This window comes from Centropristis striata, chromosome 17 (assembly GCF_030273125.1).
Source record: "Centropristis striata isolate RG_2023a ecotype Rhode Island chromosome 17, C.striata_1.0, whole genome shotgun sequence".
In the NCBI taxonomy this organism is placed as follows: domain Eukaryota; kingdom Metazoa; phylum Chordata; class Actinopteri; order Perciformes; family Serranidae; genus Centropristis; species Centropristis striata.
Window position 1 is genome coordinate 10,229,716 of NC_081533.1, and position 60,948 is coordinate 10,290,663.

General features: G+C 38.6%; 1 protein-coding gene and 1 pseudogene across 2 annotated transcripts in view; both read right to left on the reverse strand.

Annotated features, from left to right (window-relative positions):
- The window catches only part of pnp5a (purine nucleoside phosphorylase 5a), a 5,390-nt gene extending 2,198 nt beyond the window's left edge, over nucleotides 1–3,192 (reverse strand). The window contains exons 1-4 of one of the 2 annotated variants that reach the window (XM_059354900.1): nucleotides 2,944–3,192; nucleotides 1,914–2,083; nucleotides 1,701–1,804; nucleotides 432–607 (exon numbers count right to left, since the gene is read on the reverse strand). In XM_059354900.1, the coding sequence (XP_059210883.1) occupies nucleotides 432–607; nucleotides 1,701–1,804; nucleotides 1,914–2,083; nucleotides 2,944–2,966 (473 nt within the window). In that variant the 5' untranslated portion in view covers nucleotides 2,967–3,192. Of the gene's footprint in view, nucleotides 1–431; nucleotides 608–1,700; nucleotides 1,805–1,913; nucleotides 2,273–2,943 lie in introns of those variants that run through there. The other variant, XM_059354899.1, reaches the window with a different exon arrangement.
- Nucleotides 3,193–20,269: 17,077 nt separating this feature from the next.
- LOC131990160 (Fc receptor-like protein 5) lies at nucleotides 20,270–60,632 on the reverse strand (annotated as a pseudogene).
- Between the last annotated feature and the right edge of the window lie 316 nt (nucleotides 60,633–60,948).

Genomic DNA, 60,948 nt, shown 5'->3' on the forward strand with positions numbered 1-60,948 from the left:
CATGGAAAATGTCTAGATATCAGCTCTTAGATTAAACTCTTATGAGCTATTTTCGTCGTTATCATTATATCTGTCCAAACAAATGTACCTTTAGTTGTACCAGGCATTAAAATGAACAAGAAATTGAAGAAAAAGGGTGGTCTAATATTTTTTTCCATGACTTTACATTCTATACACATTCTATACATACATTTCTGCTATTTGGCATAATTTTTAATATATATGTTTTTTGTTTGTTTGTTTTCCTGAGAGTACTTTGCATTTTACAGATATTGCACATTGGAAAAACTAGATTTTAGCTTGTTAAATAGGTGAAATAAGTTGTAGCATGTAGTGGTATGAACATCAGGTGAGGTCACGGGCCAGAGGAGACTCTGCCGGGTGTGTGCAGCGAGGTTTAACAGGAAAAAGAAAAAAGAAACCCGTCTCACCTCTCATCGTTGGGACCGGACAGCGGGTTGTTGCCAGCGAAGCCCGGCATGTTGAGGTGGTCCTTGATGATCATGATGTCTCCAACTTTGAAGTCCTGATTGAGGCCTCCGGCCGCGTTGGTCAGCATCACCGTCTCCACGCCGAGCAGCTTGAAGATGCGAATGGGCAGCGTGATCTGGAAACACACACACATAAAGTTTATTAATAAACTGTAGATGTTATGCAACTATTCAGAGGGTTTATAACAGATCTTTCAGCAGCATTCTTGAAATGACACACACGTCACGGCAATTTTCTCCTTCATGGTAAGTGTTTGAATATATGGAATGCCATTCTATTAAATAAATAAATGCATACGTAAATAAATAAAAATGCCAATTAAATGAGTCAATATGGCTATGAAATAAATCCTAAAATAAATAATAAAACATAATAAATAAATATAGTAATATACAAATTAGTTTTGTTCATAAATATATAAATAGTTTATTAAAAAAATGTTGGAAAAAAAACTATGGATAAATTAATGAATAAGGCATTATAGATAAAAGTTAAGTAAAGTATAATAATTTTATAAAATGTAATAAAGGTTTCCTGAAATAAATAGATAGATAAATGTTCTTAAATATAATAAAAATGTGCTGTAATAAATACATTTAAAATTCTGAAATAAGTCTAATAATAATAATAATAATAATAAAACAAATAAATAAAATATAAATAAAAAATAGAAAGAATAAATAAATGTAAATGCATAATTATGATTAAAGTAGTAAATAAAATAATAAAGAAGTCCTTTAAAAAAATAAAATAAATGTATATTAATTCAACTACATAGACTTATGTATGTATAAAATGTAATGAAAACAAATAGATATATAATTATATAAGGCAATAGATAAAGGAATAAATAAATAAATATAAAATATAATAAATACATATATAATAAAATATAATAAAAATGTCCTGAAATAAATACATTTAATTAAATAAGTCATCTGGGGGGAAAAAGATGTGGAATTATGAAATAAAAATTATTATTATTATTATTATTATTAATAATAATAATAATAATAAAAACAATAATAATAATAATGATTAAAATAGTAAATAAAATAAAAATAACTATTTATCTATTAATTTAACTACATTGACTCATGTATGTATATTTATTGTGGCTTTTATTTCATATACATATTTATTTATTTATTTATTTATTTATTTATATTTAATACTGAATTAAATGGCCTGTTGTAGCACACACACACCTTCTGGATGGCGTAGCCCTCATACAAGTGGAAGCGGCCCTGCATGCAAACACAAGGCCTCCCCTTTAAGGTGCCAAACACCAGCCGGCCTGCATGTCCGTGCACTGCAGAGTAAAAAAAAAAAAAAACACACAACACAAACCAGTCAGTAAATATAAACAGCAAATGGAAAAACCAGCCAGTAACTGAGAGGCCTGTTGCTGTTAAACTCACCGGTGCTCTGAGGAAAGTTGGGGATGTCCTTGTAGTTGAAGGCGACCTGTTCCTTCAACATGTCAGCCAGCCCGCCCAGCCCCGAGCCGCACACGATGCCCACCGTGGGCCGCACGTCCGTCTGGGTCAGCAGCCAGTCGGCCGTTTCCTTGCAGTCGTCGTAGTTGAAGCTGGAAGACATGAAAAGAGAGTCAGGCGTCAGAATGTCCTCATTAACCCTCTCTTTACCTCCTGATTCACTGGGTATCATGTGGTCGCTATAATCACATTACAGGATAAGCTGCTTTTTCTGGGCCGCATCTGAGGAGTGCTACTAATAAGGATATGACTTGAAGACACACACACACACACACACACATTCCTGCACTCACAGAAGTGTCAGTAAAACACACACACACGCACACACACATTTTTTTGAGTTGACTACACTCACTCACCCCACTTATAATAATAATGTTGGTCAAATAATTTGCACATTTGCACAATTTTTATTATAATAATTCTGATTATCCTCATTATGCATAAATTGTATATTCCTATAGAGTTTTCTCATTTGTCCTAGTTTTATTCTTTTTATATGTTAATTACATTTATCTATCTATCTATCTATCTATCTATCTATCTATCTATCTATCTATCTATCTATCTATCCCCTGTGACTTCTGTAATTCCTATAAGTGACAATTTGTGTAATTCCTTTCATGTGACAACCCACTCAAGCATATATAAGTGCACACTGTGCTATAAATAACTGCCCTGTAGTGCCACAGAACAGCCTTAATAAAGAATACTGGTGCTACTATTGGTCTAAATGTGCTATAAAGTCCATATAAAGTGCACAAATAGTTAATAATTTAATTGCATGTAGTAATAAATAAATTCAATTTAAACTATGCTGCGCAAAACGCATGTGCGCTTCTTCTTTTTTTTTGGCCCCCTGCCCGGTGTATTTTCTCCTGCCCATGTGTTCTGCAGCATGCGGATACTGGAGGAAAACTGAAAGGACAGTTTGTACAAAAAGTCAACTCACCTTTTGTTTCCCTCTGGATACATCGCGGAAGGTAAAATAAGTTACTGTCGAGGTGAGAAACGCGAAGAAATGTGCACTTTTAAAAATTATTATTCTTTAGCGCAGAAAATGAAGCTCCAGAGCGGCAAAAACGTCGAGTCAGAGCCCAGAACTTAAAATAATATCGGTTAAAAACAAAAGTTTATTTTAAAATTCTTTCTTCTTTTTTTTCTCTGGTTTGGAGTCCTGTTAGAGTCTTCAGTTCGTCTCTCTGGTCTTGTGGAGAAAAGTTGGAGCCGCCGGGTTTATTATAGGCGCATAGTCCCGCCCCCCTGGTGACGCATGTGGATGCTGCAGCCTGATTGGCTGATCGGACACACCTTCAAAATAACATAAAGAGGAAATATATGTTCTGATCGATCGACAGCCCCCCCAACTAATTCACCCCCTACCTGTTCCCAGCAGCAGAGGCCACTTCCTGCTGTTATTATCAACAGGAAGTTATTGCATCCGCTGTTTATAAATCAGCTTGTTATTGATCTACATGATGTGCATTTTCAGCATGACGCAGGTTTTGTTTTGGACCTCACGTGTCTGATGCGGTTGTTGCTCCTTTTCTCACCATCAGTTCATGTTTTCATGTCCTCACTGGGACGAGTCACCACATATGTCAACACATGCTGACTTTTAAATGCCATTTTTCCAATTTAATGTTTAAATTTCAGGTACTTACTGGAGCATTTCCATTTTATACAAATGCATACTTCTGCTCCTTTATTATTAAAATGTATAATTTTATAAAATGTTATTTTTTACTGCCAAATAACAGTAAATAACCTTAAGTTCTTTTTCAGGTAATTTCTTTAATATGTATAATATACAGTACATATCTGTACACACACACACACACACACACACACACACACACACACACACACACATATGTAGAATAACTTAAGTTTTTTTTAAACTTTAATATGACGGTAAGTGTTTGGCAACTTTTGCTGCCAGACTTAAATGTTTTGTTGTTTTTTTAAGAAAAGAGAAAGTTGCATTCATTCTACTTTCAGCTATATGATGTATTTTTTTCATATATATATATATATATATATATATATATATATATATATTACATAGAAATAACTGTAATTCAACATTAAAGACCATTAAGCAATTTAATAATATTGTGCGGAAAAAAATCTGTAACCCCCCATTATATTAATTTACAGATTTCAAGTTCCATTTTACAGTTAATATTTGGAATAATTTAAAAACAGGGTTTACAGGGTTTAAAAACCCTGTAAAATATCACATTAACTTTAAAAACAACATTTTTTTTATAATATGTGTCTGACAGTTAAAGTTACTTTACAGATTACACTCAAATCTGGAAAATATGACACATTGTTATATACAAAACAATGATTTTTTTTTACATTAAACTGCACAACATGCACCGATAATAATTATTATCAAATAATATAAAACTTAACTTAATAATTTTTACATTTACCGAAACGACAAATTGCACTGACAGTTTGAAACACAATGACAAGGATGTGACAAGCATTTTTCCCCACTGCTTTGTCAAAGATTGCTTCACGGTGTGTGTTATTGCTTTTGTTGCCAGTAAGACTTCATTGGCACACCTTGTTGGAGCACGTGTGTGTGTGTTGTAAATGAGACAGGTTACGATCCGGTAAGTCATAAATAGACATTGTGTTTTGTCTTACATTGATTAGTTTCCTTTCAATCGACTCATTTATGGCTCCACATTGTACTCATTAGATGTTGTTCCAAGCTTGCACACACACACACACACACACACACACACACACACACACAATCACGAGGCATGTCACCTGGACTAAATGTTCTGTAATTGATGTACCGTGATCAATTTGAAACAGAACGTTCAGCAGTGACGGACACACCTTAATGGGACGCGGGCCAAGTGTGAAACTGCAGAAAAGACACACATTAGTGGATTCTTTCAGTGGTGGAAGAACTATTCAGACCCTGCACTAAAAGTATCCGTGGTTCAGTGTGGACAAACTGTTTATTACAAGTGTTCACTGTTGCCAGCAAAATCCAGTGAAAGTATCAGAAGTACAAGAAGTAAATGTGCAGAACAGCCCATTTAGTTGTTTTTTGTGTTCTGTCTGTGTTCACATGCCAACAGATTTACAAGCTTAATCAATCAGTTAAAAGAACATATTGTGATATATTGGCTTATTTAACCATCTATGTGGCTTAAATAGTTCCTACAAACATGTTAGTTTTGTATGAACTACCTACAGAAGTGGCTTTACGGCACTGACACACCACCATACTACGCACACGGTCGCCCATAAAGTTGGACTAATTGTGTTTTCAGACAGATAAATACATAGTACACATAGTTAAGTTCTGAGAAGATGTACTGTACTGTTTTAGGCAGGTGTGAAAAATGCTGTAATATAGGAAATGCTTTCAAAAATAGAAATTATAGTTTATTTTTAATCAATTAACAAAATGCAAAATGAGTGAACAGAAGAAAAATCAAAATGAAATCAATATTTGGTGTGAGCTCCCTTTGCCTTCAAACCAGCATCAATTCTTCAAGGCATTTTTTCCACACCTGCCTAAGACTTCTGCACAGTACTGAAAACTTTATCCGTCAAGAGTAAATCGCATTGTCACAATCATTTCATGGAAAGAGGTAAAACTATATATATATATATATATATATATATATATATATATTTTTTTTTTTTTTTTTTTTACCTATATTCCAATTTTATGGGCAACTGTGTATACAGTCATGGAAAAAATGATTAGACCATCCTTGTTGTCTCCTTGCTTTCTTGTTCATTTTAATGCCTGGTACAACTAAAGGTACATTTGTTTGGACGAATATAATAACAACAAAAATAGCTGGTAAGAGTTTAATTTAAGAGCCGATATCTAGACATTTTCCATGTTTTTTTTCGATAATAACCAAAATCATTATCAAGAAAACCATGGAAAATGGTTTGTCCAAACAAATGTACCTTTAGTTGTACCAGGCATTAAAATGAACAAGAAATTAAAGAAAACAAGGGCCTAATAATTTTTCCATGACTGTATGTTGCTGATTTTGGTGGAACTGAATCATATTTACATACATGGAGAAAATATTTGTTTGTTTGTTTCCTCTGATGTCCTTCAGCTGTCCTGCCTCGACTCTCTGTGATTTATGTAGTGTCCCGATGGACAGAAAGTTTTATATTTGTTGCTAAAGTAAGGCTAACTGCTAACTAACATGAGCTGCTGCTGCCAGATGTTGAGACATGCGACTTTGATGCAGGGAAATAAGAAGAGAAGTCTTGGACCGTCTTCAAGAGAGTTTTGTGTAAAATAAAAAGCTCCACTGAGCTGGACATCTTGCTGTTAGATGAGAAATTAGGTTAATATTAAGATAAGATAAGATTCTCATTTATTAGTCCTACAACGATCAAGTATTACAGCAGGTAAGTGGATAGCAAGATAACAATAAATAGTAAACAAGCAGTATGAACTAGAAATATAGAGAGTATTAACAATTTACAATTCAAACAAGTAGACATATAGAAAAAGTATTAACAATATAGACATGTAGAGTATTAGTATTAACAATATTAGCTGGCTTGCTATGTCTTGTGTTGTTGCACTTGCTTGACGTTTGGCTCTGTTAGAAAAGCTGACGAGTTTTTGATCACACTCAAATGTTACATGTGGAAATATGTTCATTTTTGCGGTTCAACGTTTGTTACACTCCAAGATAATATTTGACTGTTAATAGGAATAACGGTTTTGAAGTTTTGTCGTTAAAAAGACGTATCGACGATGATGTATCAGCACTCGTGGAATGCCTCATGTCCAATCAAATGATTTTTTACTGCTGTATAAAGCACAATATTTCTCTCCGAAATGTATCGACGTACAAGTAGAGAGTGGCATAAAATGGAAAGTACTCAAGTTAAGTATGTAACTTGTGTACTGTATTAAGTAAACCTCAAAATTGTACTTGTGGGTTAGGGTTATCTCACCTTTAACATATAAAAACTTTCTGGCTTTACAAATTTTTTCCCCTAAAAGCGATGGATTCTAACAGAAAAAAGCCCATCAGCAGAGGGGTGGGCACTCCGTTAAACAAAGGTAAAGGCAGCTGTGTGAAAGGCTGAAGAACTGTTTGTGTGTCTGTTATGAACAAAAACTAGGCCAAGGACCAGCTGATCACTGACGCTTGTTTCTACCTTATTGATCTACTGTCCTTCTCTTAGAGTTTAGGCCCACAAGTCAGGTGTCCTCATGTCCATAAATGGTGAAGGTGGAGGCTGCAAATGCCTGATTTAGTTTCCACATTTTAAAATGGACGTTAGACTCTTATATTAATGCACGTTAGATAGGTTCACTGACTTCTTTTAAGCCTAAACTGGTGGTGGTTATGGTTAGCACTGTGTAGAGATTTATCCTAATATAGATATTTTGTATTGGTACAGTAAGAGGTTGTCTGATTGATGGCCAATATGGCGTTTAAGACACTAGACACTCCATTCGTAAAGTCAGAGTAATATGTACCTGAGATCATTTATATTTAAATGAAAGTTGACCGACCACCATTGGTTGGCTTTGAATGACAGTCTTTGCTGATTTCCCAGTTAAATGTTTTACAATGATAAAAAAAAGTCTTAATTTCCCCTGAATTCCTGACAAACGGTTCCAAATAAAGGCAGCCTCTTAAGGACAATCAAATGCTTTGTGCAATGAATAATTGAGATATCTGTCTGAAGTTTCATTTAATCAATCTTTATGAAACCAGCCTTTGACTCCATGTGTGTGCATTGATCACAGCTTTTAAGAAAATCCCAAATTAAAATGACATTAGATATCGGACACCAAAGCTTGCAAAACTGTGAGCAGAGTGTGAGAGAATTACATAAGAGGAGCACTTGTGTTAATGTTGCTGAAAATCCCACTGGTCACTGACAAATATTACGTAACACTCCACCCTCTTTTTTTTTTTTTTTTTTTAATTGTATTAGTTCCAGAACCGTGAATATCATGTATATTTTATAAAAATGGCATATTCTCAAACAACCGTTTCGAGTCAAGGTCGACCTGTAATCATTATGCAAGATGACATAAGTAAATTATTGACCTCTGCCTTGGTTTACTTCTGTAGGATTACACAGGTAAATACAGACATAAGAGGGTCGCACCAAAGTCTACCAGCAGCCAAAACACGGATCCATCACAACATACAGCCTGACGTCGTGGACCTTGAGTTGTTGTTTGGTAGTCGTCGTTCTTGGTGTGTATTATGACTTCGTTCTCTGTTTGGGTTCCGTTGTCTCCATATCTCTTTTTCCTTTTAAGGACAGTTGTTAACTTTGTCTGATAACACCTTGGCAGTCGTCCCATTGACCTCCTCACCCCTCCCTCCGGTTACAGCGAACACGCCTTTGGCTCAGCCAATGATTGGGGGCCAGCATGACGGCCCACAGTAACCTGTTAACCTGTTCCTCAGTTTTTACAGCCAAATTGTAAAAAATCTATAAAAATGTTCACAAGGATTCTCCGAATGTAGACGCTGATGGTGGCAGGAAAAGTTACACAAACAGAAATCTGTCATCCGTCAGCTTTTTTCCCCTTATGAGTGATTTTTCATGGCATTGTTCTTGCTGAAAACAGACATAAGTCCGACATGGGACACGATGTCAGCAGACCGGCAGAAACACAGCAGTTTGTCACGTCATGAATCCCGACATGCATGCCATGCCAAACAATCTGCCATGTTTGATGTCATTTGCAAAGCTGCCGGAGCGAATGCATGCGGAGATTTCTCATACGGCAAAGTCTTGACCTGAAACCATAGAGAAACAACCACTTCACCCCTCTGAAAGCTGCTGTGACAGATGTGAGGGCCATGTGTCTGCTGAAAGGTCCTGCCTGTGATCCTTCTGTCTTTAAAAAAAAAAATATATACAGGCCAAAAGTTTGGACACACACCTACTCATTCAATGCGATTTTTCTTTATTTTCATGACTATTTACATTGTAGATTCTCACTGAAGGCATCAAAACTATGAATAAACACATATGGAATTATGTACTTGACAAAAAAAGTGTGAAATAACTGAAAACATGTCTTGTATTTTAGATTCCTCAAAGTAACCACCCTTTGCTTACTAGAATATAAGACATGTTTTCAGTTATTTCACACTTTTTTGTTAAGTACATAATTCCACATGTGTTCATTAATAGTTTTGATGAATCACAATGTCAATAGTCATGAAAATAAAGGAAACACATTGAATGAGAAGGCGTGTCCAAACTTTTGGCCTGTACTGTATATATTTTTATTCCGCTTGTTACAATATAATTTGAACAAAAATGGTAACATAGGGTGTTAAGTTTTTAGAGGATATTTTCTGTTCTCTTTTTCACTCTGTAGCAGATTTTCTTATCTTTCACTTTGCTCACCATAATATTCTTCATGTTTGCTTTTTTTTTTGCTGAGGGAAAAACCCACATAAAGCACAGTGTACATTTGAGGTTGTGCAAATATTTCTTTAGATATTGATGCCACAGGAAAGACCTAAACTATCAGAGCTATACAGAAGTGGATGTTCTGCTCCTGGTGTCCTGTAAGCAAACACAAACTTATCTCATAAACTGATCTCACAAATTGTTTGCAAGAGGTGGACCAAGCAAGCAACACACACACACACACACACGTCATTTCTCCCTGCAGCAGACCTTTTTTTTTGCTGTTTATTGTTGAAATGACAAAAAGATTGGACAGTTTTTTTTCACTTAAGTGCTTCCTCCTGCACAGCTGAAGGTGCTGATTAGCCTGAGAAGTCCCTATTCACAGTTAGATATCACTCAGGGCAAAATGAAAACATTTAAACTGGAAAACTCGAAGCACATTCACACACAACATAACCTGACAAAGCCCTACAATGAAAATTTTGTCCTATAACCTGTTTGAACAAAAAACACATGGTGCACAAAACTGAAATTTGAGAATCTGCATTAGCAAACAACTCTAAAAACTAAAGATCAAGTCTGAAATCTTGGCATTCTAGTTGACTCAGATCTGTGGACTTAAGATTACAGGATTATTTATTTTGTGGGATACCTCCGAACTGCTCATGAGAACAGAGTGAATGATGATCAATATAATAATATAATGATCGACTTATGAAAATGTATTCATCATCATGGACTGAATGAACGAGAATGATTTTGACTTTAGAAATAGAGAAAATCTGCTAAAACTGGATTTCTAGAAGTCCCTTTACTGAGAGTTTTTGTAAAGCTGTTGACAAAGAATTATTTTTTAGTTTTTTACCTGCTTGACCTCATGCAGTAGAGCAGAGTGAAACGCTCTTAAAAACACGCTCTCCATTGACTTTGTATTGAATGAAGGTGTCTCCTTGTCAATTCTGTCTACAAACAAATAACAGAAAAATGTCTAAAAGCTGCTGTGTGGTGAAATACACTACCAACAGGGTAAAGAACCCATGTTTTTATATCTGACAAACTGAAAAAAATTACGTGAGACATCTGCAGTTGCAATGAGGAACAGTGCGATCCTGAAACATTTAGCGTTCACTCTCATATACGGTGCATTTTGTCACTAAGTCAAATATCCAAAGACATTTCTGTAAGTTTAGCTGAAGCATCTGACACAATGTAACTCGTATTGTAGCAGAATGTCTGCTAACATAAAGATAACATTAGCTTGCCAACAGCTAACTTGTCCTTTCTGGTAGACAGGGTGCTTAAATAATGATATACCGTCAGGGTGACGATGTATGGGACACAGTTGTGTTAAAGTTGTCCCAGAGGAATTACCACAAAAATCTCAAGCGATTGGATGGGAGAGGGGGAAAAGTCTGAATAAGGTAATATGAAAAAAAACAAAACAAGATCTTTTAAATAAAAAGGCTTGGATAAGGAGGAGGGAGAAACTAAACCACCACTGTTGAGCAGCTGACTGAAGAAAATAACTTAGGGAGCATAAGATAGTCCTAATAAACAACAAACAAAAATGCCTGTTAAGGAAGAAGCTGGGTTCAATAATGACCCAAGGCAAAGAACCAACTCATTAGGAAACACTAGGAATGATAGTAAATGCTTGAAATGGGAGAGGAGATGTTCTCACTGCCTCTGAAGGTGAGACACTGAGGCCGCGTTCAGACTGCAGGCAAATCTGATTCAAATCAGATTCCTACTCAAATCCGATTTTTAGGGCTGACTGTCCACACTATTTTTAGCAAGTGTCCAAATCGGATATGGCTCTGTTCAGACTGGGCCACATTATTGACTGATCTGACAGGTTGCCATAGTAACGGCGTCAGAGCGTCAGACGTCATATAATTGCGACAGCGACAAGAACAACAACAAACATGATGGAGGAAGGTCACCTCAGTATATTGGCCTTATCACTGTCCATTAGAGGTGCAGAACATCTCAGACGCACCAGGGGAGAAACCGAGCGGATGTATGCCCCCGTCGGGCCCGTATGAATCGGTGGACACCTCGTCTACGCGCTGCCGGCGCTATGCCGCGTAGAGTGACGTCACGGACAGTCAAAACTGATCTGAGTGTTTGGAGCGGTTCAGACTGAGACGCATCTGTCCAAATGGGATCTGAAACTACATACTGAAGGTGGTTTGGATCTGGTTTGCAAAAATCGGATTTCATGTGAGTTGTTACTGTTCAGACTTCAAAAGAGCCATCCAGTTCCAATCTGGATGGGCTAATCGGATTTTGGCTGGTAGTCTGAACGCGGCCTGAGTCAGCACAGAGCGCTGGAGCCCAACTGCATATAGACCTCCCACAACTGGTCTTAATAAGGGGCAATCAGAGACACACACACCTGACCTGAACTGAGCTGATCACTGATCCACAATGAGTGGCAAGTGTGATTACGCCTCACAGGTTTGCTTTAATCTGATAGTTTTAGCTAGAAACAGGCTTTTTGTTAGCGTTTCTACCCACGGTTGTGTGTCGTAGTAACCTCCCGGTGGGCGCGGTCTTCAGAGTATTCAGAGTATTCAGAGTATTCAGAGTATGCGCTCTGTCTCTGTACCCATTCTCTACTTCAGATACAGACACTTTGTCACAGCCATCAGTGTGATGCACTCAGAACCCCTTTGCTTTGGTCTTGGACGTGTTGCAGGCAGTGTGTCATTTTCTGCTAGTTACAGTACATTCATAGTTGCGTTTCAAAAGCAGTGAACTTTAAGCCATGAAACCCCTTGACTCGTGTAAATGAACAGGGTTGGGCTTAACCCTCTTAACTTTCTGTATACACTACTTGTCCTAAGGGTTAAAAATGACCCACCTTCACTAAAACCCCTTGAATAAAGCAGCTTGATTGATTTTCAAAACCCAAATCTATTGTGCATGAAGAAACAAACTGTCATTCATCACAAACCTGTGAATATCCAGATTGTCCCTCTTACAGTGCAGAAAAACTGGATTTAATGCGTGGAATCCACACCAGTCATAATTGGTTTACTGTTTTGCTTAAGTATGGGGTTTATTTTTATGATTTGTATTTCTAAAGGTAATTTATAGGTGTAAACATGATTTTTAGAAAGTGTGCATGTATGCCATGTATGGTTTTTATGTTTTTTTTGTGGTATGAAATTGATTTTATAACTGTCGGGTCAAAAAAGACAAGATTTGTACCATGTTGGTGTCCGGCTTGAATTTCAATGTGAAAAAACATCATTAAGGGGGTTTCCTATGCTGTTAAACATAGTGGTTGGTCATTTTTGACCCCTAAGACAAGACACGGGTTAAAAAACATCTACCGGACTACTTGACTACTGGATGGAGTTACATAGGTTGGATTCACAGGACAAAAACAAAAAAAAAACTCCTGGGTCAATGTCAGGAGTTTGTTTCACTCATCCAACCCCTGTCCCGCTTGGCCAAAGCGAACCTTCACACTATTTATTTATAACATCATTTTTATTTTTTATTATTATTTTTTTAGTTAACGGAAAAGCCGGTTCATCTTATACACACGCTAATGGGTGCTTAGTGCGTCAGTATCTGAAGTGTTGGGAAACAGACCCTGCTGGAATCACAGGCAGTACAATGGCACTGAAAACAGCTGTTTGACCTCATGTGCTCTTTGATTTTTAACGGTGTGACTTGCAGTCACATGTGCTGGAGATGCTTCTTCATGATCTGATCTGTGAGGTCAGACTATTGGAGCCTCAGCATTTGCACATTCTTGATAAAACAACCTTAAAATGTCTTTATTGATCTGTGGGGTCACTTGAGGACGTTGGTATTGAGAGATTTTCCGGATCAAAAACAGTTCAAAGCACTTTCAGAGAGACTGACCAGCCTTTTAAGACGATTGATTTATAACCCCGACCTTGAAGTATGATCAATAGGCATATGCTGCGCTAAGATCTCAAATAATCTGTTTTAACTAGGACAGTTTCTGTGTTATGTTGGGTCTAAAACCACATTGGAACTTTTCTAAAATGCTATTATCAATGAGAAAGGTATTAAGCTGATTAAAGCAGAGCTTTGCTGAGAAATGATAGGTTGGATGGAGGCTAGTTACTGAGGATATTTACATTTACAAGAGGTTTCTTCACTACCGCGGTCTTAAAAGCAGCACGAAAAGATGCCTTTAAAATGTTTCTAGGTACGTGTTACTTGTTTTTTAGGATAGAGAGGGTAAGCTGTCAAAAACATTCCTGATGAAGGTGGTGGGGATTGACTCAAGAGTGCAAGTGGAGGAGGACGTTTGAGCTGCAATCACACAAAGGTCATGATAGGTAAGATACAGGTTAAACTTTTTAAAGGTGGGTGGCTGCTATATGGTGAGTCGGTATTAGGGCTATTAACTGCTCTTCTAATGCCAGACCTAATCAAGGAAATTCATCTGCAGAATCCTGCTGGCAGTGAGGGACCTGGATCTAACAGCCTATCTGGTTGAAATAGGACTAGAGTATGGGCATTTTTTTATTGTGAATTACAATATTTTTCTTTCAGAATAGTCTGGTTTATTTTAAGCTTAAGACTAATACATTATCCACAAAAACAGAGAAATGTGTTCTTGCCTCCAATGAACAAGAACAAATTTAGTTCCTGCTAGGACATTTCATACTTCACATGACACTCAAGTGCAGAACTCCTGGGAAGTCCTTATAGGACCCTCCCACTGCAGGACATGTCAAATTTGAATTCAAATTTCTGACCAATCACACAATAGTTATTGGACACAACACAAGAAAAAATTCTCCCAAAAAGTTTTCTTTCCCAGGGCTGCAAGAACAGAATGATGTAATTTGGTTTTTGCAGCTCTGGGAGAGATGGCAGTTGCCAAAGAACTCTGTTGCAAAAACACTCCGGTCCTATCTATCTCAATACAAAATGAGACAACTTCTCACTTGATTTCTCATCTAAAATTCTCGTGGCAACATTATGGTCTCTATCGCTAGTTTGATAAAGCAGGGTAAGATTTGGGGCATGGCTACCTTTGATTGACAGGTTGATGAGCTGCCATCAGGATAGAAGCAAATAAAATGTGTATCCATGGCACTGTGTACATCTAAAAGGCTGTAAACTTCTTTGCAGTGTTTTCATCTCAGAACTTTGCCCCTTTCACCATGTGTTTTCAGTTCATGAGAGTTTATTTGTACATTTTGGTCATTAAAAAATGTCTTGTTCAGCGTTTGACCTCCCCAGTCCAAATATGGTCTCTCCCAGTTTCAAAAAACGGCAATGGATGTAAAACAAGATGGCGACAGCTGTTAACGCTGAACTCGATGTTTCAGATGGGCAGTCCACAAACCAACAGGTGCAGCAAAGATAAATCTCAATTGACTAATTAACTGTTTTTTTTTTTTTATGTATCCCATTAAAAAATAAGCATTTAGCCATACAAGTTATCACAATGGATAGATCTCCATTAAAGACTCAGTATTGTATTATCTTAAAGATCCATGTAATTATATCATGTGTCTGTTTATACAAGGATGTACTAATACAATGCTTACATACCTTATTGTCAGACTTTGCTTTGCATCCTTGACACTGTGACTTCTTCAGCAATAAAATAGAAATATGACCTCACATAAAAGTAGAATTTCTTGGTCTCCTGGTGTCATTCCTTCAATAAAACATACAGTATGTTACATAAACATGAAGCACTGACTGTGAATCAGCAGTAGGTCATGACAAGTGTTTGTACATTTATGGTGAGTGCCAAATACCATCAGTGCATGACAGTACTTGTTAAGAGGACACATTCCTCTAACGCAACCACTATTACATGAACAGTATTATGCAAAAGCTGCATGTTAGTGACCCTCTATATAGACTCATAGCTGCTGTCAAGGTTTTTTATGACAGGTGAAGAACTTTCTGCTGCACAAACTGCAAAAAAAAAAAAAAAAAAAAAACTGCCATTGGAGTGAAACAACTCTAGTCAATATCCTTGAAAAAACAAAATAAACTTCCACCAGAAACTGATCCTTGGGTCCTCTCTACATGCCCTTTTGACATAGATGATTCAAGAAGTGAGAGAAATGTATTTTACATAACCTGCAGATGGCTAATCTCATTAAAGATAACACTGGGAACCAACCATGTGACCAGAGGCTTAATACAAATAAAATATTTAATTTGAATCAGCACAATCCAGGTTAGATCCCATGTTTTGCTATGCATTCAAATCCATTCAAATTACAAATTTTACAAGATTACGGCATCCAGAAACCATACTCTAAACGGGACTGCATATCCCAGTGTATGCTACTAGCTTTGTAATGCAGGTAGAATATCAGGTCACTTAATAGCTTATTTACTTTAAGACACTGGAAACAATATTGGCCCAAGCAATTGTCAGAAACCACTGACAGTGTAATTGTAATTAATCGTAAGTGATAGATAAAAGTTGAAATTAAATTAAAGGTGCAAGCAGTGATGAACAGGCGCCTTTAGGCCACTGGCGGGACATGATCATTTATCATAATTTTGCATCACCTCCTTTGTCCACTATGTAGCATTAGAGAACACCAATACCCTTTTTCGACCAACACAAACCTAGTTATAGTGCTGGTGCTGGTTCTCAGTTGGTTGAACTTGCGAACCTTCTCAGAACCTGTTTGCTTTTCCACAGGCTCAAGAGCCACATAATGATGTCACTGTATATGTCTGCATACGTCTTAGCTCTCCGTAAGTATAATAACAACAATGGTAGATCACATCGTCTCTTCATAAATGTTGCTCCTGGTTTATCGAGCCTGCATTGGCATGCAAACACGACATGTACAACACATTTGTTCTGCTCAACTTGAATGCTATGGACGATGATTACGTTCACTGAATGTAAGACGTTGATGTTAGCCGTTGTTGTAAGCTAATGTTGGCCCGCTAACGCTAGCCCACATCAATCCAATTGCAGTTAAACTAATCAAATACATGTTTAAGTTGTTTCTTGTTGGTCATGATAATCCCGCCCCCAGACCCTGATGTAAGTGGTTAGAGTGTTTTGAGCCCAGCAAAGAGTTGGTGCCGCTCTGGAACCAGTGTTCCTGACTGAGAGACGGTTATTTGGCTGTTGAAACGCAAAGAACTGGTTCAAGATTAGGCACCGGCTCTGAACCAGCCTTGGAACTTCCTTGGTGGAAAAGGGGTCTAAGTACACATACTAATCATGCATTATGTTGCCCAAGACCAATGAAACATATTACATTTGTTAGTTTTCAAGCACTTTTAGCCCTCACAAAGTGATACATTTTCATAAGAATGATAATCATTGTCTTTGCTAACCACTCTTCTATTTTAACAAACTATTATTTGACCAATTTAAAAGTTCAACTGAACAGAAGTCTAAAAAAAAGAATAATTAAGTAATCTACTCCAATTTCAGAATCCCCCTTTTCTTATGCACAATGCATTTTCAAGATTTGACGCAATCTATTGTCAAAATTCGATCAGATTTCTTTTGAATAACCGGGCTCTGGTTACTGATGAATACTATAAATCAATGCCTATGGATATTTGTTCCCATTCTTTTGCACCATCATACACATCATTGCAGGATTACCAGTATTTGTTTTTCTCTGCTCTGAGTGCCAGGTGGGAGTTTTCAATATGCTCTGGTTCAACAGTAGTCTGAAAAGTCCAAACTGGCACAATAGACATACACGCTGGGAGTCATTGTTTGATATCATCTAATGGGATAATGGCTTAGATCTCTGGCAATCACTATTTTGTTCCAATGATGCGTGGTTTAAAATACACTTTTTACACCTTTAAGGTTGTGTTACATATACAAATTATGTGAAATTGCTCCACACATTCCACATGTACATATGCAGCTGTAAAGATTTGCACCAGTGCAATATTGTGGCTACATGTGAAAACTGAATCATGTGCTGTCATTTTCAAGCACTCTTGAGACACTACACATAAACCATTCACAAGGTGGAGGTTCGGTGAGAAACTGTAAGATTATTACTGGAACGTCATTCAGCAGAACACGGTTTCAAAATGTCTAAATTCACATGATTCTCGAGCTACAGTACGATTCAGTGGAGAATCTGGGGTTATGTGTACTGTTCCAAGATTCCCACAAGGACAAACTATATAAATTAAAAAAAAAAGATAGGCACTGTCAAGTCTAGAAAATGATGAAACAAGCACAGAGTGCCAAAATGACCAATGACACACTTATAATGTGGGAGTGTAGTGACACGAATGGCCATTTGTGTGGTCAGTGTTATGTAACGGAGGACCCACAAGGTCAACTTTCAGGTGTCTGTGCCAAGGCCCCGGATCAGCTGTGTTGCTTCCAAAAATGATAAGATAAAGAAATGTTGGTAAGAGAGGGAGCCAGAGCTGGTAAGCAATAAAATGGAGATTCATAAAGTGTTTTACAGAATGATTGAACACAAAAAATACACTACAGTCATAGATAAAATTCAGTAGTAAATGAAAATAATTATAATTAGAACCATAGTTAGCATTTATAAATATGGGACTGTGTCATCAGCATAGAGATGTATGCTTCTCGTACTTTAGTGCGATACTATGAGTGATTTATGCAGAAGGGGAACTGAAGAGGACCCAGAAAAGAACCTTGGGGAACTCCTTTGGATACAGGAGACCCCTCAGTTCTTTAGTTACTCTGCAACCAGTAGTCAAAACCAAAGGTTTCAAACCTTTTAAAAGGATGTACTATACCCAAATTGAAAAGCACTTAAGACAGAACACCTGACTGAGTAATCTTTGATTTGTTTATCAGCGTTGGTGAAACATTTTATGGATAATTACTGAGATTAGTAGAATCTGGGCCAACGTCATTTGGTATTGTACCAGAAGTGTCAGGTTATGTAAATTAATATGGGAATATAGGCAACAATAGCAATAGTCTTCTCTAGTTCATTATTCTTATCCGCTTTTCCGCACTCAGGTCGCGGGGGGCTGGAGCCGATCCCAGCTGACATTGGGCGAAAGGTGGGGTACACCCTGGACAGGTCGCCAGACTATCTCAGGGCTGACACATAGACAGTCACGCTCTCATTCACACCTACGGGCAATTTAGAGTCACCAATTAAACCTAAGTGCATGTTTTTTTGGACTGTGGGAGGAAGCCCGAGTACCCGGTGAGAACCCACGCTGACACGGGGAGAACATGCAAACTCCACACAGAAGAGCCGCAGGCGCGAGGCGAACCTGCGACCCTCTAGCTGTGAGGCGAGAATGCTAACCACTCACACACACCGTTCAGCCCGTCTTCTCCAGTTGAGATATCGAAATCAGTATGAGTCAGTCTAATAAAACATCCTTAAAAGGGTAAATTATTAAAATGTTTGATGGAACTTGTGTTAGTGACTTCTGATCCAATATGTGGTACTCGAAGATTAACATGGTCATCAGTAGACACATGTCCAGCTATGGCCCCTTTCTTAAAGGACAAAACCCCCAAAATGCCAATGAACATCTGGCCTTTGTCTTTAATGGGAAAGGTTACAAATGGGCATTAATTCTCAGGAAAAATTACTTCATGGGCATGTACGGGTTCCCGCTCCAATCGGCAGTTATGGAAATATGACACTCGTTGGATATTTTTCCAGTGCTATGCCATGACTCTGTCATTTCAGCCACAATTTCCTTCCATCTCTGTCCGAGCAGTAAACATTGTTCCAAATCATGGGCCATCCACACCAAGAATGCTAACCATAAAGATAACTTTATATATATAGTTTTAAAAATTCTCTACTCAAGTGAATGACAGAGTCCACACAGCAACTATAACGACAACAGTGCAATGTGCAATGTGAAAGGAGTAAATTGACTATTTCTAGCAGGATTTAGAGTGTTTCAAAACCCTGCATATACACGCTAATTTTGGAATAAAAAAAGGGTACATTTTTCAAGATTTTTTAAAAGCCAGCTAAAACAAAGAAACCAGTGATTTGCACGTTTAGAAGCTATTTTATTGCAAATAATTTACTTAACGTCGCACAAACTGCTTTGGATTATCACACTGACCTTTTCAGCCTGGTTTATCTTCAACAAGCAGTATCACAGGAATAACAGCTGTTTTGGGGCTGATTCTGCATCCAGACACATCAGGTCTGAGCAGCAGTAAAAACACTTTTTCTCACTGTTATGCAACTGATAGGAAGTGAGGCAAGTGATGGTCAGAGTGGAGAAAGGAAAGTAAACCACAGACATAAGATACTACCCAGAATAAACTTGATGCAGATTCATCTTTAGGCCAGTAAGTCTGCAGCGATCATGTGCTGACACGGAAAGATCAGATCTGTGTGTGTGATTTGTGAGAACCTGACTCAACCTCGTGAAGGCAGAAATTAGATGAGCTATTTGCAGACCGCCATGCTGCAGTGGATTAGATAAAACAAATGGAGAAGGGGAAATCTCATGTGCACTTGTATGAGTGTGTATGTGGTTTCTCTTTAGATTGAGATAATAGTTTCCTCATGCACGCTCTTTAGTAACGCTGGTTTATAAGGTTTAGAGTATGTTCTCTGTAGCATAAAAAATAAGTTTGAAAGCTGTAATATGTAGCACATTTTGAGAAAAGTGATACCTGAGGAATAATAATTTTATATTCTTTACATCTTCTTTTACACCTCAAATTTTTAATATGTAGTTTTTATTTTTTCCCCTGTACAAGTAGGTTTAAGAAGTTTTCTAATTTTTTTGGAACAAACAGAGAAACCATGTTCTGTCTCTGAGATTTCTCCCTCTACTTGAATGCAGTAAAGACAAATTAATTCTAATAAATGAAGCAGCCACACGCTTTTAAATAGCAAATGTCTCAGTTACTCTGGATAATCTACAAACCAATTAACAAAAAAACAATTAAAATCTGACAGTTCACTGGTGAAAAAAAAGTTTATTGATGGATAAAATTCTAAATAAAAACATAAAAACAATATAAAACCCCAAAACATATACTATATATATACATACTGTATATGTATTTTGTAAAGACAGAGCAAAGCATGTACATCTGCAGTGATACAATACGTTTGATAGCATATTATTAAACATATTTTACAGTTCATGATTGTTCTAATTTAAGACTGAAAAATATATAGACTCTGTTTACTTCTATAATGTGACTAGTTTTTAATGGATGGAGTTTGTTGGATATTTGGACAACAGGTGAAACTGTAATATGTAACAATAATTTTTATTAAAATGCTGTCATCAACTTTTCTTTGTCAAAATAGCTGCTATATTCTGTAAAACTAAATAGATGTTGTATTTTTATTGTACTGTGTAATAAAAAAAACACATCTTTATATACAGCCATAATTTGAGTTGGCAGTAAAAATGTCCAAATACAACAACTACATATATATAAAGCAAATTTCCATATACAATCAATTTCATAATCTGCAAAAGCATGATTAAAGAAAAAAAAAAGTATATACAAATGTAAAACTGAATATGTGAGAGTAACATATATAGGAAACATATGAAACAAAATATGCAATTACAATCACATACTGCATATGGAAAACATTTTTTTTTTAATCTCAAATGGCAAAAGGCCCAACATATATGTAAGAAATTACAAATTGTAGCTCTGGTGACACCTAGTGGCTGTTTAAAATATCTACCCAAGGTGACTAATTGAGTTTAACTGAACTGCAAGCTGGCCCATAATTACCTCCAGTGTAATGATTCATCACATTTCAGGACAAACTTTAAACATGACTGTTGTTTGTTTCTGTACTTGCAGTTCAGGTCTTCACATCAGACTAAACAGCGCCCTTCTCTGGTTAATGCTGCTTCCCTGTTAGTATAACAAGATAAAGGGCAAATAATTAATGAATTAATGCTTTTTAGTCACTTCAAGACAAAACATCATTAAAACATTTTCTTTTTTTTGTGGAAAATATCTTGATTATTAATTATACATCTATTAAGTCTTATTCACATTCACATACTGAGAGAACTGATGCCAATCTAGGACTGTCGGTGACTATTTGAAATCTGTTTTAGTAATATTATTTTACAGGCCGATATGATATGTAAATAGCTAACAGAAGGCACACTGGATCCAGATCTTATTCTTATTCAATGCTAATTTTAAAGAGTAACTAAACCCCAGTGTTCTGACTTAAGGGCCTCTACTCTGGAAATTCGGAAAATGACACACACACTTCCTTGTACTTCTGTCTTTGTGAGGACCCTTCACCCTTGACATAATACATCCTGCAGCCCCGTACTCTAACCACCTAACCATCACAACTAAATGCCAACCCCAACCCTAAACCTAACCTAAACCTGATAATAACCTTAAAACAAAGTCTTAACCCTCAAACTGGCCTTTGAAGATGTGAGGAGTGCCAAAATGTCCTCACTTTCCAAATATGTCCTCACAATGTTATAAACATATCCTGGTCCTCACTATGTCACAAGTACAAGTCCTCCTCCACACACAAAGCATTTAAATTACATCCTATAAGTTACATAAGCAAATTAAATCTTTAGAGCATAACATGATACTGAAATAACTCTCAATTAGCTATGTTACAATCAGCAACTAGTCTGTTAGCTCAATGCTAACATCCAATGTGAATATCCATTGACGTGCTAACTGAGCTGTTGGTGACGAAGCTGTCTCAATAAACGTCACCTTCCTCCAGATCAGCTAAAAGGTAAATTCAATTACAATAGCCGGATTTCAACCAATAGGGGACAGTCACTTTGTATGTTTATAACACAATATGCAGAATTCAAATAGTTTGCAATAAAATGTCAAGAATCAATCAACAACAACACTAAATACCCATAAATATTGATTTTCAGCAAACAAAAAATGGTTTGGAGGTTTAGTTACTCTTTAACTTGGAAACTATTTACACCCACAAATCCTGAATAAGCACACAGGATGTATCAGATATTTAATTATTTAATCAAATTATTGTATGTATTTTGAATACTTACTTTCCTTTCCAATCTTTTTTAGTTCAATGGAAGAAGAGGTGGCATCTTTGGATTCACCTGCATCTGAAATATAAACATTTTATATCAATCACTCGTTATCAGTCCACTGACTTTTAAAAAATAAATCTTGTCAGTGTAAATACTTTACCATTTTCATAGTCTTCAGAGCCTTTGATTGTTTCATAAACAGAAGCATCACCTACAGAACAGTTAAAATACAGTCGAGGTCAGGTTTACCATTTTGAATGTATTATCATCATCAAACATCATAAGATTTAAAAAAAAAGTGCTTAAGGTGGGGAATATTGATATTAAATAAGCAGGATATTTGCTTACAGTGGAGAAGAGAGGAGTACTCACTACGTTGAGCTTCATTCTGGTCGACCATGTGACTTGAGGTGGCATCCTGGGATTCACCTGCATCTGAAATATATACATTTAACATAAATCACCAGTGATCAGTCCCCTTAAATCATGCAGCAGTCCCATTTTTAATGCTTTTCCTAAATAAGTCATATGTATTTATATTAAGATTTTAAATCTAGTTGGCTTGCCTTGAGTATGATTGGTCTATGGAGAGATGACTACTGAATGAGCTTGTTTGACTTAATTCAGATTTTGATTTAATTATCTTGTTGTAAATCATTTGCACTGGCAAATCCAAGCAAAAATAAAGTTCATATTTTAAATGTTTTTGGTTGAATTTGATAGGCCATGCTTGTACACTGTAAAAAAAGATAAACAATAGCTACTCAATAAAATTGAGGCAACAGATTGCACGCAATATTATTAATTAAATTGATTTAGAATTACATACAGATAAAGATTATATTTAATGTGATCAAAATAAGTAGATTCTGTCTCAAACATGTTTATATTAAAGTTACTTAAACAACTGCCTCAAAATCAAGGACGCATTTATATTTAATACATTTTTATCAAGTATTTTAAGTAAAATGAAATGACTACAGAATAATATGGTACTAAATATGTGTATACTGTACCATTTTCATTGTCTTCAGAGACTTTGATTGTTTCATAGACAGAAGCATCACCTACAGAGCAGTGGAAATAAAATCAAGGTCAGGTTAACCATTTTAAATGTATTATCATCATCAGACATTAAAAGAAGTTAAGAGGGCGATATTGATATATAATAAACAGGATATGTGCTTACGGTGGAGAAGAGAGGAGTATTCACTACGTTGAGCTTCATTCTGGTCGACCATGTGACTTGTGGCAGAGCCCTGATTGGTGCTCTCAGACTGGATTGGCCTACAACATGAAGCAAATACATTTAATGTTTTAATTAGTATATAATATATACAGTATATTTGCTGTTATGTTCATGCTGTACCAACCTGGTGGAGCTTGATCCTGTGAAGAAAAAGACATTTGTTGTTATTGGGTTTTGTGCTGCAGTTCCATATCATGCAGTCAGGATATTTCAGTTTATTTGAATAATTAAAGCATAAATCATCTGATAATAGATGGAAAAGTTCTCACCTCTGGTTCTTCTGTAGCAAAACAAAACCAGCAGAATAATAATAACAACAAGTGTGATTCCAGACAACAGCCCAGTAATCAATGCCACAGGAAGTTCAGAGCCTTCAGGACTGGATCCTATAATAGATAATAACTGTCAATAAACTAATATAGCAGTTTATTAAAGTTATTTAACAAAGATAATAAATATGATAAAGATAAAAGACAACATCCAAAATACAACAAATACACTTACATTTACAAATCCAAATGTATAAAAAAAACACAGAAAACTCCCCATTCTTATTGTATCACACAGCAGGGCTGGACTGGGACAAAAAATCAGCCCTGGCATTTTTGCCCCGACCGGCCCACCACAACTTATAACTCACCAAGTATCTTAGTGCTCTCCTGAACATGTAGATATCTGAACTATATCACTCCACACTACTCTACATTTAGGCTACATAAGATGGCCCTCATCCTAGAGTGTCAAAACACAGGAAGTCAGAATGGATAAGTTTCACATTTTAATATAAATGCAATAACATGCAGCACAACAAAGCAGGATAATAGGCCTGCAGGGAAAAAATTAAAGAACACACAGTACTGTAAAAGTACAGTGGAAACTCCATGCTCACTTTAAAATGGTGTTCTACTAATGCTCAAGAAACAAATGTTTACATATCTAAAAAGATCCCTTTTGGTGGGCAAAATTACCCTGCAGATACAGAAATGTCCTCTTAGCAATTTTAACACTGTCACACTAACATCATAATTTTCAAGTCCAACTGCTCGTCTGTTTATCACCTCCAGATCTATCAACAACTGATCAAGCTAACACAGACAACAGCAAATCAGCTTCAAACACTAACAGAACTGACCAACATGAAATTATGACAACAAGGCACTAGAATGTTAAACTGGCAACAACAGCTAGCCTAGCATGTTGCTGTGCCAGTCAATGAACTTCAACCAATTAAGTCATTAGGTTAAATTCCATGTTTGTACTGGAAGAGTTTACTGTAAAACTGTAAAACTGTAAAACTTCATTAAAAGTTCAGACGTGCCAAACATAGTGGAGACAGCAAAAACTTCCCTCTCTTCCTGCTCTTGCCCCCTGGCTGCGTGCGCACCCGTTACTGTTTGTAAACAAGACACCGTCTATACACGATACATTAATGATGTAGCAAGCAATCTACACTGTGTTCAAAAAGTTAGCAAGCTAACAAAATAAAGTGATGATATTTGAGCCAGGCAGAGAAATATGTATTGCTTCTTACCGCATGTTGCCGGGTGCTGCCATCTTTCCACCTCTCTCTCCTACGGAGCCCCAGAAATGACATGGTAAAAAAAATAATTAAATTGTGGCCACAATATAGCTATAACGTGTGCACGAAATATTAATTTGTGGCCACGAAATACTAAATTGTGGCCACGAAATACTAATTCGTGGGAACGAAATAAGTATAACGTGCGCACAAAATACTAATTTGTGGCCACGAAGTAGGTATAATGTGTGCACGAAATACTAATTAATAATATTAATATCATTCCTGGACAGCTGGGTACGCAAATTGAGCGCACCTTCTCTACTCTAGGAACTGCAATAGCCTACATGATGTCCTTAAGGTGAGTGTCTTTTCTTATTCTGTTCAATATCTTGTTATCCCGCATCTAGGCAATTTAATTAGGCCTATGTTTGATACTTTACAACGGGTAGCCTATCTGCTGACGTCTCGCCCGACTTACAGACGTGTTATCCTCATCCTGTTACTACACTTTGTTTTGAGAGTTTCAGCTTGAAATCAGCTAAACAGTGCCTTTCACTGATCATCTCCTTTGAAAGTAGCATCATGTGTGTCAGCTGAGGGAACACACAGGCTATATGAGCCGCAGCGTTTAATGATGTCACCGAACGAAGCCGTGCAGTTACAGTAGCGCTTACTGTATGTATCGCGTTGCCGAGGGAACCTATAGCCTATCAGTGACCAGAATCTAGTTTGTATTGATTTGTAGGTTGTTGTTGCTCAGCTGATTCAAACATTATAATGAAGAACTGACTTTAGCTCTGACACTGTCCCATGAAATCACTTTAGTCTTTGGCAAATCAAAGTGAAATGATTTTATTGATCAGATATTATCTGTGGTAATAATAGATTGAGCAATTTTCTAATCAGTTTTCTATGAGCTGTCATATCGGACTTCAGCAAATCAGGACCAAGCATAAAAACATCATCAAAGTGTTTACATAATGGTTTAAAGGAATTATAGCACCTTTCATATGCAGGTAAGCGTCAGACTGATCAATAATATAGTGAACTTTTAATCTTCTGTGATTTTATTGAAGGACAAATGTCCAGAGAACACTACAGACACCTTCAGTAGTTCAGTCAGAGCAACAACAACCTGCAAAACAAACTAGATTCTGGTCACTGATAGGCTATAGGTTCCCTCGGCAACGCGATACATACAGTAAGCGCTACTGTAACTGCACGGCTTCGTTCGGTGACATCATTAAACGCTGCGGCTCATATAGCCTGTGTGTTCCCTCAGCTGAGAGTCTGACACACATGATGCTACTTTCAAAGGAGATGATCAGTGAAAGGCACTGTTTAGCTGATTTCAAGCTGAAACTCTCAAAACAAAGTGTAATAACAGTATGAGGATAACACGTCTGTAAGTCGGGTGAGACGTCAGCAGATAGGCTACCCGTTGTAAAGTATCAAACATAGGCCTAATTAAATTGCCTAAATGTGGGATAACAAGATATTGAACAGAATAAGAAAAGACACTCACCTTAAGGACATCACCTGGCTATTGCAGTTCCTAGAGTAGAGAAGGTGCGCTCGATTTGCGTACCCAGCTGTCCAGGAATGATATTAATGTTATTAATTAGTATTTCGTGCGCACGTTATACTTATTTCGTTCCCACGAATTAGTATTTCAGGCGCACGTTATACTTATTTCGTTCCCACGAATTAGTATTTCGTGGCCACAAATTAATATTTTGTGCGCACGTTATAGCTATATTGTGGCCACAATTTAATTTTTTTTTTACCATGTCATTTCTGGGGGCTCCGTACTCTCCCAACTCCCTAAAGGTTAATTCCTCCATCATCACCTGGCGGCGCCGTGCTGAGTCAGCTCCAGCTGCTGCAGCACCAAACACTTCAGATAGTTTAGCACATTTTGCAGCATCTGCCTGAAGGGCTTGTCGTTTGTTTTTCTCTTAATTTCTCCGCGACTTCTATGCGTTTCTTTTACATTTTTATGTTCTGGCTGTGCCGTGACTGATTGATTGATTGATTGATTGATTGATTGATTGATTGATTGATTGACTGATTGATTGACAGCCGATGGGCCCAAGGAGGCGGGCTCTCGGCCCTCTCTACCTGATTTTTATTGACCATTGGCCAATGAGACTGCCGGGCCGTGACATGACTGGCTCATTGACAGCAGAAGGGGCCAAGGAGGAGGGGGCCTTGGCCTTCGGCCCTCCCTCTACCTGTTTTATTGGCCATTGGGCAATCAGTCAACCAAAAAATGAATTAAAAATTAAAAAAAATGATTTTTGTTTTTTTTGTTTTTTCAAGTCGTTCGGCCCAAAAGTCTTGCCAGCCCACCGGGCATTTGCCCGGTTTGCCAGATGGCCAGTCCAGCCCTGGCACATATAAACGTGAAATTAACCATTCACAGTAAATCACAACTATCACAGCCACTGGTGGAGACATTCTTCAGCTCAGAAGGAATCCAACAGTTAAAATCATCTGACACTAATCAAACATTTCTTCCTCAGACAGAAATACAGTTTACTTTAAAGAAACTGCAGCAAACTGACCTTTAACTGACATCCAGCTCTGAGCTGACTCTTCTCCTGAGTGTCCACACTTGTAGAAGCCCTCATCAGACTTTGACACTGCAGAGATATTTAGCTCCCTTCTGGTGTCGTTCTGAACGAGTTCCTCATTTCGATAGAAAAACACAGTGGAAACAGATTCCCGTCCTCTCAATCTGCAGCTCAGACTGACAGAATCTCCCTCAGTCACAGGATGGACAGGGCTCACCAGGATAATATTATCACCTGTAAAACAGTCAAAGAAAATAAAGTCAGAGATCAGCTGGTGCAGTTTCAGTGTTGACTTGATAACACTTATTATGTTTAAATTTTTTATTGCAGCGCTTATAAGATACAGTTGAATTAAAAGCCTAATTTGTTTATTAATGGAATTAATTAATTATTTGTTATTATTTAAGGACAGGGGTTGCTGTAAAAAAAAAAAAAAAAAAAAAAAAAATCAAATATTTTTAAAAATCCAGAAAAAAATCAATAATTTCCAAGTTGATTTAATAAACAAAATACCAAGAAGTTTAAAGTGTTGACTGATTCTTGACTTGACTGATTCATAGTGTGCAGAGGAATTCTGATTTCAAGACCATCTCCATCTCCAAAGGTGCTGCTAAATGTTACAATCAGGACTAACACTGATGATATTAAACCTACTAATGTTAAATCTACAGACAATAAAAAAGTATTCTGGTTTATGTGAGTAACCTTCAGTTACTGGGTGATGGGACAATCTATTAAAATCACAGTGTGCTGTGCGCCTCTGTATGATATGTAGAACATAACTGAAAAAATATATGTTGAAACATATAATTAATTGTTAAAAATAGTTTATAAAGGAAATATAATAAAAACATACTCTGTTTAGTGATGTTGACTGCGATGCTGAACTCTCCTGATCCAGACTCACACCAGTACACACCAGAATCAAGATACAAGTTACTGTGTATGTTGCATGTGGATCCAGTCATTGTCCCCCAGCTGGAGCAATATGACACATATCTGTGATCAGTAAACCTCTTCACTCTCCAATCAGAAGAGTTTCCCTCACAGCTCAGTGACACAGAGTCAGAGGTGAAGTGTTGCACTCTGTCAGGACTCACTGTGAGAGACGCTGAGGAACCAAAATCTGAAAAATAAAAAAGATATCAAAACTAAGGACCGAATTTAAATTTTAAAAAATGCCACAATGTAAATGATCCTTTGCTTTTTTTTATTTGCTGATGATTGGTGCAAACATACAAGTTGCAGTATTGAGGTGAAATTCTGATTTCCACCTTGAAAACTTTCCACCATTAGAGCATTTTTTTTGTGATAAATGTTTTATTGGTTTCTCCATTTAGTTTAAAACAAACAAACAAGCAGGTGTGGCAAGCATCAATTGCGCAATAATAGCAACAACAACAACAAAGAAGATAAAATGCTAGTGTAGCATAACAAACAAAAAATAAATAAATAAATAAATAACAATGGCAATACTAACAACCAAACATATCAACAATATTGAGTGTTGAAAAATAAGAAAAAGGATAAATAATAATAAAAAATAATAATAATAATAATGAAAAATAGGTAGACATCCCCCCACCCACCCACAGGACACAAAGTAAGAAAAGGAGATGGCTACAATAAAGATTTTAGAGTGGAGATGGCATCATCCCAACATTAAATGTTTTCAGGTTTGGCGAGGTGAAAGCATATTTTTAATGAAAGACAACCACACGACTGAAGCTGCTGTTGTCTGTAAAGTACACAACTGCCGTCTCTACTTTTGCCTGCCATCTTTCAAAGATACAGGAGGTGAGTAACTAAAACTAAAATGTTCCCAGTGTTTTCTTCTAATTTTCTGAGTTTTATTAAATCTCTGGTTATTTGTTTCCTTTGTCTATTTGGCCTGTTGACTTCTTTGGGTTTTTAGCAGCTGAATTTGAAAGTCCTGTCCCTCTGTACACTAATCTGATCTCTAGACAAGTGTCTTCCAACTTTGCATTTCATACAAATATGTACAAATAAGTATGAATAATTAAATGAGTATCCAAAAAAAAGGTATTCAAAGAAGCTTAGTTTGCAAGAGTAACTTTTCAGCATTCAGAATTAATTAAATTAATTCAGATGAATTAAAAAAATGGAAAATGAATTAGGACAGAAGGAAATTCCCAGCCTGTATGTGAAATGACAAAGAAAGATATAATCTAGAAAGTCTGGCTTACTGCTAGGGCAAGAGGAAAAATCATTCAATTTCATGTCCTCCATTTGGGGAACTCAGTTCAGATAGTTAGTTTTCAACATACTGTATGTTTCTCAAATGAAAAAAGATGAAGCAACATCTGTCACTCCAGAACAGAAATCGTCTGCAGGGGTGGTCAACTCATGCTTTAAAATCATTTACCAGCCGCTACGATCTCTGAGCACAGTGTGTGAGCAGCAGACAAAACGTACTGCCAGCCGGATTTTAAAGGACTCCACACACTGTTTATTCGTGGCCTTCACATGGCTTCCTTCAGGGAGGCGCCTGTTATAACTTCGGTCCAAAACTCAGAGGCGGAGGGCTACTTTTATCCCGGAGGCCATTCGCATCTAAACATTGACCTCTCCCAGGTCCGCTCTCACCCTGCTACTTTTTAAATTGGGGGAAGATCCCTTTATGTGAACATCGTCACACTTTATTCTGCTTGTTGTACTTTTATTGGTTGTGTTGTCTGTCTCATTGTTGTCATATCTGTTGCTTGATTTTTAATTATTTGCTGTATTAATTTAATGACCACTGTCTATGATTGATTGATTGATTGATTGATTGATTGATTGACAGACAGAAACAAACCCACCTCCAGACCAGACAACCTCAGGTTGACTGTAATTAGTGTGATAAACTGGATCTCCTCTTCCAGCTCTGCACACATATCCTGCTGTGTGTGTTTGTCCATGAACGATGTAAGAATCCTGTTCAGTCCCAGTGGTGCTGTCAGGTAGCAGCTCATAGCTGTAGGAGTTGTCTGATGGTTTGGGAACAGCCTTATACCAGGAGAACCTCCATCCTGCTGATGGATGTTTAACTCTGCAGTTCAGAGTCACTGAGTCTCCAGGACTCAGCCATGATGGAGACACAGTGAGGACAGGTTCAGGTTTATCTGGTGGAAAATAGTGGATCAAAGTCATCCTGCACAAACTTCATTCATTCATTCATTCATTCATTCATTCATTATCCTAACTGCTTATCTGCACTCGGGTCTCGGGGGGCTGGAGCCGATCCCAGCTGACAAACGTTTTAAATATAAATGAAGCAGAACAAGTCTCTAAGGAGTTGTATAATATTCACTCTGAAAGAATAGTGATGTGACTTACTGTCTGATACGGTCAGTTTGATGGGATCACTCCAGTCTGTTGCAGACTGCTGAGCTCTTCTGCCCCTACAGCTGTAGGTCCCACTGTCAGATTCAGAAGCAGATCTAACACGGTGTTCATTTTGATTTAAAGATTTGTTTCGGCTCGTTGTTTTCCATTCATACTCCCACTCAGTGTCTCCTCCGTCCTTGATGTCACATCTGACAGTGATCGTCTCTCCTCTGTATATTTCAGACCAGTTTGGCTGCAGAGTCACAACAGCCCTGTTTGCAACTGTTCAGGAGCAAGAATTTACAGTAGGGATACAAAAACATATCAAAACATTAAATCTATATCAAAACACGTCTGTTGCCTTTTAATTCTGTTTCAAAGATAAATACCCAACTCACCATCGTTGTTGATGAGGACTGAGTGGCTGTAGTCTGTGTAGTAAAGTGTCTCTCCTCTTCCTCCTCTGCACCAGTAGACTCCTCCCTGTGAGACACTGAAGATTCTCTCAGTAGAGATGAAAACAGCATCTTGTTTGGTCAGAGGTTCAGAGGTTTTCTCTCCTCTGTACCAGAAGAATTTCCAACCAGATGATGATGTCACAGAGCAGCTCAGAGTCACTCTGCCCCCTACAGGAATGTCTCTGCTGTCAGCTCTCAGTCCAGCTTCTGGTTTATGTGCTGTTTTAGAACAAAGATTCAAATAAGGAAACTATCATCACTGTGATTTAGGCCAATTTAAAGAGTACAGGCCCAACAGCCAATAAATACCTGAATACTGACACATAGGCTTGGTCTAAGTGACTAGTATCAATATTTAATTTAATATATAAATACTGAAGGCATGCTCATTTAATTCCAACAAAGGACCTCTGTTGCTGTCACACCTCTCTCTCTCTTCATGTTTCTTGTCTGAATCTCTACTGTAACTTTCCAGAAGCACAATTCAGGATTCAACATGCAAACTGCATTTTCCTCTCCAGACAAGACAGCTGTGTAGTTCTCTGCTCTTCTCTGTGACTCATTGTCATTCAGCAGTAAACGTTGTGGAGGAAGTTATTAAGATTAAAAAGCACAAAGTGTTGCAGAATATCATGTGAAAATGTGTTATAAATATGTGTTCCTGTGGGGTTTTTTTTTTTAAAATAAAAAACTTGATATTTTCTGTATGGATGACAGACAGGACAACTTACCTGTTACTGTCAATGTGATGAGGTCACTCCACTGTGTGACAGAATAGCCCCTTCTGCCCCTACATCTGTAATCTCCACTGTGGGACTCAGTAGCACTGCTAATGATGTGTTCTTTGTGTGCTGGAAGTGTGTTTGAGCTGGATGTTCTCCAATCAAACGTCCACTGAAGGTCTCCACCTCCATGGATCTCACATCTGAGAGTGATCTTCTCTCCAGTGAATATCTGAGGCCAGTTGGGTTGACGGCTAACGGTGGCTTTGGAGGAAACTGTCCATCAAAATAAAAATAACCAGTTAAAAACATTCAATATTGTTGTGTTTTGATATATAATCCTTATGGTTATTAAGTAAATGCATGTTGTTCAGTTCTGCAGGAATATTTAAAAAAGAAGAAGCAGCATCAGCTTTAACATTACATAATGGTACAAATTGTTTTAGTAAAACTCCTCTAAGGCGAGTAAAGTGCAGAGCAGTGTTAATACTAGCAGCTCCTTCCTTCTAGTAACTCTTGTGTCTAGATTGACATGTGAGGTGGTTTCTGAATGTAAAAAGTTAGCATCTTTATATTTACCATCAGGATTAAAAGTAAAATCTAAAAAAAGTCAAAACATGCTGCTACATGCTGCTAGACTACAGCAGACTACAGCAGCAAGATGCCTCCCTTTGCCATGGATGATTACCACAAACTGTTCCAGAAGATAGCAGTACTGGAAACAAAAATTCACCGGCTCGAAGTGAATGTGGAGGTAAATGGACAGAATGGGAATGAAACTACTCTGCCGATTTCCCTTAACAGTGAAAGGGAGCAGGCTAACGGAAAGCTAACTAGCACCACCAAGACGCAGCAGGAGCTGGGTGTAAATGGCAATAAACCAACAAGTCCTCCCTGGAACTCTCTTGGTGCAAAGCCAAAGCACTACAAATCACCTCCCTCAGTTTTGGGAAGACGGTTATCAGGCAGCCCAGCACCTGGAGACTTACGATGACACCGAGTGGCCTGCACTACCATCATACAGGAATGTCGCTTCAACCCCAGTACCAAAGAGAAAGCAACCATGGACCAAGGTTACAACAAAAACGAAGAGCAAATTGCCCCAAGACACAGGAATTCTACGGAAGAACAGATTTGCTCCACTCTCCGAAAATCCTGACTCCCCGAAAGTGGGCTCATCTTCCAGCTCCAGAGAAAGGTATGAGGCTATTTCATATGCTAAAAGGCTACAGAAAGAGCTAACCACTGGGCCCCAAACTCTGATAGTGGGTGATGGAGCTTTGAATGAGATAAAACGCTCTTGCAGCAAGAACACCAAAGTACTCTGTTTTACCAACGATCTGGTGTCTGATATCTCAAAGAAGATCCTGAACATTGCTGCTGAGCATCCAACAGCTAATGCTCTCATCATACACACAGGAGCCCTTGATGTTGTGAAGCAACAATCAGAGGTATTAAAGCAAGACTTCACTGATCTGATTAACAAAGTTCGATGTTTAAATACTGAGGTGTTTTTCAGTGGACCACTACCAGGAGTTCGGCAAGGGGATGAGAGATTCAGCAGGCTGATGATGCTAAACAGATGGCTCAAAGATATGTGTGCCGCTCAATCAATGAACTTTATTGACAATTTCAACATCTTTTGGGGACGCAGGCACCTCTTTAAGGCAGATGGATTTCGCCTTAACAAGGCAGGAGTGCAGTTGCTAAGCTCCAACATTTTTTATCATTTGCGTCACACACAAGCAGCCTGTGTTAAGGACATGAGGCAAGACGTTCCAAAACAACGGATAAGACGTCGCTCTGGTGAGGGCGCTATGATAAGGACTGACCATGGAGGACAGCAAAGTCTGAGAGAGCCGCCAGCATCATCATCCTCTCCCCAAAAAATGGAGTCTCCACCAGCCCCAACAGCCCAACGAGGGGAGTCTCACCGAGTCACGGCAGGAGACACCCAACCCTTACCCCCCCAGATCCCACCCAGCCCCCAAGCCTCACCCCCCCAGACTCCACCCAGCCCCCAATCCTCACCCCCTCAGACCCCACCCAGCCTCCAACTCTCTCCATGCAGCCAGGACTCCCCACTTCTGGATTTCACAGACAGGATGAAGAGCCTTGTCAAGATTGGAATCCAGCTAACACCTCGCCAAAATCCCTTATTTACCCCCCTTAACCTCCCACATCCAGCCCCTCCCACTCCACCACCTCGGAAAGAACGCTCAACCAAAAGTCACCGCCCTCCCCCACCCCCTCTGAATCACCATACCTGGGAATCCCTGAATGACCCTATCTGTGAGTCTGACTGATATGTGCCGGGTCCAGACTCTGATATCAATATCAAGATTGCTCTGTTCCAGCAGCAGTCAGGGCCCCATGGAGTTCAGTCAGCTTTCTCAATCCCTGTGATAATAGCTAACAGAAAAGGGATCAAACTGGTGAGAAATAAAAAGAGTTCAATTAACTCTGCCAATCTACTGAGTATAGCATGTCATCCTCCAAACTCACCAGCGTCTCCTGTTAAGGATTTACATTTAGCTCTTTTAAATATCAGACCTCTAGTTGGCAAATCTTTCTTAATCAATAATTTTATTCACAAGCACAACCTTGATTTTATGTTTTTAACTGAAACATGGTTAAGTCAGGATAATAGTGCAGCAGTTCTTATTGAGTCAACCCCCCCCAAATTTTAGTTTCTTCAGTGAAGCAAGAATACATAAGAGAGGAGGTGGAGTTGCCACCCTGTTCAAGGACAGCTTCCAATGCAAAAACATGTCTTATGGTCAGTTTGACTCCTTTGAATATGTTGCCATTCAGTTAAAATCACCCTATAGAGCAATCTATTTGACCATCTACAGACCCCCCAAATATGATGCAAGGTTTTTTGATGACTTTGCCAAACTACTGTCTGTTGTGTGCATAGATTTTGACTGTTGTTTTAGTAGGTGATTTTAACATTCATGTTGATAATCCTGAAGATGGGTGTGCTAAAGAACTTTTAAATATTCTGGATAACTTTGGGCTTTCTCAGCATGTCACAGATCCAACACATAACAGAGGACACATATTAGATCTAATTATTACCAAAGGTCTTAATATCTCTGAGGTTGTGGTGAACGATGTTGCTCTTTCTGATCACTACTGTGTTTTGTTTCAAATGACCACCCTTGCCAATCCAACAAAAGGTGAAGCAGAGGTAATCAGGAAGCGCTATATAAATGAAAACACTTGTGCATTATTTACCCAGGATTTTACGCCATCACCAACCCTGCCCTCAGCTCTTGTTGATGACCTTGTTAACAGTTTTAGTTCCAATGTTATGACTGTTATTGACTCTATCGCCCCAATTAAGACCAAAGTTCTGTCGGGGAGGAAAAAGTCACCCTGGAGAAACGCCAAACTGGTTAAAGTGCAGAAAAAAGTATGTAGACAAGCTGAACGCAGGTGGCGAAAGAACAAACTCCAAGTATATTACGATATTTATAAAGAGGGTCTTCGCAACTATAATCAGGAACTGAAGAATGCAAGGCAGTCATATTTTTCAGAGATTATCAATAGAAACAGTAATAATGCCCGCACACTTTTTTCTGTAGTAGACAGACTGACAAATCCCACAGCATCAGTCCCTTCTGAGCTGCTGTCTAACAAGTCATGCAATGACTTTGCAGCCTTCTTCACAAACAAAATATTACAGATAAGACAAGCAGTGTGCAGCTCCATCTCAGGAATGATAACACTGGTGCCTTCCCATCCTTTCGTCAAGCTAGGACATTTTAGCCTCCTAGATTACACAACACTCACGGAAACGGTTTCAAAATTAAAGCCCACAACCTGCTGCCTTGATATTCTGCCTTCAAACTTTTTTAAAACTGTTTTCAACTGCATAGCTCCGGATGTACTGCAGATAATAAATTCTTCTCTCCAAGCAGGACAGTTTCCACAGACTTTGAAAACTGCAGTAATAAAACCCCTCCTAAAAAAATCTAATCTGGATTCCACAACAATTAGTAACTATAGGCCAATATCAAATCTGCCATTTCTGGGGGAAATCATTGAAAAGGTTGTTTTTGAGCAAATTCATGCTTTTATGATGCAAAATAATCTTTTTAACACATTTCAGTCTGGATTTCGGCGACACCACAGCACTGAGACTGTACTTATCAAAGTCTTAAATGATATTAATCTGAACACTGATGCAGGCAAATCCTCTGTCCTGGTTTTACTGGATCTCAGTGCTGCATTTGACACAGTTGATCATAACATACTAGTCAGCAGACTGGAACAGTGGGTGGGGCTCACTGGCACTGTGCTCCAATGGTTCAAATCTTACTTACAAGATAGGGACTTTTTTGTGTCAATTGGAAACCATGAGTCTGAGCGAACTAAGATCACATGTGGGGTTCCTCAAGGGTCCATTCTCGGGCCGCTTCTATTCAACATCTATATGCTACCGCTAGCTCAGATTATGGAACATCACAACATCTCCTACCATACTTATGCCGATGACACACAACTCTACATTTCAGTGTCCTCACACGACTACAGTCCCTTACTCTCATTGAGTAACTGTATTCATCAAATCAATGAGTGGATGTGCCAGAACTTTCTCCAGCTAAATGCAGAGAAGACAGAGGTGATCATTTTCGGCCCTAAGAATGAAAGATATAAGATCAGCGCTCACCTTGGCTCTATGTCATTGACAGCTGCAAATCAAGCCAGAAATCTTGGTGTAATTATTGACTCAAACCTGAACTTCAACAGCCATCTAAAGCTTATCACTAAATCTGCCTATTACCACCTGAAAAACATAGCTAGAATTAAGGGTCTTCTGTCCAAACAAGACATGGAAAAACTTATCCATGCATTTATTTTTAGTAGGTTGGATTACTGCAATGGCATCTTCACAGGTCTTAACAAAAAATCAATCAGGCAGCTGCAGCTGATCCAGAACGCTGCCGCCAGAGTCCTCACAAACACCAGCAAACTGGACCATATTACACCGGCCCTTAAATCACTACACTGGCTTCCTGTGAGTCAGAGGATAGATTTTAAAATCTTACTGCTGGTCTACAAAGCTCTGAATGGTCCAAATTACCAAATTACATGCTTGATCTGCTCCCTCTCTATGAAGCATCCAGACCCCTTAGGTCATCTGGAACTGGCTTGTTGCGTGTCCCAAAAACAAGAACCAAGCGGGGTGAGGCAGCTTTCAGTTATTCTGCTCCTCACCTGTGGAACAAACTACCAGTAGATCTGAGGTCTGCCCAAACGGTCAGCTCCTTTAAATCAGGACTAAAAACACTATTGTTTACTGAAGCGTACTCTTAACTTTAACACTTATCTGCTCTACTCTACTGCCCTTACTTTTTAACTACACAATGTTTGACTTGTGCTTTTTATTATTTTATCCCTTTTTTATCCTGCTGTATCTTCCCTGTTTTAATTGACTGTTTTTACTGTTTTCAATTGTGTCTTGCTGTTTTTAATGTGTATGTAAAGCACTTTGAATTACCTTGTGTTGAATTGTGCTATACAAATAAACTTGCCTTCCAGCATAATTTGCCGTCAGTGACAATCAACACAAAACAGAGTGACAGCCTGGTTAGCAACAGTTCATGGTCAAGTATTTTCAGTGGGAATAAAAGAACAAATGTCCAAATAATTAAAAAATTAAATTTACATTTAAAATCATTGTAATTTGCTTTTTTATCAATCAATTATTAAAAATGCAAAATAGTTTGGATTTTGTTACAATGACTAATGCCAAACTCACCAGTTTTGTAAACATTGACTGAGTCGCTGTAGTCTGTGTAGTAAAGTGTCTCTCCTCTTCCTCCTCTGCACCAGTAGACTCCTCCCTGTGAGACACTGATTCTCTCAGTAGAGATGAAAACAGCATCTTGTTTGGTCAGAGGTTCAGAGGTTTTCTCTCCTCTGTACCAGAAGAATTTCCAACCAGATGATGATGTCACAGAGCAGCTCAGAGTCACTCTGTCCCCTACAGGAATGTCTCTGCTGTCAGCTCTCAGTCCAGCCTTTGGTTTATGTGCTGTTTTAGAACAAAGATTCAAATAAGGAAACTATCATCACTGTGATTTAGGCCAATTTAAAGAGTACAGGCCCAACAGCCAATAAATACCTGAATACTGACACATAGGCTTGGTCTAAGTGATTAGTATCAATATTTAATTTAATATATAAATACTGAAGGCATGCTCATTTAATTCCAACAAAGGACCTCTGTTGCTGTCACACCTCTCTCTCTCTTCATGTTTCTTGTCTGAATCTCTACTGTAACTTTCCAGAAGCACAATTCAGGATTCAACATGCAAACTGCATTTTCCTCTCCAGACAAGACAGCTGTGTAGTTCTCTGCTCTTCTCTGTGACTCATTGTCATTCAACAGTAAACGTTGTGGAGGAAGTTATTAAGATTAAAAAGCACAAAGTGTTGCAGAATATCATGTGAAAAAGTTCCTGTGGGTTTTTTTTTTTTTTTTATAAAAAACTTGATATTTTCTGTATGGATGACAGACAGGACAGCTTACCTGTTACTGTCAATGTGATGAGGTCACTCCACTGTGTGAAGGAATAGCCCAGTCTGCCCATACATCTGTAATCTCCACTGTGGGACTCAGTAGCACTGCTAATGATGTGTTCTTTGTGTGCTGGAAGTGTGTTTGAGCTGGATGTTCTCCAATCAAACGTCCACTGAAGGTCTCCACCTCCATGGATCTCACATCTGAGAGTGATCTTCTCTCCAGTGAATATCTGAGGCCAGTTGGGTTGACGGCTAACGGTGGCTTTGGAGGAAACTGTCCATCAAAATAAAAATAACCAGTTAAAAACATTCAATATTGTTGTGTTTTGATATATAATCCTTATGATTATTAAGTAAATGCATGTTGTTCAGTTCTGCAGGAATATTTGAAAAAGAAGAAGCAGCATCAGCTTTAACATTACATAATGGTACAAATTGTTTTAGTAAAACTCCTCTAAGGCGAGTAAAGTGCAGAGCAGTGTTAATACTAGCAGCTCCTTCCTTCTAGTAACTCTTGTGTCTAGATTGACATGTGAGGTGGTTTCTGAATGTAAAAAGTTAGCATCTTTATATTTACCATCAGGATTAAAAGTAAAATCTAAAAAAAGTGAAAACATGCTGCTATTTGGCATCAATGACATTTACTTTTGCCTTCCAGCATAATTTGCCATCAGTGACAATAAACACAAAACAGAGTGACAGCCTGGTTAGCAACAGTTCATGGTCAAGTATTTTCAGCGGGAATAAAAGAACAAATGTCCAGATAATTAAAAAATTAAATTTACATTTAAAATCATTGTAATTTGCTTTTTTATCAATCAATTATTAAAAATGCAAAATAGTTTGGATTTTGTTACAATGACTAATGCCAAACTCACCATTGTTGTTGATGAGGACTGAATCGCTGTAGTCTGTGTAGTAAAGTGTCTCTCCTCTTCCTCCTCTGCACCAGTAGACTCCTCCCTGTGAGACACTGATTCTCTCAGTAGAGATGAAAACAGCATCTTGTTTGGTCAGAGGTTCAGAGGTTTTCTCTCCTCTGTACCAGAAGAATTTCCAACCAGATGGTGATGTCACAGAGCAGCTCAGAGTCACTCTGCCCCCTACAGGAATGTCTCTGCTGTCAGCTCTCAGTCCAGCTTCTGGTTTATGTGCTGTTTTAGAACAAAGATTCAAATAAGGAAACTATCATCACTGTGATTTAGGCCAATTTAAAGAGTACAGGCCCAACAGCCAATAAATACCTGAATACTGACATGTAGGCTTGGTCTAAGTGATTAATATCAATATTTAATTTAATATATAAATACTGAAGGCATGCTAATTTAATTCCAACAAAGGACCTCTGTTGCTGTCACACCTCTCTCTCTCTTCATGTCTCTTGTCAGTATCTCTACTGTTTACTCTACTTTCCAGAAGCACAATTCAGGATTCAACATGCAAACTGCATTTTTCTCTCCAGACAAGACAGCTGTGTAGTTCTCTGCTCTTCTCTGTGACTCATTGTCATTCAGCAGTAAACGTTGTGGAGGAAGTTATTAAGATTAAAAAGCACAAAGTGTTGCAGAATATCATGTGAAAAAGTTCCTGTGGGTTTTTTTATTTTTTAATAAAAAACTTGATATTTTCTGTATGGATGACAGACAGGACAGCTTACCTGTTACTGTCAATGTGATGAGGTCACTCCACTGTGTGACAGAATAGTCCCTTCTGCCCCTACATCTGTAATCTCCACTGTGGGACTCAGTAGCACGGCTAATGATGTGTTCTTTGTGTGCTGGAAGTGTGTTTGAGCTGGATGTTCTCCAATCAAACGTCCACTGAAGGTCTCCACCTCCATGGATCTCACATCTGAGAGTGATCTTCTCTCCAGTGAATATCTGAGGCCAGTTGGGTTGACGGCTAACGGTGGCTTTGGAGGAAACTGTCCATCAAAATAAAAATAACCAGTTAAAAACATTCAATATTGTTGTGTTTTGATATATAATCCTTATGATTATTAAGTAAATGCATGTTGTTCAGTTCTGCAGGAATATTTAAAAAAGAAGAAGCAGCATCAGCTTTAACATTACATAATGGTACAAATTGTTTTAGTAAAACTCCTCTAAGGCGAGTAAAGTGCAGAGCAGTGTTAATACTAGCAGCTCCTTCCTTCTAGTAACTCTTGTGTCTAGATTGACATGTGAGGTGGTTTCTGAATGTAAAAAGTTAGCATCTTTATATTTACCATCAGGATTAAAAGCAAAATCTAAAAAAAGTGAAAACATGCTGCTATTTGGCATCAATGACATTTACTTTTGCCTTCCAGCATAATTTGCCGTCAGTGACAATCAACACAAAACAGAGTGACAGCCTGGTTAGCTATGGAAGAATTATCCTATCTTTATTCAAGAGCGTAGATTTTCAGTTTGAGAGCATAATTTGTATTTCTCGTGCTCAGATTTGTTCTCCTCATGCTCACATTTTGCGCTCGCACTCAGATTTCTGCTGCTTTCTTTCAAAATGTGTGCGTGCACTTTAAAATCACATGCTTGTGCTCACATTTCTTCTTCTTGGACACAAACATTTTGCTCGCACTCAAATATGTCCTGTGCTCGCTCAAATCTAAAGTCTACGCGCTCAGATCTCAACTCTGCGCTCTCAAAACTTTTGTGCTCGCACCCAGAACACGCACGTCCTCTCAGGTTGAGGTGTCTGCTCAGACTGAACGTGGTCCCGCCCTGCGCTTAAACTAGTGTGTTTCACCAGCCAATAGGGAGACAGCTAGATTGTGGGCCGGTCTTAGGTGCGTTCCCTCGGCTTTTTGAGCGCTCCGTTGGGGCGGGTATATGGTCTGTTTATAAAACTGCTTCTCTCTTAAAATACACCAATTTACCATATTAGCCAGCTATTTGAATCGTCACCTATTTAAAACGCAGCATATTTATGTAGAATTAATCTTAAGTAGTCCTAAAAAGAGTTATGGTAGTTTAGATTTTTTTTTCTATTATTATTTATATATATATATATATATATATATATATATATATATATATATATATATATATGGATATGTATATATATATATATATATATATCGGGTTTTTTTTTCATTTGTACAGTGGTGTCACAATAGTCCAGTGGTGAACTATGCTACCAACTGTTGCATTTTAAACCATGGGACGCCGGTTCGCATCCCGTCCACCGCACTCTTGCTGCATGTCTTATTATGATTTAAAATTTTAATTGATAAATTAATGTAACAGTAATACAATCCGTGTAACCAGCTGATTCTCTTATTGCAACGTGTATCACCGTCCTATTTACACGGTCAAAGCCAGGGGGCGCATAATTAGGCTAATGTTGGTAATACTTTCACTTTCACAAGAAGAAGACTTTGAGCAGGATTCGGAGCGAATGAATGGGAGACAGATGGATGGCCAAAGACCTCAAGTAAGTTCATTGCTAAATGTTGCTACAACTCAAAACACATCGATCATATACAGTAGTTTCAATAACAGTACAGTAATCATTTTGACACTCGTACTTATCAACATATATAGCGGGCCTTCATTGTAACATGTACAACGAAAGTACAATAATTGGCAACGTATGATCGTACCAGAGGTAGGTAGGCACACATAATGATGCGCGAGCTGAAGGGAATCCCCGCTGACGTCACTTCATTCATAATGAGTTTCTATCCCTAGTGCCGACAAAGGCCCGCTATATATGTTGATAAGTACAAATGTTTTGAGTTGTAGCAACATTTAGCAATGAACTTACTTGAGGTCTTTGGCCATACATCTCGTCTCCCATTCATTCGCTGCCGCGCTCCGAATCCGGCTCAAAGTCTTCTTCTTGTGAAAGTGAAAGTATTACCAACATTAGCCTAATTATGCGCCCCCTGGCTTTGACTGCGTAAATAGGACGGTGATACACGTTGCAATAAGAGAATCAGCTGGTTACACGGATTGTATTACTGTTACATTAATTTATCAATTAAAATTTTAAATCATAATAAGACATGCAGCAAGAGTGCGGTGGACGGGATGCGAACCGGCGTCCCATGGTTTAAAATGCAACAGTTGGTAGCATACTTCTCCACTGGACTATCGTGACATCACTGTACAGATGAAAAAAACAAAATGTATATATATATATATATATATATATATATATATATATATATATATATATATATATATATATATATATATATATATATATATATATATATATATATATAATAATAGAAAAAAAAATCTAAACTACCATAACTCTTTTTAGGACTACTCAAGATTAATTCTACATAAATATGCTGCGTTTTAAATAGGTGACGATTCAAATAGCTGGCTAATATGGTAAATTGGTGTATTTTAAGAGAGAAGCAGTTTTACAAACAGACCATATACCCGCCCCAACGGAGCGCTCAAAAAGCCGAGGGAACGCACCTAAGACGGGCCACAATCTAGCTGTCTCCCTATTGGCTGGTGAAACACACTACTTTAAGCGCAGGGCGGGACCACGTTCAGTCTGAGCAGACACCTCAACCTGAGAGGACGTGCGTGTTCTGGGTGCGAGCACAAAAGTTTTGAGAGCGCAGAGTTGAGATCTGAGCGCGTAGACTTTAGATTTGAGTGCGCACAGGACATATTTGAGTGCGAGCGAAATGTTTGTGTCCAAGAAGAAGAAATGTGAGCACAAGCATGTGATTTTAAAGTGCACGCACACATTTTGAAAGAAAGCAGCAGAAATCTGAGTGCGAGCGCAAAATGTGAGCATGAGGAGAACAAATCTGAGCACGAGAAAGACAAATTATGCTCTCAAACTGAAAATCTACGCTCTTGAATAAAGATAGGATAATTCTTCCATAGTTAGCAAAAGTTCATGGTCAAGAATTTTCAGTGGGAATAAAAGAACAAATGTCCAAATAATTAAAAATTAAATTTACATTGAAAATCATTGTAATTTGCTTTTTTATCAATTAATTATTAAAAATGCAAAATAGTTTGGATTTTGTTACAATGACTAATGCCAAACTCACCAGTTTTGTAAACATTGACTGAGTGGCTGTAGTCTGTGTAGTAAAGTGTCTCTCCTCTTCCTCCTCTGCACCAGTAGACTCCTCCCTGTGAGACACAGATTCTCTCAGTAGAGATGAAAACAGCATCTTGTTTGGTCAGAGGTTCAGAGGTTTTCTCTCCTCTGTACCAGAAGAATTTCCAACCAGATGATGATGTCACAGAGCAGCTCAGAGTCACTCTGTCCCCTACAGGAATGTCTCTGCTGTCAGCTCTCAGTCCAGCTTCTGGTTTACCTGCTGTTCAGTTTGAAACAGAGAAATAAAAAGATATTTACTATTCTTGGGAAATAAATAAATTATTTGATGAAAATAAAACCCATGACTCTTCCTGTAGCATTGTTATTGAAAATACATACATACATATATATTACAACCTGAACAATTACATCTTCCTTTTTCTTAGTTTTTTAAATTTTTAATTTATTCTCTGAATAAGTACATTGTGATTGCTCATGTACACTGAATGATCACTGTTCTTAAGCTGTTTTTTTTTACAAACACACACATGAAATGAAACAGAAAAGATTGTATTGAAGAGCTCTGCCACTACAGTTATGCTGGCCTCCCTCTTGTGCTGAAGTGGTTATCCAGCTAGCCCAAACAATCGAGACTCCCCAGAAAAAGACTCATAGACCAGACTGTGGCGTTGTCACTGATCTTTACTGAAGATGTCACAAATGTGAAACTGTAATACAATCCAAAGATACAAATTTGTAAACAAAGTTACACAAACAGAAAAATAATCATAATGAATGAGGCAAGTACACATAATATTGATATGCACAAGAAGAGAAAACACCTTGAGTGAATCAAATTAGCATTTAAGCTACGTGGCTAAATTATGTATCATACATGGCTAATTAGCCTATTACAATGTACAAAATTAAAGTGATTATGAAATGATTGTAACACACAATCTTCATTTATGAAGTTATGAAACATAAAAACTTACAGATATGGTCTTCTGCGGCTTCAAAACCAAAATAAAGTCCTCCCACAGCTCACAGACAAAGAAAATGGTCTCCAGCACCAGCCATGTGCTCTCCTTCTCTCAAAACCGAAAGTGAAACTTAACTAAATGGGAGTTAAGACTGCATTTACTCTTTTTTCCACAGGGGGCAGTATAACATTAAACAGCTTGGCATTCAGAGGTCATAACACTCCCCGCCTGGCGTCCATAGGGACGTCACAATGAGAACCTAAATTATGCCATCTGAGCATGATGGGGACAAAAGGGGAATGAGTTCCGTGATTGGCCGGGAGAAAACCTTGGGTGTACCTTGACGAATGACTCTGACTTCCACCTTTCTTATGCGTCCATCTGCACTTGGGAATGTCTTTGTCACAACAGCCATTGGCCATTCATTTCTTTCCACTTGAAGATCCTTCATGAGGACGACATCGCCCTCCTTCAAGTCGGGTCTCTTGTCAGGCCATCTCCTTCTAGTTTGCAGCGTGGAGAGATATTCGCGGCGCCACCTCTCCCAGAATGTGTCGGCGAGGGATTGAACCTGCTTCCACTGCTGTCTCAGCAGCTCTGCCTTACCAAACTCAGAGGGGGGAGGAGGGACAGTGCCCGACTTCTGCGTCAACAGGATAGCTGGTGTGAGCACGAGTGGGAACTCTGGATCAGATGAAACAGGCACAAGTGGCCTCGCATTCATGATGGCGCACACCTCTGCCAGAAGTGTGGTGAGGACCTCGTGGGTGAGATGAGGAGACTTCAACTGCGAGAACATGGAGTCCAGTATGCGTCGTGCCACACCGATGAGACGTTCCCATGCCCCACCCATGTGGGACGAGTGAGGTGGGTTGAATATCCAGCTACATTTTTGTTCTTGAAGGTACTTGTCCAGTTGTGTGTTGGGTACACCCATTTCCAACTCTTTACAGGCGCCGATGAAATTGGTACCCTGATCTGACCTGATCTGTTTTGGTGCACCTCGAAGAGAGAAGAATCTCCTGAGTGCATTGATGAAGCTGGAGCTGGTCATGGACTCGACAACTTCAATATGCACTGCTCTCACACACATACATGTGAACAGCACCGCCCACCTCTTGCTGTTGGCATGACCGCCCCGAGTGCGCCTTGCAGACAACACCCACGGTCCAAAGATGTCAAGCCCAACGTAAGTAAAGGGGGGTGCTGCCTGCAGCCTCTCGGCTGGCAGATCTGACATCTGCTGTTGACCCGTCTTACCCCGAAGTTTCCTGCAGATGACGCATTTGAAGAGCTCTGGATGCGTCTCTTCCCTCCAACCAACCACAACCCGTCTGAGCGGATGGCACCTTCTGTGAGATGCCTACCTTGGTGCTTGACCATCTCGTGGTGGTGTCGTATGATCAGTGTGGCAAGGTAGTGGTGACCAGGAATGATAAGGGGGTTTACCTCACTTAAGGTCAACTGAGAACGAGATATCCGTCCTCCTACTCGGAGGAGTCCATCACTGTCCACGACTGGATTCAGGACTCTGATACTGCTGCGTGTTGGCAGATTTCTCTTCTCTGAGATGCATCTTATCTCCTCAGCATAAACTTCGTGTTGGACACTCTTGATCACAAGCCTTTTAGCCTGTTCCTGACCTTCCACGGTAGAACCTTTTCTGCATAGATGCCACCCTTTGCAGCTCTTCTCGCCAGTTGGATGGGCATGGGAATGAGCAATGTGCTTCAGATGTGCAACTGCTCTGACAAGTGATCTCAAACTTGAGAAACGTTCGAATCGCTTCACTCCCAACTGACCTTTAAAAGCTTGAGTGATGTGCACAGACGCTACAGGACGTATCTCTGCGTCTGCTGCCGGATCGACAAGGTCAAATGACACCTCAGACGGTGAAGATGAAGGGAGGGGCTTCGACAGGAAAGGTGGCCCTGTCAACCAAGTTGTGTTTGCGAGGAGTGCAGCTGCGACTGATCTTGACCCATGGTTTGCAGGGTTCTGCTCAGATGGAACATATCTCCATTGTTCTGGAGACGTTGACTGTCGAATCCGTTCGATCCGGTTACTCACATACACATAAAACCTCCTTGTCTCATTGTGTATGTAGCCCAAAACGATTCTGCTCTCTGTAAAAAATGTGACAGAGTCAATCGTCAGGTGCAGCTCACTTACCACGAACTCTGCAGTACCCACTGCGAGAACAGCGGCACAGAGCTCGAGGCGTGGTATGGTAGTCTCTCTCACAGGTGCGAGCTTCGATTTTCCAAAGACGAACCCCACGCTGGACTCGTCGTCGTGGTTGGTAACCTTCAAGTAAACAACAGCTGAGATTGCCTTGACTGAAGCATCAGCAAAGATGATCAGCTCTGCTGACTTGGCGTTGGCAGAAGAGATAGTGGAGTAACATCGGGGGATCTGCAGCTCCTGCAGATGCTGGAGTGAAGCTTTCCATTTCTCCCATTCTGCTCTCTTATCATCAGGGAGAGGAGAGTCCCATTCTCCTACTTCCAATGACAGCTGCCTAAGAAGAAACCTCCCCTGTACTGTCACGGGTGCAATGAACCCAAGAGGGTCGAAAATACTGTTCACCACCGAGAGGACACCTCTACGTGTGAATGGCTTGTCATCGACCTGAACTCTGAAAGTGAACGTGTCTGTGATGAGGTTCCAACAAACACCTAGGCTGCGCTGTAAGGGCAGCTCATCCTTCGACAGATCCAGATTTTGAACGTCCTTAGCGAGATCGTCGGTGGGGATGGCGTCCATCACAGCAGTACTGTTGGAGACTATCTTGTGAAGCCGAAGATTGGAGAGTGCAAGGGCTTCTCGAGCACGTTGGAGAACAGAGATGGCCTCTTCCTCTGTGGCGAAAGATTTCAATGCATCATCCACGTAGAAATCCTCTTCTACAAACCTCCTGACATCACTTCCATAGCTGTCTTCTTCCTCTCTGGCAGCCCTCCTCAGGCCATAAATGGCGACGGCCGGGGATGGAGTGTTGCCGAAGACGTGGACTTTCATGCGGTAGTCCACGATGTCGCTGTTCATGTCGTGTGTTCCTCTTTTACCACAAAACAGTGGAACATGTGTTCAATGTCCCCTGTTACAGCAACCTGTTCCTTCCTGAACCTCACTAGCACCCCCAGAAGGCTGTTGTTAAGGTCCGGCCCGGTAAGAAGGACATCATTTAGAGAGACTCCGTCGTAACGAGCGCTTGAATCAAAAACGATGCGGATCTTGCCGGGCTTTCTGGGGTGGTACACACCGAAAGACGGAAGGTACCAGCGCTCTTGGTGATCTTGCAGTACCGGGCCAATTCTGCATGGTCGTTATCCAACATCTTTTGAATGAAGTCCAAGTAGTGTGCCTTCATTTCAGGGTTTTTCTCAAGAGTGTTGCAGAGTGTTTTAAGTCGTTTGTGAGCATATCCTCTGTTATTGGGAAGCCGTCTCCTAGGCGTCCGGAAGGGCAGAGGAGCTACCCAACTGTTTGCACTGTCCTTGAAAACCTCTCTGTCCATTATCTGTATAAATCTCTGTTCGTCGATAGATGGAGCGAGCTTGCTGTCATTCTTGGTGCACACGAAGACTGATTCGCCCATGTCTTCACCTTTGGGAATCTTTGTGTTGAGTGGGATGGGATGCGTTTGATGAAGTGTTTGATGAGCCAACCAATTGAAGTTTTCTTTGACCTGAAGGTGACTTTCACAGGGAGGCAGATAGCTCGGACGGCCACTCTCAAGAATACACATCCTCAAGCTGCTCACTGTAGATGGTTTGTGGGCTTTACCAAGACATACATCCCCTATGACCACCCATCCCAGGTCCAGTTTCTGGGCAAATGGGGCATTGTGTGGACCGTTAATCTGCTTGCGCACCTTATGGACACGGAGAATGTCTCTTCCCAACAGCAGCAAGATGTTTGCATTAGGGTCTAGAGGAGGAATCTCGCTTGCAATGGCTTTGAGGTGCTTGTGATGGGAAGCTGCATTGGGGGTAGGTATTTCTGATCTGTTGTCAGGGATCTCCTCACATTCAACCAATGTAGGGAGTTGCAAGTTGATTTTCTGGTCTATCGACTCGACTGTGTACCCACATGCTCTTCTTCCAGCGGTCTCAGTGATGCCTGCACATGTTTTTAATGTATATGGAGACCGAACACTGTTATCATTGAAGATGCTGAAAAACTCAGATCTCACGAGAGAGCGATTACTTTGCTCATCGAGGATGGCGTACATTTTCCTTGCTGCGCCGCGACTACTGTTGGGGTACACATTTACCAAACATATCTTAGAGCAGGCACGTGAGCTCATCCCTTCCCCGCATACCTCGGTGCACCTAGGTGACACTTCCTCCTTTGTCTCTTCCTCCTCCCCGCCATAGTCTGTATTTGCTTGAGGTGGCTTTAGTTTCCAGGGAGCAGGACCTGGATGCAGGGCCGAAATATGCCTGTCACTCCCACACTCAGTGCATGTGATCTCTGCTTTGCAGTTCCTGGCTATGTGGGCCGTGGATGCACAACAATGGAAACAGATAGCATTCTCCTTAATGTATTGTCTCCTCTCTTCAAGAGATTTTTCTCTAAAGCCTCTACACCTATTGAAGGGATGCGGCTTCTTATGGATGGGACAGTTCTTAAGTAGGTCAGCGGTTGGTCTTGTTGGAGACCGGCTACCTTCCTGATTTGGAGGCGATATCTGAGTCCTGTGAACTGACACTCGCTGTCTTATTTGACTGTAACCGTCGTCGGGACGCTCTCTCCTGACGGGAGTGTGACTGGATGAACGAAGGATGAAGCTCGGGTCGTTTCGGGCTTTAGCTTCATCAGAGATGAACTTAGCAAACACGACGAATGGAGGGAATGAAACCTGGTACTGTTCCTTATATTTGGAGCCATAGGATGTCCATTTATCTTGCAGATGATACGGAAGCTTTTCGAGGATGGGATGGATTCCTCTGGCTGTGTCCAAGTAAGATAATCCAGGCAGGAAGTCATCCTCCTTAGCTGCTTCTATCTCCAATAGCAGGTCTGCCAGGTCGCGAAGCTTCTGTACATCCCTGCTGGATATCTTCGGGAAGCTCTCCAGTCTGGCAAAAAGAGCGCTTTCAATGGCTTCAGGTGTCCCATAGCATTGCTCTAAACGGTCCCACGCCATTTTCAGACCAGCAGCAGGGTGCCTGATATGGACGGATTTGATGCGACGTACATGGATTTTTTTTTTTTCCACAGGGGGCAGTATAACATTAAACAGCTTGGCATTCAGAGGCCATAACAACAGTTTTTAATCTTATTATTTGAAAGAGAACTGTATAAGTCATACTATCTATTTATCCATAATGTGTCCCAGTGATCCTCTGCAGGTCACAGGGAGCTGGAGTGGATCCAGGCTCACACTGGGTGAGAAAGAGTGTCGACCCTGGGCAGACAGCCAGTCTATCACAGGGTCAAAGGTCACACAAACTACCATTTACACCAACAGCCAGTTAATGTAGACGAGCCAGTTACAAGATTCATCTCAACCAAACTAACTGTCAATCATCCTAAACAGCAAGTTAAATATGTTCACACACACAGAACCTTCTTCATGTAGGAGAACTGTGTTAAACTGCAGCATCAGTCCACCTATGAAAATAATCCTTGTTCATTCCTCAACGTTTCCCTGTGAATTATTATATTTCAGAAGCTGCAGCACTTTGATTTCTGGCTCCTGTTCAGTTATTTGGTTCCCACTATAATAAACTAAATATTTATTACTGCGTGACCTGAAGAGAAATACATAATTGTTGTCTTATTTGGAATAACATTTTCAATAGAGAAGAAAGATGATCCAACTTACGCCTGACGTCCAATCTGATGCCATTACTCCACTGTGTTGAGAAATAGGAGTCTCTTCTTCCCTTACACTTGTATTCTCCACCGTCAGAATCAGCAGCACTGATAATTCTGTATTCATTGTGTGTTGGAGGACTGTTCAGTTTGTCTGGTTTCCATTCATACGTCCATTCAGCGTGTTCTCTCCCCTCGATCTCACATCTGACAGTGAATGTTTCTCCTCTGAATATGGGAGCCCAGGTGGGTTGAATGGTCACAGAAGCCTTGTTGGAAACTGTAAACATGAAAAATAATCAGTCAGGATACTAATAAAAACACAAAATCAAGACAAGAAAAACAACAAACACCAATTCAACTTGTTATCATCATTATTTCCATCTGGCTACAGTTTTACTGTTGTAAGTTGTATATGTATGTCATTACATGTGATAAAGTAAAACTGCTTACACTATTACGTATAAAACATTTAAATATAATAGAGAATAAAAATGACATCCTCCAAATGTTACTTTCATTGTGTACTATCACTGTAATCCAACAGTACACTGTATGGTGTCTCTCTAAATTTCTTCTCTTCTCACAGTAAAAACAAACAATCACAATTTATTCCCAAAATATTCCACTTTTTTAAAATCTAGAATAAAACAAGACAAAACCACTTGAACAGCTGTAAAACCCAGCAAAATGATGTTTAATATAAAGGGACAAATATTTTTTTTCAGCTGTCATGTGTTTTACCTTAATCCAGGTTTTTATGAGTAAAACTCAACAGACTTTAGAGGACTCTCAACTCTTCTATTGTGTCTTTATACAAACTGAAGTCCAAACAAACAAAAAGCAAATTCTTGCACTGACAAGTGGGTAAATACATGTCAAACTGTTCTCAACCTACATCATTTATTCATGAGGGTTCTTCTTTTACTTCAAACTAAAATGGCTTTCTTACGCACCTTCAGCATTGTTTAACAGAATGAAGAATGTGGTTTGTTTTATTTCAGAGCAAATGACTGAACTCACCAGTTTCATCAACAGTGACTGCATTACTTTTAGGTGTGAAGAAATATGGTCCTTGACTCCATCCTCTGCAGGAGTATTCTCCGCCTTGTGAAATGTCCAGTTTGTTTCTGTTTCCAACCTGAACTTCAGGAGTGTCTGAAGGACGTCTGAACCATTGATACATCAATCCAGCAGGAGCATCCTCAACAGAGCAGGTCAGTGTCACAGCGCCCCCAGCTGGTATGACAGTCTCCTCTGCTGTCAGTGTGACTGAACGTCTACCTGCTGTTTAGATTGTAAAAACAACAAAACAAGGAAATTACTGTCATAAACATGCCATCACAATGTATTGATATTATTAAATAACACAATGGAAATATTTTTGTTTTGTTATGTAGAAGTTATTGTTTAAACAGAGTGATTAATTTGCACATTTATGATCATAATCAAACTCCACTTTCTACATGTCTGCATGAGTTGTAGCTCAACACACTGCAGCAAAATAAGACACAACACAAACAAGTTCAGAAACTTTTCAACAGTTTGACAACACACTCACACCTGCAAATAAAATTAAAAAAAAAACACAAAACAAAAGGGAAGTTTAAAAACAAAACTAATTTCCAAATTCAGTAAAACTCTGATGGCAAATATCCCTCATACCTGTAAAAATAAATCATTCAATCACAATGTGAAGTCTAAATGTTCTCCAGTTTCGCTGACAAGAGGTCAAAGTATTCTTCAGTCTTCAGTTTTCTCTAAAAACTTTCACTGTGTTGTTTACAATGTGTATATTCTGTATTTGAAAATGTTAAGTGTGTATCTAAACTTGTTAAAGATTCATTTGCAGCATTTTCTTCTCCAAATGAACCACCAGATGTCGCACTAGACCACCAGCATCTCAGACCAGAACAAATGAGTGCATCAACCACACAACATGCACTAACATGACCTTTTTCAGAAGAATGATTACTTTATGTAGCATTTACTGAAAGACAAAACTAATCTGTGCTGAATGAAGACAGTGAAATGAAATTTTATTCTCACAAAAGCTAGAAAAGTGGATATTTGACCTTTGATTAGATTGTTTTGGATTCTTGTTGTAGAATTTTAAACAATGTGTTTGTTTTGTATTTCTACATCACAGTGTGACAGCTACTTACCTTCCACTTTCAGTTCTTTCTGTTCGGATTCTTTCCCGCCATCAAACTGACACGTGTAAGAGCCCCGATCTGATGCTGACACTGGATCAATGTTCATTTTTGCTTGACTGTATGACCAATGGTTCCTGTCCCTTTCAACAGGAGAGCCGTCTTTTAAAAAGGTAGCGTTCATCTCATTTCGTGGAGCATGAGGCTTACAGCTCAGATACACAGTATCTCCTTCATACAAAGTGAATTCAGGAATTTCCAGGATTGGACTACCTGTGTAAAAGAGGAAGATTTACTGAGAATCTCAATCAAATGAACACAGACTTCATCTGACAACATATGAGAGATTTAGCAGTGATATGATATTACTGGTCAATATAAAGACACTCAATAACATTCAACATTAAGTTGGAGTTAGATTAAAGAACATGTAGAAGTCACAATAAGTGTTCACTAAACAAGTACATTAAACTCACTGCTCCATAGCGCCCCCTGCCCTGTTAGCTTCCCTTAATGTAACAGTTAAAAGAAGAATATTGCTTCTACAGTGACTAGTGTAACACACACACACACACACACACACACACACACACACACACACACACACACACACACCTCTTCTCATTTTTATGTTCCTTCTCATGAATATGTATGTGATAATTAGTCAGAGAAAGCACAGATTATAGGTGACTTGTGTAATGTGTAATCAGCTTTCTGTAAGAGAAAATGTCAAAAAATAAATCCAGCTGAAGCTGCTCAAGGTTTAAACCTACAAATAAGATTGAATTAACATTCACATGTATTCATCATGTTAGCACAGTGCCAATGATTAAACCAGCAGAGCTAATATATAATTAATATTGTTGAAGCTAAACTGTGAAACACTGCAGATGCTTCCACACACTGAATGGTTTGATGAGTATGTAAATAAACATTTCTCTCTCCAATAGAGAATCAAAGCAAAGGAGCACTGAAGCTGTTTGTTTGTAGTGTTCTAAAAGCTTACTCAGTGATTTAAGGTTAGTTTATAATTCGACAGCCATCTAAATATGAAGCGATTTCAGATTTTGGCGGGTCATAGAAAATAAAACAAGACAAAACCATTTGAACTGTAAAACCCAGCAAAATGATGTTTAATATAAAGGGACAAATATTTTTTTCAGCTGTCGTGTGTTTTACCTTAATCCAGGTTTTTATGAGTAAAACTCAACAGACTTTAGAGGACTCTCAACTCTTCTATTGTGTCTTTATACAAACTCCAAACAAACAAAAAGCAAATTCTTGCACTGACAAGTGGGTAAATACATGTCAAACTGTTCTCAACCTACATCATTTATTCATGAGGGTTCTTCTTTTACTTCAAACTAAAATGGCTTTCTTACGCACCTTCAGCATTGTTTAACAGAATGAAGAATGTGGTTTGTTTTATTTCAGAGCAAATGACTGAACTCACCATGAACAGTGACTGATTTACTTTTAGGAGTGAAGAAATCTGCTTCTTGACTCCGTCCTCTACAGTAGTATTCTCCGCCTTGTGAAATGTCCAGTTTGTTTCTGTTTCCAGCCAGAACTTCAGGAGTGTCTGAAGTACGTCTGAACCATTGATACATCAATCCAGCAGCAGGGTCAACAGAGCAGGTCAGTGTCACAGCGCCCCCAGCTGGTATGACAGTCTCCTCTGCTGTCAGTGTGACTGAACGTCTACCTGCTGTTTAGATTGTAAAAACAACAAAACAAGGAAATTACTGTCATAAACATGCCATCACCAATGTATTTATATTATTAAATAACACAATGGAAACACTTTTGTTATGTAGAAGTTATTGTTTAAACAGAGTGATTAGTTTGCACATTTATGATCATAATCAAACTCCACTTTCTACATGTCTGCATGAGTTGTAGCTCAACACACTGCAGCAAAATAAGATACAACACAAAAAAGTTCAGAAGCTTTTTCAACAGTTTGACAACACACTCACACCTGCAAATTAAAAATACAACAACCACAAAACAACCACTGAACAACAAAACAGAACAAAGTTTGAATGCACGCAATTTCAGTAAAAATCTGATGGCAAATATCCCTCATACCTGTAAAAAGAAATCATTTAATCACAATGTGAAGTCTAAATGTTCTCCAGTTTCGTTGACAAGAGGTCAAAGTATTCTTCAGTCTTCAGTTTTCTCTAAAAACTTTCACTGTGTTGTTTACAATGTGCATATTCTGTATTTGAAAATGTTAAATGTGTATCTAAAGTTGTTGAAGATTCATTTGCAGCATTTTCTTCTCCAAATGAACCACCAGATGTCGCACTAGACCACCAGCATCTCAGACCAGAACAAATGAGTGCATCAACCACACAACATGCACTAACATGACCTTTTTAGAAGAATGATTACTTTATGTAGCATTTACTGAAAGACAAAACTAATCTGTGCTGAATGAAGACAGTGAAATGAAATTTTATTCTCACAAAAGCTAGAAAAGTGGATATTTGACCTTTGATTAGATTGTTTTGGATTCTTGTTGTAGAATTTTAAAGAATGTGTTTGTTTTGTTTGTTTACATCACAGTGTGACAGCTACTTACCTTCCACTTTCAGTTCTTTGGATTCTGATTCTTTCCCGCCATCAAACTGACACGTGTAAGAGCCCTGATCTGATGCTGACACTGGATCAATGTTCATTTTTCCTTTACTGTATGACCAATGGTTCCTGTCCCTTTCAACAGGTGAGCCGTCTTTTAAAAAGGTAGCTTCCATCTCATGTCGTGGAGCATGAGGCTTACAGCTCAGATACACAGTATCTCCTTCATACAAAGTGAATTCAGGAATTTCCAGGATTGGACTACCTGTGTAAAAGAGGAAGATTTACTGAAAATCTCAATCAAATGAACACAGACTTCATATGACAACATATGAGTGATTTAGCAGTGATATGATATTACTGGTCAATATAAAGACACTCAATAACATTCAACATTAAGTTGGAGTTAGATTAAAGAACGTGTAGAAGTCACAATAAGTGTTCACTAAACAAGTACATTAAACTCACTGCTCCATAGCGCCCCCTGCCCTGTTAGCTTCCCTTAATGTACCAGTTAAAAGAAGAATATTGCTTCTACAGTGACTAGTGTAACACACACACACACACACACACACACACACACACACACACACACACACCTTTTCTCATTTTTATGTTCCTTCTCATGAATATGTACGTGATAATTAGTCAGAGAAAGCACAGATTATAGGTGCCTTGTGTAATGTGTAATCAGCTTTCTGTAAGACAAAATGTCAAAAAATAAATTCAGCTGAAGCTGCTCAAGGTTTAAACCTACAAATAAGATTGAATTAACATTCACGTGTATTCATCATGTTAGCACAGTGCCAATGATTAAACCAGCAGAGCTAATATATAATTAATATTGTTGAAGCTAAACTGTGAAACACTGCAGATGCTTCCACACACTGAATGGTTTGATGAGTATGTAAATAAACATTTCTCTCTCCAATAGAGAATCAAAGCAAAGGAGCACTGAAGCTGTTTGTTTGTAGTGTCCTAAAAGCTTACTCAGTGATTTAAGGTTAGTTTATTATTCAACAGCCATCTAAATATGAAGCGATTTCGGATTTTGGCGGGTCATAGAAAATAAAACAAGACAAAACCACTTGAACTGTAAAACCCAGCAAAATTATGTTTAATATAAAGGGACAAATATTTTTTTCAGCTGTCGTGTGTTTTACCTTAATCCAGGTTTTTATGAGTAAAACTCAACAGACTTTAGAGGACTCTCAACTCTTCTATTGTGTCTTTATACAAACTCCAAACAAACAAAAAGCAAATTCTTGCACTGACAAGTGGGTAAATACATGTCAAACTGTTCTCAACCTACATAATTTATTCATGAGGGTTCTTCTTTTACTTCAAACTAAAATGGCTTTCTTACGCACCTTCAGCATTGTTTAACAGAATGAAGAATGTGGTTTGTTTTATTTCAGAGCAAATGACTGAACTCACCATGAACAGTGACTGATTTACTTTTAGGAGTGAAGAAATCTGCTTCTTGACTCCATCCTCTACAGTAGTATTCTCCGCCTTGTGAAATGTCCAGTTTGTTTCTGTTTCCAGCCAGAACTTCAGGAGTGTCTGAAGGACGTCTGAACCATCGATACATCAATCCAGCAGCAGGGTCAACAGAGCAGGTCAGTGTCACAGCGCCCCCAGCTGGTATGACAGTCTCCTCTGCTGTCAGTGTGACTGAACGTCTACCTGCTGTTTAGATTGTAAAAACAACAAAACAAGGAAATTACTGTCATAAACATGCCATCACCAATGTATTTATATTATTAAATAACACAATGGAAACACTTTTGTTTTGTTATGTAGAAGTTATTGTTTAAACAGAGTGATTAATTTGCAAATTTATGATCATAATCAAACTCCACTTTCTACATGTCTGCATGAGTTGTAGCTCAACACACTGCAGCAAAATAAGACACAACACAAACAAGTTCAGAAACTTTTTCAACAGTTTGACAACACATTCACATCTGCAAATTAAAAATACAACAACCACAAAACAACCACTGAACAACAAAACAGAACAAAGTTTGAATGCACGCAATTTCAGTAAAAATCTGATGGCAAATATTCCTCATACCTGTAAAAAGAAATCATTTAATCACAATGTGAAGTCTAAATGTTCTCCAGTTTCGTTGACAAGAGGTCAAAGTATTCTTCAGTCTTCAGTTTTCTCTAAAAACTTTCACTGTGTTGTTTACAATGTGCATATTCTGTATTTGAAAATGTTAAACGTGTATGTAAAGTTGTTGAAGATTCATTTGCAGCATTTTCTTCTCCAAATGAACCACCAGATGTCGCACTAGACCACCAGCATCTCAGACCAGAACAAATGAGTGCATCAACCACACAACATGCACTAACATGACCTTTTTAGAAGAATGATTACTTTATGTAGCATTTACTGAAAGACAAAACTAATCTGTGCTGAATGAAGACAGTGAAATGAAATTTTATTCTCACAAAAGCTAGAAAAGTGGATATTTGACCTTTGATTAGATTGTTTTGGATTCTTGTTGTAGAATTTTAAAGAATGTGTTTGTTTTGTTTGTTTACATCACAGTGTGACAGCTACTTACCTTCCACTTTCAGTTCTTTGGATTCTGATTCTTTCCCGCCATCAAACTGACACGTGTAAGAGCCCCGATCTGATGCTGACACTGGATCAATGTTCATTTTTCCTTTACTGTATGACCAATGGTTCCTGTCCCTTTCAACAGGTGAGCCGTCTTTTAAAAAGGTAGCGTTCATCTCATGTCGTGGAGCATGAGGCTTACAGCGCAGATACACAGTATCTCCTTCATACAAAGTGAATTCAGGAATTTCCAGGATTGGACTACCTGTGTAAAAGAGGAAGATTTACTGAGAATCTCAATCAAATGAACACAGACTTCATCTGACAACATATGAATGATTTAGCAGTGATATGATATTACTGGTCAATATAGAGACACTCAATAACATTCAACATTAAGTTGGAGTTAGATTAAAGAACATGTAGAAGTCACAATAAGTGTTCACTAAACAAGTACATTAAACTCACTGCTCCATAGCGCCCCCTGCCCTGTTAGCTTCCCTTAATGTAACAGTTAAAAGAAGAATATTGCTTCTACAGTGACTAGTGTAACACACACACACACACACACACACACACACACACACACACACACACACACACACACACACACACACACCTATTCTCATTTTTATGTTCCTTCTCATGAATATGTATGTGATAATTAGTCAGAGAAAGCACAGATTATAGGTGACTTGTGTAATGTGTAATCAGCTTTCTGTAAGAGAAAATGTCAAAAAATAAATCCAGCTGAAGCTGCTCAAGGTTTAAACCTACAAATAATATTGAATTAATATTCACATGTATTCATCATGTAAGCACAGTGCCAATGATTAAACCAGCAGAGCTAATATATAATTAATATTGTTGAAGCTAAACTGTGAAACACTGCAGATGCTTCCACACACTGAATGGTTTGATGAGTATGTAAATAAACATTTCTCTCTCCAATAGAGAATCAAAGCAAAGGAGCACTGAAGCTGTTTGTTTGTAGTGTCCTAAAAGCTTACTCAGTGATTTAAGGTTAGTTTATAATTCAACAGCCATCTAAATATGAAGCGATTTCGGATTTTGGCGGGTCATAGAAAATAAAACAAGACAAAACCACTTGAACTGTAAAACCCAGCAAAATGATGTTTAATATAAAGGGACAAATATTTTTTTCAGCTGTCATGTGTTTTACCTTAATCCAGGTTTTTATGAGTAAAACTCAACAGACTTTAGAGGACTCTCAACTCTTCTATTGTGTCTTTATATAAACTGAAGTCCAAACAAACAAAAAGTAAATTCTTGCACTGACAAGTGGGTAAATACATGTCAAACTGTTCTCAACCTACATCATTTATTCATGAGGGTTCTTCTTTTACTTCAAACTAAAATGGCTTTCTTACGCACCTTCAGCATTGTTTAACAGAATGAAGAATGTGGTTTGTTTTATTTCAGAGCAAATGACTGAACTCACCATGAACAGTGACTGCATTACTTTCAGGAGTGAAGAAATCTGCTCCTTGACTCCATCCTCTACAGTAGTATTCTCCGCCTTGTGAAATGTTCAGTTTGTTTCCGTTTCCAGTCTGAACTTCAGGAGTGTCTGAAGGACGTCTGAACCATTGATACATCAATCCAGCAGCAGGGTCAACAGAGCAGGTCAGTGTCACAGCGCCCCCAGCTGGTATGACAGTCTCCTCTGCTGTCAGTGTGACTGAACGTCTACCTGCTGTTTAGATTGTAAAAACAACAAAACAAGGAAATTACTGTAATAAACATGCCATCACAATGTATTTATATTATTAAATAACACAGTGGAAACACTTTTGTTTTGTTATGTAGAAGTTATTGTTTAAACAGAGTGATTAATTTGCACATTTATGATCATAATCAAACTCCACTTTCTACATGTCTACATGAGTTGTAGCTCAACACACTGCAGCAAAATAAGACACAACACAAACAAGTTCAGAAGCTTTTTCAACAGTTTGACAACACATTAACACTTGCGAATTAAAAATACAACAACCACAAAACAACCACTGAACAACAAAACAGAACAAAGTTTGAATGCACGCAATTTCAGTAAAACTCTGATGGCAAATATTCCTCATACCTGTAAAAAGAAATCATTTAATCACAATGTGAAGTCTAAATGTTCTCCAGTTTCACTGACAAGAGGTCAAAGTATTTTTCAGTCTTCAGTTTTCTCTAAAAACTTTCACTGTGTTGTTTACAATGTGCATATTCTGTATGTGAAAATGTTAAATGTGTATCTAAATTTGCTGAAGATTCATTTGCAGCATTTTCTTCTCCAAATGAACCACCAGATGTCGCACTAGACCACCAGCATCTCAGACCAGAACAAATGAGTGCATCAACCACACAACATGCACTAACATGACCTTTTTTAGAAGAATGATTACTTTATGTAGCATTTACTGAAAGACAAAACTAATCTGTGCTGAATGAAGACAGTGAAATGAAATTCAAATCTTTGAGAAGTGGAAAATGGATATTTGACCTTTGATTAGATTGTTTTGGATTCTTGTTGTAGAATTTTAAACAATGTGTTTGTTTTGTATTTTTACATCACAGTGTGACAGCTACTTACCCACATGCAGATATTTTTGTTTGGATTCTTTCCCGCCATCAAACTGACACGTGTAAGAGCCCTGATCTGATGCTGACACTGGACCAATGTTCATTTTTGCTTTACTGAATAAGTGATATTGTGTGGCCCTTTCAACAGGTGAGCCGTCTTTGAAAAAGGTAGCTTTCATCCAATATCGTGGATCATGAGTCGTACAGCTCAGAACCACAGAATCTCCTTCATACAAAATGAATCGAGGAATTTCCAGGATTGGACGTGTACCTGTGTAAAAGATGAAGATTTACTGAAAATCTCAATCAAATGAACACAGACTTCATCTGACAACATTTGAGTGATTTAGTAGTGATATGATATTACTGGTCAATATAAAGACACTCAATAACATTCAACATTAAGTTGGAGTTAGATTA